General features: G+C 43.2%; 1 protein-coding gene across 8 annotated transcripts; it reads left to right on the top strand.

The window, feature by feature from the left end:
- Positions 1–9735: 9735 nt before the first annotated feature.
- On the top strand, positions 9736–42475 carry LOC143021189 (uncharacterized). Of its 8 annotated transcripts, none has more exons than XM_076178481.1 (8): positions 9736–10089; positions 34825–36649; positions 37026–37182; positions 38268–38431; positions 38713–38760; positions 39318–39533; positions 40128–40298; positions 40987–42475. In XM_076178481.1, exons 2-8 carry the CDS (start codon positions 35438–35440, stop codon positions 41737–41739), a joined length of 2721 nt encoding a protein of 906 aa, XP_076034596.1. In that variant the 5' UTR covers positions 9736–10089; positions 34825–35437; the 3' UTR covers positions 41740–42475. The 8 variants fall into 8 exon arrangements, with proteins under 8 accessions (XP_076034596.1, XP_076034602.1, XP_076034598.1 ...); XM_076178487.1 differs by having other exon boundaries at positions 41368–42475; XM_076178483.1 differs by having other exon boundaries at positions 9736–10063.
- The last annotated feature ends 29614 nt before the right edge of the window (positions 42476–72089 follow it).

Genomic DNA, 72089 nt, shown 5'->3' on the forward strand with positions numbered 1-72089 from the left:
TATATGTTTTATATGCAAAGTAGACCACTTGGAAAAACAAATTAACGAAGCAGAGCGCTTTCGTATATTACATCCAGTGCACTGGATGCAATATACGAAAGCGCTCTCCTTCGTTACTTTTTCCAAATGGTCTACTTTGCACAAGTGAACACACGTACCCGTGTTCTTATTAGCATAATATATATATATATATATATATATATATGTCTTTTTTTCGTTAGATTTTATTCTTATTCTTAATTTTCGTTTATGATTTTTTTTTCCTTTCCCCCACTTAATTTCTATCATGTCCTTTTCTCCTTCCCCCCCCCCTCCAGAAGCCCAGTGCGAGCGACGACGCGCGCCTCCTGATCATGCAGCATCCCATCTACCGCATCTTCTACGTCTCCCACGATTCCCAAGACCTCAAGATCTTCTCGTACATCGCGCGCGACGCAGCCTCCAACGTCTTCAAGTGCAACGTCTTCAAGGCCAACAAGAAGGTAAGAGGTGCCTCTCGGGGATGTCTGGGGGGGGTACTACGTCCTTGAGGAAGCTACTCCTGAGGGGGTTCCCAGGTAAGGAGTGTAGGATGACCTACCTTAAGGGGGAGTACCCTCCTGGAGGGCTTAATCATGAGGGGTCTTCGGGGAAGACCTACCTGAAGGAGAACATCCCCACCCTTTTATGAGAGGGAGGGGACTCCAGGACCTATTCCAGAAGGTCTTTTGGATGTTTTAAGGTCGCCTCGAATGCTATAGTCCTTCACAGGGACCTTAGTCAGTAACTCGGATATGTCAGTATTGACGAAATTGCATTTGATTGGCTACTGCACCGAGCTTTTGAGTGCAGCAACCAATCAGACGCAGCTGTAACGGAAGATTTAGCACTTTTTCCCCCCTCCATCGGAATACATTATTTAGAGGTTTCGGACGGCCTTAGAACATCGAATGAACCTTCTTGGATTTAATATAAATTTACAGAACTTCGGCCACCAAAATTAGGTAAGTGCTTTTTTTTCGAAATTGCTAATTTTGATTTCCTCTCAAACTTGTAAAAATTTCTTGACGGACGGTAGAGATCCTGCTGTGTGCTGAACATTAGACGATTTTATTCATCTAGGATATCCGAGCCCCCACAATCGCCAGACACTTGGCGTAGGAGCTATCCAATGTGGCACTGCACCGGAAGCCGCCCTTTGTCACACGACGTCACATGTGACGTGACGATCTGAGTAAGCGAATAATGATGATTTCACGATCATTTGTTACACGACGGTTTATCATAGAGTTATCTAACTTCACCAGCGGTTCTATCCTTGCAAACACAGGGCTGTTAAATATATATATGTAATGTGCGTGTATAGGTTTCATTGTATATATGTAATAATGGGTGTGTATAGCTTTGAATGTGTGTATGTAGTGGATGAATATAGGTTTTAATGTGTATATCTATATATATAGTGGGTGTATTGCACTGAGCCGGCCACCCCCTGATAAGGTGGAAAAGGGCCTTTGTTGTGGTGACGGATAATAAGGCACCCTCCGGTCTGAATGAGACCCCGAATCGAATAAGACTTCGTTCAGGTTGTGTTCAGGTTAGGTCACTCCATTGTGTTGAATAAAATCACCTAATGACTTGTGGGGAAAGAGGTGGGGGGATTGTCTATCGCGGGGTTTAAGTACGAAGGGTGCTGTGGTTGTGCACTTTCGTGCTGTGGTGGCTGTGGCAGGCGGAGCGCACGTGTAGACCACTTGGCAAGCCCCCGAGGGCCGTAGGGGGTGTCAGAGCGACACCTGTGTGGGTGTCAAGCCGGTGGACACCCAAAGGGTGTCAGGCCTCTACGTGACACTCCTATCGGTCAGAACGAGAGAGAGAGAGGAGAAAAGAAACCCCTTTGCTGCCTGCAGAGGCTGAGCCAGCGAAAGAAGAGGAGGAGGAGGAGGAGATCTTCGAGGTGAAGAAGACGAAGAAGGCGGCGTCGGCGACTGTGGGGTGACGGGGACGCATGAGGAGGTGCTAATAATCGAAAACGAAATTCGAATTGACTACAAAGCGCGGAGGTCCAAAGGCGGCACCCTGACAGGTAAAGGATGGCTCTCGAGGAGTTATTCATGGCCACTGGACAACCTCGGCGAGGTCTTTGGGGGGGTGGGGGGTGGCGACTCTGTGTCAATGTCGGGGAAAGGTGGGGGGGAGCTAACCCCCATGAACGCACGCACGCACTTTGATGAACGCATGCATACACGAAAGCATATATGCATACCTACGCACACAGCCAAAGAGAGCACTAGAGAGCAGGCGATCCAGTGTCGCTTACACTGTTGGCAAAGGCTGAGGTGGTTGCAGGGTCTTTAACTCGCTCATTGTCCAAATTGCTAAAAAAAAAAAAGTCCTTTTGCCCTGTGTGCTTCGGCTGCCAGGGCAGGTGGCTGTCACCGGTAGCTGTCTGGGTTCGAACCTGGTTCTTCGTGGTGTGAACGGGAGACGGAAACAGACGCGACATAGCAGGGGAAGGATAGTAGGCTTTCTTTGACTTGGTAATGGTCTCAACGTATAATTGAGAGTCTTGGACTTCTAGTGAGGGTAGTGGGGGGGGGGGTGAGGTCGTCCTTCAGTCTGCTGCTGCGTCTCCAACAACAATACTGTCATGGTGGCAGGACATGGCCTCATGAGAATCAAGTTGTTGGGGGTTTCCTGCTTCACAGTAAGACTCTCTGGTAACCAAGACCTCGGCCGACTTTTCTTGTGAACGAGACTATATATATACTTTTTTCAACTAAGGCTACCGGCAACCTACAACTTCGAACCCACTTCTTGATCACAGAACTTCTTTTCTCGATTGTACCCAAGGGGCAAAACTTAGTGTTGATGAAGGTATTGGGAAGTGATGCTTGTGCTTATTATTAAGAGTTGACCTTTGTACCTCTTAGATTACAAGTATTAGCTTGTGTATAGTACTTGTACTCTTCTTGTTGTACCGTTCCTAATACACAGCGATTAGTAATAGTACATTGTAATTATATTATTAATGATAATTATAATAGTAATAATGATAAAATAAAATAGTAAATAATGGTACACGCCCGCTACCATCACAGCCACTCCCTATGCTGCGACTACTAATGGTACTACTATTATGTTTAATATTTCTGACACATTGCAATCCGCGGCACGATAGTCAGCTATTTCTTCGTGAATATATTAACCCCCTCCCCAAGTTCCCTTAACTGCCGTCAGGCGATATTATTCATCTCCTTGGCGATACCGAGTGCCACGGACCAATTTGGTCCTCCTCGACTTAGGCGTCAACAAACGGGACCAGATACCAGAACGAAAATATCTCCAACACGATGAATGTCTTTTTGTGTGTTTGCGAGTTCATTGATTGTTTCCACAGCGTTGGCTTACCAGCTGGTTAAAAGCTATTTGTTCCTTGGGAGATTTAGACGAGTGCGTATTTATAAAACAAACACACACACACACACACACACACACACACACACACACACACACACACGGAAAACCAATTTGACTCCAGTTATTGCGTATCATATTTCGTAAGCTTCTACGATAGTCACGGACTGTAAGATAGGGGCGGATTTGCTGTGGAAGCTGCAAAGTAAAGCGTCCGGAAGTCCCTACTGGGGTAGACGGACTTGGTGTAGTTGGTGATGCAAGGGAACGGTGATCTGAGGCAGGTGTTTAGGATTATCGACGGGAGTGACGAGCGAAGTCCCACAGGGATCGGCGCTGGCGCCAGTCACGTTCCCTGTGTCCGAAAACGTCCCTGCTAAAGGAACAGATATTAACAGTGCAGAAGACGCCAAGAGGGTGAACACCTATGAAAATCGTATAGATATTGTCAAGCCCCTGTACTAAGTTTCTAATCTGCAACCAGAAATTGAATTCATTGCTAACGTAGAATTATGCAGTAGATTGTGGATGCAAAAATGGAAGAACCAGTGAATATTGCAGACATGGAAGGCATGGCACAGAAGAGAAGTAACATACGCCAGGAGGCGAGTAGCCTCGACTGAAGTCACCTATGGACCAGAATTACCCAAAGACCGGACCAGGTATGAGGTCAGAGTTCTCATCTGTGAGGGAATATTGATCACGGGTCTAACACGTGATTCAAGACTGTGGTGAATCACACTCACGAGCAGTGTTGTTTCATTATGTTCTGGTTGATAACATCAGCGCGTTAAGGGAAAAACGAGTCTGTCCCGGCCCCGGACCGCCGCCGCAAGGGTGAGGTCCGGGCCGGTGACAGCTCCGGAAAAGAGAGAGAGAGAGTCTGTCCCAAGATCGACTTCAGCTGCGTTCTGAAGTGACGCTGAAAGAGCGGGCGATCGTTATCGGAGCAAGAGGCGAGAGTGAAGGTTCACCTTGGGCCGGGAATCTTCTGAACAACTGCTAATCTCGGGCGAGGACATTTTTGAACAAAGGAGATTCACGGCCTCAAACTTTGAACAGCTAAGAATACTAGTTTAATAAATTTGAACAATTGAGAATTATTTTTTTTTCGGGAATTTGAACAAAACTGTAGGGTAGGAAAATTGAACATGACAAAATGGCTTGAGATATTTTGAACAGTTGTTGGGTCGAAAATTTTGAACACCCGAGAAACGTTGAACAGTTGACAACAGTGGGCTGAGTAACCTTGAACTCGGAAATACGTGTTCATAAGTTGGACGTCGTGCATCAATAGTGTGACGCCAGCCAGGACAGAGGGTGTCATTGGTTATTTTTTATTTATTTTTAAACTTGAAACTTAGAGATGGGAATTTTCTTAAGGAATAAATACATGTTCAGTTGAACAGTATATATATATATATAAGAAGTCCAATCATCGCTGTGTAAATAACTGGTTTCTACAATATGTACTACTGGATTATAAAGTGGCGTGGATTGTCACACACACACACATATATTTACATTTTGTTGTTCTTCTTCCATTCATCCATACAGCGGCACCTTATTTATTTTTAACCAAATAACGTACTTTCCTTAAAATGAACTTGTTTACCCCAGTTGTCACCATTTCAGATGTTTGCATGAAATCCCTCTGAAACTCTTTTGGTCGTTATCCTTCGCATGGGGGCGAGCATCCGACCTACCTTCTTAACAACCTACCAAACCCATGTGCCTACCTTCCTATTTGTATACCTGCCTGCCTGCTTGCCCGCCGGGGAGGCTGGCACTCTGCTCCTCGTCGACGCCCACTCGGCCCCGCGCAACGAACGTCCCAGCAGCTCCCTCTTGTTGTCGCTTCCTACCCTGCTTGTCTTCTTCTTGGCGTGCTTACTATCATGCTTTACGCTTGTCTGACTCTTTGCTTATTGCCTCAGAGGCACTCGGCTCTAGATGCGACTCGCGGAGCACTCCGCTCGTTTGCTTGTTATCAGTGGGATGCTTGCTTGTTTGCTTGCGCGCCGGCGTGCGTGCGCGTCATCAAAGACACAAGTGGACACGCAGAGAGATTTAGAGACAGTTAACTTGTCGTAAAGTGGCACTGCTTGTATAGTGCCACGGGGGCACTCGTTGCGACCACCAGTGCCACACAGCCCGTTGCGATGCAGTTTTGTTTATTTCGTTCTCTGTCGTGGTTACCATAGCAACGACCCACTGGCTTTGTTAGGCTACCAAAAGGCGACCATAGGGCTACGGTTGGACTACTGGTAAAGGGACGTGGGCATGTGACCCTTTTCGTCCCCCCGGGGCATGAGAATTTATTAAGTAGTTTAGCGGCAGTCTCGTTACATCGGGGAACCCTCTGCCCCATAGCGTCTGCTAACGGTCCTCAGACCGTCACATAAATCTGCCTGGGAAGAAACTTTGGATTGATTGTGCTGCATCAGTTTGGGGATATTTTTGTCAAGAGAGCAGTCACCGGTTGTCAGCTTTACTTATGGGGTAATGTGAGAGAGGCTGACAGGATGCTTTTGGGTTCGGTCCAGACAACGAATGCCAGCCTATCGGGGCTGCACCTCCATGTGAAGGTGTTGACGGGCTTTGAAGACGCGTGGCAGGGAGATGAATCTCTTTGACGTCCGTTTCTCACGGAGAGGGTCAGTCAAGATGGTTAGGTTAGAATAAGTGCATATTAGATATTGGGATCTTGTCAAGATATGCGATCCCAACATTTTAAAGATATTATAAAATTTATCCTTGTTTAACTAAATTAGGTTAGAATAGGTTAATTAGCATTATTTGCTGGAGGTTGGGGATAAATTTGATAAAAATAAAATGGGCTCGGTAATGATGACATGGTCTGGGTATCATACTAAAACGTATCGTTGGTTAAATTAACGTATTACTAGGGAAAAAGGCAGTCACCGGGTTCCCGTAGCTTTGAACCCGGGTTATCGTGGCTACGTGGCGAGCCGGAAACCAACGCGCCACGGGCTGCTGTAGTAAGACGTTTTGTGCGTGAAATGAACGAGGTAAGAGGGGGTGGGGGATTTTCACCAAACTAGTTTTCCAGCCCCGTTATCTATGGCTCCTGTGGCGCATTGGTTTTGTCATGGCAGCCCGAGTACATAGGGCAAAGGTTGTTGCGGAGGATGTAAGAGGGCGGTTAAGTACCCCCACTCAGCTGAATGAAATCACATGGCGGCAGATGGAATGTGTCAGGGGTTAATTGTAATGCGAGATGGATGCCGTGAGACGATCGCATATTTCTCATCGGATTGCAAACGTGGGAATGAGAGAGAGAGACCAAAGTCACACGCAGGGAGCCACTGACAGCGACCAAGCACGTGAAGACAACGACGACGACGACTACTCCCAAGGAACTCAAGAGAACTATCTTGCTTGTACGTTGCTCCGTGTGATGTCGCGAACGTCACAACAGAACACCGTCACACCAGCATGCGACACAGCATCACAATAGCGCCGTGACTAGCGATACGAAGCCGCCTGCTCCCCGGCACTATTTTCAGGTTTGGCACCTAAGGCTCTACAGCATTGGCACTGTACAAGACTCGCACACATACACACGCACACACACAATTTCACAAACGCACCTACAGTATATATACCAGTACACGTAAATTTAGGGAAGGGAGGGTAGCACTACACGTGTATATTAGATGCGAGATACTAATACCAATATACATGTGATTATTAGGAATGGGATAATGTTAATACACGCATGAGCTAGGGAATGGATGGGAGTACCCAATATATACATAAAAGATGATATATTACTATCAGTACAGAAGCAGTGACTGATTTGGCAGTATTAAGAATATATGTGAATTAGGGATGGTGGTATATCAATACACACGTAAATCGACCTTCGCGCCCCAGGGAAAAAAATATCACCGTGACACATTTAATACATTTTAGTCCAAAGTGACACCGGGTAACTTTATTCAGGGTGGCAGGAGGCTGGATTCGACTCTGGCCTACTTGGAGATGGTGATGACGGAGGGTGGGAGGGGTATTAGTGGTTTAGGCCCCGTTCAGACCAGAGAAATCATGACTGAAATCGCCTAGGCACACTTAGAAGTCTGACACTGACACTCTCTCTCACTCACACACACACACACACACACACACACACAATGTTAAAATGTTCAACTCGACAAATGCTGCTGGGTTCCCTTAGCACTTTCTGAATATTTACTTTGCTCAGACGAAGTCCAGGTGTGAGTATTGTTTTTGTTCGAGTTTTGTTTCTTTGCTAACATTATTACGACAAAGTAGTGGGATCAGTTTACATAAGAAAAAGAAAAGAACATTAGAAGTTTGTGTGGGCAGTGGTCCCTATTTATCCTTTTTAAGTTTTAGGAGGAATGTGATCAAAATTGCCATTTTATATATATATATATATATATATATATATATATATATATATATATATATATATATAATTTGTTTAATCTTCGACACTGACCAAGTGATTTTGAAAGGTCAGACTTTGGGTCATCACACACACACACAAAAAAGGTACCTCGGAGAAAGTATCACCGGCACAGAAGAGGTCATTTCCTTCGGTTGCAGGTGATACCGGGTCTTATCCGGTACTGTATCCGGTCAAGGGCATCCGGGTTATGGCGTAGGCATGGTGGAGGATATGGACCCGGAATTTATGGGGCAGGAGGGGGAGGGGGGAAAGGGAGGGAAGGTGGCCGATAGACGCCTCAAGAAGTATTTATGATATGTAGGCTCTTGACAGGGCTTCTGATTTATGCGACAAGCAGTGCCCATATTGGAAGTAATGGTGTATAGAGATACGGCCAGGTTTGAAAAAAAAAGTGAGGAATTAATGATAGGGGGGAAGGGGTTAGGGGGAAAGGACGTTACCTTGTGTGAAATAGAGCGAATAAGGGTCTAGATGACAACGAGAGGTCACTTCTCTTCGGGAAGAAAACAGACGATATAACGTCATCAGGACTGTCGAGCCACGTGGCGTCACGTAGTTTTGTTTTTCCTCTTTCTGGAAAAATGTCATCAGGGATAGTTCTACGGAGATTGCCCCCCCCCCCGGGTAAAATCGTTTAGCGACAGCTAGGCTTTAATCTGTAAAGCGAGGTGTTTTATTTCATTTTACTTTATTTTTCCCCAAATCAACAGTTGCTTTGAAATTTTCTGGTTTTGTTGAATTATTCTTCTCATCGTTATCTAAGGGTAACTTAAATCTTCATGTTTTGCCAAGATGTTAGCTTAACTGAATGCCTAATGCAATTTTTGTTTTAGTACTTGAACTATAGCCCAGTTAAAATGAATGGACAATAAATATACGACGCAAGTTCCTCCAATTGACAAGATCAAAACAAGAACATGTCAATTCACTTAGGGGAGAAACATAACGACATGACGTCATGAAGCGTGCCAGTCAAGTGCCACGCCTCCTCATGACGTCACCTCGTTAGATTTCTTACCCGAAGTGAACCGACCTTTTCTTGTAAAGACTGGCTATTGAGCCAAAGTCGAGCAATACAAATTTTTAGAAATCTTTGGCTGAAAATGTAGTGAGAGTCGACATGACGTCATGATTTCGGAAATGGTAAGGTGACTTCACTCAGGCTCGGCTTACCTGCGCGTGGACAGACAGCTTATTTGAAAACTTTGTCACCAATTTGGGACGAGTTTGTAACAAGTTCCTGAAAAAAAAGTGGGAGGGGAAGAAGGCATGGCCCGACACTGGCTGAAGAACAAATTTCTGGTTATCATATATATATATATATATATATTTATATATTTTATATTATTATTTTTTTTTTTCCAGTATATTGAAGTTCCGGAGGAAGGAGAAGGGGGCAGGCGTGGGAGTTATTCACCATAATAGGACCGAAAAACAGAAATTCTTAAATATTTGAAAAAAGCGCTTTTAGGAACCATCTTTTTTATATTAAGGACAGAGCAAAGGATGAGAGAGAGCGGAGACAGACTCCTTTTTACTTGTGGCGGAGTCACTGGAAGAGAGAAGAACACAGATGATGGGGACATTGGTGGAGAGAAATGATGGGGAGACGTAGAAAGGAGGAGAATGTGTGTGTTTGAGAGGCGATATGGTCGAGGTAGGGTAGAGTGAGAGAGAGAAAGAGGAAAGAACGTGAGGTAATAGAGAGAGAGAGAGAGACAACAGCTTGGGCAAAAGAGAAAGAAGAGACAACTGCAAAGGAAACAAGAAAATAAATAAGATGATTAGAAGAGAAAGGAGGAGGAGGAGGGGGAGCATATAGAGGTCTGGGCAAAAGGGATCGGGAGGGGAGGGGAGGTGTTGGGGGTTGTGCCGCCGGGGCACGGGTGAGATGCCGGCGACGGTGCCAGTGTTGCTCGTTGACGCCAGCCTAGTGCACACCCGCGCGCGTGTACAACCAAAACCCCCGACAACCCACCGCGCAAACTTCGGACACTAGCCGCAGCCGCCGCCGCCGCCGCTGCCTGTAACAACCGTAGAGATCCTCGTGAAGTGCCGCCGTGTACACGACTATGTGGCCGCGTAGCGCCGCGAGTGACCCGATCGAGGCAAGCGAAGATCTCCAGTACGCGACCGCGGAGTCTGCAATCGTAGGAAGAACAACTTGAGAGTTTGTGTTTATGATTAGGGTAATTCTTCGGTGTGGTTGTACGTCGTCACGTGGTTACAAACAAGTAAATTGAAAAAAACGGCCTGTTTTGTATTGTGAAAAAAGAACTGTGTGTGTGGGTGCTTTTTGAACGATGTTCAGTTAGTGCTGCAAGTCGGTGGACATTGAACAAATATTGAACAACCAGCGCGTTAATCGAACTTGATAAAGAGACTTGGAGCGGACCGGGCAGGTTTTTGAGGAACCGGGAACCAGGTGCGAACTTGAAAAGAACCTTTGCCGACTGCCAAAATGGGACAGTTTTTAAGACACCAAACCAGATGGGGAAAAAAGCCAATTTGTAACGCCAAGAAAACGTCGACCTACGATTGTTTTTTGTCCAAACGCTGGTGAGATTTCCTTTGAGAAAAAAAAAATAATAATAATAATAAATAAATACAAACAAAATAATGGATAATAATTGATAACTATGAATAGTTTTTCCATTGTGAAAAGTTAAATAAAGGTTGTCCTAGTAAAATCTGATCATTAAGAAATAATAAATAAAATCCAATAAAAATACAGCGTGTGTTCGAATCATCGTTCCGGAAAACGAGTTATACGAACTGACGCCGCAGCCGCGCTGCGCCATCCGCAGGCACCCGTACAGTGCCACGGCACCCAGCATGCGACACATGGCACGCTCCAGCCAGCCTAAGTAGTCTGTTATTGAAATAACCGGTGTTATAATGAAATCGTGACACCGGCAATTAAATGGGTATTGAAGAGACCGACCGTGTAGGGTAAGAAATCCATTGGTGCCTTTACTGCTCAGAGGGTGCTGGAAACGAAATAACACCCTGTGGCATTTTAGCGGGGAAGTTTTAAGCATTTTAAGGTTTCTACCTCCCGTTTTTGTCTCCCTTGGGCAAAAGCTTCCAAACTGGAAGTCATGCCTCTGTCCGGTGCCCCATCCAGTACCAGATTCGAAATTGCCGGGAAACCCCGGAATCCCTCTCCCTCTCCCTCTCTCTCTCTCTTTCTTCATTAAGCCCGATTACGCCACCGCTGCACCGTAACCCAGGGTGGCACGGTGAGAATTTCGGCATTGTGATTTATTGTTATGAATTAATATTATTGGGGAGGGGCCACCATTTTTGATACAAAGTTTGAAGTGCACAGCGAAGACTGCAATGTTTATTTTGAATCATGTTTGTACTTTCCTGGCGATTTTTTTTATTTAGAATTTCGATTTTCATATCGAGGTCTATAGATTTTTTTCTCTTTACATCTTACGGAAAGATCGTCTTCTAGACAGAAAATAATAAAAAATATAAAATAATAATAATAATAGTCTCTCACTAAGCGGCAGCTGATTTTATGTTGCTCAGGTTGGGTGGGCGACCCCCCACCCTCAAGCGGGGTCTCGGCAGGTGAAAATCCCCGTTCATGCCAGAGTCAGTCCATCCTCATCAGCGCTCATAAAATCATCTGGTGCTTGCGACAATTCAATAATATGTTTTGTGCGAGTTAGAGTTCTAACCTGTCATTCAAATTATTATTGTTCGTTCTAATCACTATTGTTATTACTACTACTGTTGTTATTGGTGATTACTGTATCATGTTGATAGTTCGATGCAAACACTCGAACTTACTCTCCTCAGAGGACGACTCAGGAAGGGTGCGTGTCATTTAGCAACCCTCCCTCCCTCCCTCCCCCTTTCCTTGATATCCCGTGTTTACCTTGTAGTCCTTTCCTCCTCGTCCCTAGTCTTTCACAGTTTGCTTACCTCCGTCCAACAGAACTCTTCTCATCTTATTATTCTTACTTTTTTGTTCATTTTTTTTCATCGTTGTTCTGTTCGCTATTTGCTTCTTTCTTGTGCCGTCGGAGTGACATCTCATGTCGTTTGAATTACTAAGGACAGTGCGGATCTACTGCTTGCACAGTGATTTGATATTGGTTATTGTGATAACGAGGAGAAAGGGTAGTTGTTTAAGTGCAATGTATTTCCTTGTGGCACGTGCTACTTTATCTAAATCTGTTGGTTTAAAGCCCTCAGAGAGAGATAGAGAGAGAGAGGGAATAAACTTGTCCACATGAAGTTGATTTACTTTATACAGTACTTTTTTCGGATAATTTTTAGTGGGGCGCAGCACTCCTCGGTTGCACTTCTCGGCCGCACTTCATTCGGATAACTCATGATGTTGTGTACATCACAATGAAAGACGGTAATGGCCGTCGACATGAATTCTTTCTTGTTTGCTGTCCCCACGTTGTTCTCCTTCACTCTGTCTCCATGTCTCCCGTGGGCTCCCCAACCTCAACACACCCCTCTCCCTCCCTACCCTTTCCTCCCCTCCTTTCCCCCTCTGTGGTCCTTCTACACACGCCCTTCCTCTGTTCCTCTACCCTCACCTGTACCTCCCCCCCATGTGACCCAGCCATTGTTCAAGCCAAGTTTCAGCATCCGAATGCAAGCACTAGTCCGAGAGATGAATACATTCTCCACCCCCCGAGCCCCACTCCTCCCCTACGAACCACCGCTGCCTCTCTCTTTTCTCCTTTTGTTGCTCAACTCTGTGTAAACCAATTAAGTTCGTGGCACAGCTCTGTGTCACGGAAGTATCTAGGTGCATAATTTCGAAAGAAAAGTGTGTGTGTGTGTGTGTGTGTGTGTGTGTGTGTGTGTGTGTGTGTGTGTGTGTGTGTGCGCGCGCGCGCGCATTTGGGGGCTTGGTATGACAGTTGGAAGAAGAGGGACTGGACCTCACGAGTGTAGTTCCTTTCCTGCACATTAAATTCAGGTAAATGTACACAAACATAAATTGGGCTCACAGTAAACATAAGCACATACAACCTCTACAAAGAATGTAGATGGCTATCTTCATCGTACGCTGAGGGGTTTCATGATTACTTGAAGTTTGATAGCTGTCAGTAAACATGACTGATTTTTATGGTCTTTTCACATCAAAAAGTTTTGGTAACAAATTTCCCAGCTCGAAGTTAACGCTCTCCCCCGTCTTTGATCAGATTATGTAATGGCTTGAACACTGTGGCGCGTTGAGTATATTTTATTATGGCAAATACCAGGAGATTTTTTCCCATTTCGTTATGTGGGAGGACCACACCTGAAAAGGGTCTCACAAGACCGGGACCCTATATTTCATTTACTTGTTATTGTGGGAACGAACCGCCTCATAACGGAATAGAATTGTCTGGGTTTGCTTTTTTGGACTATGGTGCCGAGATGTTAAGCCCCCCCCCCCCCCAGATCGCCTACGCACGTCTGGGATTGGAATGTGCAAACACTGATAGAAGGGGGTGGGAGGATGGGGGCTCTCCAACGGAATGCAGGAAGGGGGGGGGGGCTAGGGGAGGCAATGGGTACCTTGTACTATGCGGGAGCAGATGACAAACGCTTTCATCATTTTCTGCTGTGGGGCTTTCCATGTCTACTTCGAGGTGCCTCTGAAGGGACCTTGACAAGTCACCGTAAATCTTGCTACCGGAATGTCGGTCTGCCTGATGGGGTGGGTGAGCGGGAGGGAAAAGGGAGTGGGAGAGAAGGGGAGTGGGGAGCACAGTGCCATTCAGTTTGTTTTCCCCATAGTAGCAGCGAGAAACCGGTACAAGTGACGGTTATTTCGGTTATTTTCAAATTGGGGGTTATGGCGTTGTTTCGGTTATTTTCAAACTGGGGGTGATGGCAGGAGAAGTGGGGGAGTAGGTGGTGTTCCGACAAGTGTTTGAGTTTCGTTTCTTATTGTTTTGGGAGAAAATAAATGGTGACGGTACAGGACAAGACCTTTTTTCGTTTTAATATTTTTCTATATTTCATCATCCATTTCTTTATTATTATCATATTTTATCTATTTGGGGGGAAGGAGCGGGGTTAAAGCACGCATCGCATAAGACAAAACACAAGAACCCAAATTCTCTTCTCCCTTGGAATCTTGCTGTGGCATGCCAACACTTCCACCGAGTTTGCACATCAAGGATTAGTTTATTTAGTCACCTGCGCACGCATGATGCTTAGCATGTCATCACCGTCGTCATCACCATCATTACGTACGTCACTGAGTGGACGCAGACGTCATTCAGTCACCGAGGGGAGATTGTTGAGCGACTTTTTTCCGAGGTGAAATGTAACCCACAACACACGCACATGCACCATGCCAAACCGTGGTAAGGTACAGACCGCACCGTGCCTGAAGGGATAGAGCGGTCTAGGAGAGGCACCATTAAGACTGTAAATCGTCTCACCGTTGGGATCACTATTCTCGTTGGATTGTATATTTGTCATCGTAGTAGAAGTAACGATCTCGGTCAAAGGAGAATTGTCTTGGTGAATAGTTTCAAGTAAATTGGAAATCCGAAGATGAAAGGCGGTAGGGGAGTGATGGGTTAGCAAGACAACAAAGCCATCAACTGTCCTATTGTGTTGCTTAATTGTCAGGTTGTCTCTTCTCTTCGTCTAGGTACACGTGATCATGTTTGTTTAACTAAGGTCCGGCGTATCAGGTGACTGGGCGACGTGGGTGTATGTCTCTGTCTCTGTCTGTCTTTTAATTCTTGTAGGGGACATGTCCCGTGCCATGTACCACAGCGCCCATTTTGTCTAGAGCAGAACTACTTTATCCACCTTGAAAACAAACGCACCTTAACATGTTTAACTTGTCAGTTACTCAGTGTTATTTTAACGGGAATGAGGGTCTCCACTCTCCTTCAGCAAGCAGTTTAATTCAACGCGACAAGTTAAGATTAATTGCTGTTAAGTACAGTATTGCTAAACCCCTTCGCTACTGAGCGGGTGCCACGGAGATGAATAAAATGGTCTGGCGGCAGTCAGGATTAAGGATAATGTGCCACCCAGCACGGAAGGGGTTAAAAAATACGCTGTGCATTGTGGGTAGTCGTGTTCCCTGTTCGTTTGTCTCTCTCCCCTACACCCTACCCCGGTGTCTACACAAGAACGTGTCGGATCACTTACGTAAGAATTGACCCTTTTTTATCTAACCTTCACATGTCTATTACGCGCACACACACATTATATATATATATATATATTATATATATATATATTGGCCTGTAATTTAGACCTAAGTCTCGTTCGTCTGCCTGGATGGATTTCTTGAACAAACTGGTGAGGGGAAGGGGGTGAGGGAGTGGGTGTGAGTGGTGGTGGGGGAGGGGGCGACGCTTCTGTGGCCTTTGGCAAGAGGCAGAGTAGTCCGCCCAGGTTGGCGGTAAACGTAAACAACTTTGGGTATTTTTAGAGTGCGAGTGCTATAATACAGACGTGTGTGTGTGTATGTGTGTTTCGTATATGTATTTGTCTAATTATCTATATACTCAATCTCTCGCGCGCGCACACACACACACAATAAAGTCGTAGAATTAGTTCAAATTGTACATTGTCAATGTATCATTGTTAACTCAATAAACCTATTTTTGTATTTACTATTATTACACAACATGCAATGAAAGATAATTGCTGCCTTGAGTTTCACTTACCGGAAACCCGTAGCCCCACAGTGGCTGGCAACGGTCCTCGGAACCTCCCACAGATCTCTCTGGGAAGAAACGTTGGACTGCTGTCTGTTTCAGTCTTCGGCCAAAAAATCGTTAAAGGGAGCAGTCGCCGGTTGTCAGTTCTCCTTATGTGAAAAGGTTGAAGAAATTACAGAGATTTGGGCTCAATGAGAAGACAGAGGGTCAGCCTGCACATACAGTACAGGCGGATGTGAGTGGATGACTTGTAATGAAAATGGGCAACGAGATGATTCCGCTAACTTGTAGGACTACGAAAAGCAGACATCCATCATTGATCCTAGAGTGACAGAGAGAGAGAGAGAGAGAGCAGGTGTAAACATCTAGGAGTAATGACACCACATGTGGGGGCGGGGAGAGGTAGTGTTCATATATTGGTCTGGTTTCGAACTAATGTAAGTAAAAGATAAATGGATACAATGAGTTAAGTTAGTTCAGTATTTTTCAGTTTGGTGTTTTGTTGTCTAAGAAATTGCCGATTCCCGTACAAACATATCACAGTGAGCTGATGGGACGCGGTGTAGTTGGATCAGTGTGTGATTCACCACGGTCTTGAATCACGTTTTAGGTTCATGATCGACAGCTATTACCTTCCCGGACGAAAGCTCGTATCATTCATCGGAGTCGGAAGCTTAGAGCAGTATCGGAATCATTGAAAATTTTGGTATCATCCCATCACTAGAGATTAGTGTTAATATAAACGAGGACAAAAGCTTATTGTTAAGAGACGAATGAAGTAACATGCGCAGGGTTAAGACCAGTCTTAATCACTATATGGCTGTGCCAGAGAATGGCTGTAATGGTACTAATGATGCATTCCGTGCTTAAGTGCTTTGGGAAGCGCGGTGACCCCGCGCATACGAGTACACTAAAGAGGTCATCACACTGGGCTATTTTCCCACTCATCCTACCTCCAGCCTCTATTTGAATAATTAGAACATGACTTCGGTTACATAAATTTACTTTAAGAACATTTCAATAGTATGTCTAATATTCGTATATGTTTACAATCACTTGGTTCATCACTTAGATTTTCTATATATGACGGAAAGATATTTTGATATTTAGAGATTTGAACAGTAGAAATATTGTAACCGAAGTCGTTTTTACTCAAACGAACTCTCAACTGTCGGCGCTGGTGAAGCCCGTGGATGACCAGCGTGATAACCCCTGCGAGACTACCGATTTATCTTTAGTCGTACCCTTTGCAAGATCTAATTGGAGCATCCAAACGACTCTGGTTGCTGAGACCAAAAGATAAAAGGAGCGTTACATTTACTACAAAGTGTAACTAATCTCACGCAGACGTCTTAAATGGATCAGGAGATTAACAACAGATGACAACAATGGCTTCCCTGTGGCGACATTCCTTTTTGAGGGCCGTGTGCAAAGCCAACCCCCTCCCCCAAATAAATAAATACCGCAAATAAAACAAATAAAGAAGGTAGAAAATACTGATATTTTCATCTGACAAGAAAAGCCGAAATAAAAATTTGGACTTGATTTTAGGTCGAGAGATAATTTCTATTCAACTTGTTTGGGGCAAGAACGTTGTGTGTTAGACAAAAAAGAAAGAAGAAAAAAGGGGGGGGGGTTCACGTGTTCCAACACGCACTCATTCCGGTTCACACCGGTACACCTCACTTGCTAAACAACACCAACGATTTCAATTAACAGATACAATTCCATAGTAAGGCTCTCATCTGGAAGGGTAATGACTAATAATCAAGAGTCCAGCACGTGATCCATGTGTCGCAGTCTTGTTCACTTCGGGGTACTCTGCGTCCTGCGACGCTTACGATAAGCGTATTTCTTTGCGTCAAGTATTTACGATAGTCTGAAATCTACGAGGTCGTAAAGGACTTCATTCAGGTCGTAAATGTACGACCTGATGATGTACGATTTGCCTCCAGGAAGTGTAATACGTAGCAGTGGAGGCAACTGTACAGTACTTATTCGGATGTACATGGGGGAGGGGAAATGGTCCCCCAGGGGTATCACTTACATCGTATCCGATACTTTTGTCTATTTTCGTGACGGAAGGGTATTCGGAGGTGCTGAGTCACACGAAGAACAGACTCTATAGAGGTGCCACCACCACCACCACTCCACCTCCATCTCCACCACCTTCGCGTCTACTTTGATCTCCACCGTCGCCACCGCCGCCATCTCTAGAGGACACTGCCACCATCATCACCGTTATCGTCGTCGTCGTCGTCGTCGTCCTCGTCGTCCGCTTTGATCTCGTTTTCTGATTACTTAACTCGTTTAGATTTTACAGGAGTATAATGACCCCCCTTCCCTAACCAGATGTGATGCGATCTCCTGATGATAGCCTTTGATATATCTTTCCACCAACTCCACGGGTACACTTGGACGCAGGGACCCCTGCTACACCGAGGCAGGTGCGCGCGCGTGTGTGTGTGTACACATATACATTTGTACAAGAAAATAAAAATACAGCAACAAGTAAGAACTTCCATTTCTACGATATGAAGAGGTACCTTGGAACATTAGATTTCAGATATTTCTCTGATTTGTGTTCCCCTTCTCTGTGTTCACTTTTACACGTTAGATCCATTTTGTTGACAAATTAATGAAAACGGAGAAACGGTCCCAATACAGAATTAACTTGACCTTCCCTACCGGGTGGACCTTTTCCTCCCCCTTTGCCAGAATATATTATTCATCTCCGTGGCACCCCATTTATAGTATAAGGACATAAGTATGAAGGAGACTACAAGGGACCATAAGAGCTACACTAGGCAGTTCCATGTTCATTACCACCCATTATCATCATCCATAAAGTTATCTAATCTTCTTTTAAAACAACCAATAGCTTCAGCACACACTACGTGGTTCCTAAGTCTTCCATTCTTCATTCTGTTGGTAAACCAGTTTTTGCCTATTTCTTTCTTAGCTAAGGAGTGACTATATCTTTTGGCCAACCCCAACTCTTCCCGCAAATACATACACGGCGCACTAAACACTAAGTTAACTGTAACTGCGCCACTAGCCCCGCACAGGATTAATTTAATCTTTAGATGCGCTATGATTAACTCGTCTGCGGATAGCCGGCCTTGGCACGCCGGTGCCAGCCAGTGGCACTGTGGGGAGACAATAGGCATCTTGTTACCCCGCGAGTGAAAGTCAGGAATTTGGGCGAATTAAAGACTGTACGCAATCGAAACGAAGTCGGGAACTTGAAAGGGTTTAGTATTTCGTCGGCAATAACCAGCGCTTTTATCCTTGGGGACACCTGCACTGAAGTGATGAACTCTTACAGGCGAGATATTTAAGGAGGGTACGGAGGACTGAGATATTTTAGAAAATAAAATATCAGACATGACAGGAGGAGACTTCGCGTGCGAGAAGGAGAATGGGTTCTAGGAAGCTAAAACGGTGATTGAAGGTACAAGAGGCACAGGTTAAGGGCTTTAAAGTCGCGCGAGCAAGAGGGACACAAGCGCCAAGGGAGTCTGTGCCAGCGTTTTTTAAACCAATTCTCGTAAAATCTAACAGCGGCGTTATGCTAGTGCCTTCACTAGCTTCACTAGAATGACTTCGTTCGTATTGGCCCATGCCTTCTGAAAATTACAGTGACTAGATTAGTGATTTAGTGTTTTACCTCTGTTGAATGAATCGCGCCAACCTGGGTGATTTACTTGCATCTAATTGCTTTTGATGTTTAGTTTTTGTTGCCTTACTGCAATAATTTTAGTCTAATTTATATCATGACTCGGACATTTAAGTTGAAAAAATCTAAAGAGCTTGAATTGCAATAAAATGCAAGTTCTTTTTTATAAGCATGACTTTACATTTATTTGGGTTAGATCTCTTCAGCCACTCATTTGATTTGCTCAACCGAGTTTAGTCAAACTTTTGAATATCCACGTGATTCAAGTGAACCTAATCCTATTTCGTAGGGCTTACTATTATTAGTAAACTTGGATACAGTAGCTTTCAGCCCGGGGTCTACGTCATTGATCTTCATTATGAACTAAAGTTGACGGTGAACGGAACCCTGATGAACTCTACTCGCAACATCATTCCAGCTTGAGACTTTACCATTCAAGAGGAGGAGGAGGAGGAAAAGGAAGAGGGTGGGGATGGGAGGAGGAAGGGGAGGTTGATGGTGATTCATTACAACCGTACATAAACAAACATAACATTGTGTAAATATTTAATCTTGCTGCGCGCGTGTGGTAGTCTATATAGGTGAGAATCCCCCTATTCCCCATTGCATACAGTGCCCCCACTCACCCACCCCGCACCCATTACTGAGTAAAATCGCCTGGCGCCAGCAAGACCAAAGCCTTGAAAGAATTTAATCCTTAGTTTACTCCTAAGCTCACCAGCCCCTTTGGGTGAATACAATCAAATGGCTATATTCAGAAACAAGTTCACAATGTTCGCAATATATCAGTGGGTGTATTTGCCTATTGAACATACCAGTGTGTGTCAACGAGGGAACATTAATAGATTTTTTAATATTGTTAATCTACAATGATAAATATATTGTCACAATTTCTGTGTATAATGTATGCAGCCGGTTTTCCTGTATATATTCGATTGAAAAAATGCACCAGTTTCTGCTTTTGGCGTCCTAACTGCGAACTTCTATGTAGAATTCAGCGCTCAGGAAAATAATTATACCAAAAGACATAAGAATGGAGGCGACGGTAGGAGATCATAAGGCCTACACCAGGCAGTTCCATGTCCCTTGCCACCTAATCCCCATCCAAAAAGTTATCTTTTAAAACGTCCAATAATTTCAGCGCTCAATACGTGGTTACAGAGTGTATTCCATTCGTTAACCACTGTTGGTAAACCAGTTCATGCCTATTTCCTTTTTAAAAATAAAGTTGTCAACACGATGCACAGATAACGCTCCATCGTGTTTACCTGTACCCTTGGGCACATGGTTATCTCGGTGTTGTACTCGAAGTAGAAGTATTGTGACAAGTCGAAGTAGTGGCAAGAAGATCATAAGTGCTGACACACCCTCATACTAGAAGCGGGAAAAGGCTTCCCTCGAAAACCCAGCGAAGGCATATTTGCCCCCTCTCTCTCTCTATCTCTAGAGACAGCTCTCTGACTCAAGCTCTCTCTCTAAGGTGCTATCCGACTCTCTTTAGAGAGGTCTCTTGACTCTTAAGCTGTCTCTAGAGTTCTTAGACTCGTAAGCTCTCCGACTCCCCCACCCCGCCCTCTCTCTCTCTCTCTCTCTCTGATTCTTCAGCTCTCTTTGCCACGGGCGTCTCCGACGAAGAACCGCTACCCACCCCCCGGCGCGTGCGCCTGGGATTGAGTCCGTAAAAAAGTACCCAGCCCCGCCGAGCCGAGTGCCAGCTGTCACTCCCGCGGCACTTACTTGGGTCTAAGGCACAAAGTGACGTGTCGATGGCAGCTGCTGGGCTACAGCGTACTCAATTTTGTATTTCTTTACATGAGACCAGAGGTGATTAGAATAACATGGCAGCTGATAGGTAAGTGCCATCCAGGATACAAAGTTCGCCGACAATGTGGTACTCGTGTCTGCCACAGATGGTACCTTTAAATGTAAATCTAAACGTTTTATAACAGTTCAATTGTAATCGGGAGTACAGTGATGGGCAAGGATTTTGCTCCACTGAACTATTTTCACGGTTATGTTTGCTCCATTGCTTGAATACATTTATTCTGTACTCGAGAATCCCTTACAATGTGTGTGTGTGTGTGGTGTTTGTGTGTGGTGTGTGTGTGTGTGTGTGTGTGTGTGTGTGTGTGTGTGTGTGTGTTTACCTAGTTGTATTATACGGGAAGGGGGATATGCTCGTGGTGACCTGTCTTTGTATCTCTCAGCATCAAGTTTTTTCTTAAAATCTTGAATAGTGTTTGCACACACTGTTTCTTTGTCTAATTTGTTCCAAGTGTCTATCACTGTGTGGGAAGCTATTTTTTTTCAGATCTCTTCTGTAATTATCTTTTAGTTTCTTTTCGTGTCCTCTTGTTTTTCCATTGTCCCATTTCAATAAATCATTCTTATCTAAGATTTCCATTCCCTTCACAATTCTATAGATAGGTCTCCTCTTTCCCTTCTTTGTTCCAGAGTTGGTAATTCTAATTTGGACAGTGTTTATTTATCATTTTGGAAAGAGTTGGTGCCAGTTTTGTTGTTGCTCTTTGCATTCTGTCTATTTTTTTTTATATTCTTTTTGGTACTGGCTGTCCATAGTGTTGCTGCGTACTCGACTTTTGGTCTTATATGTGTAGTTAGATTTTTTTTAATCATTTCCTCGTCCAAATAGGCAAATGCCACTTTTATTGACCTCAATAAACTGTAGGTTTCTCTGACTATTTTATTCATATGTTTATCCGGTATCAAGTCTTTGCTGATCATCACTCCAAGGTCTTTTTCAGAGTTTACTTTTTTGACCTCTTCTTCACCAATTTTATAATCTCTCGATATTTTCCAAATTCCATTATACTACATTTCTGGATATTGAATTTCACTTCCCACTTTTGAGTCCATTTCCAGATCTTGTGTGTGTGTGTGTGTGTGTGTGTGTGTGTGTGTGTGTATTCATTCACCTTGGTCTTTGGATCACGTGTTGGACTCGTGATCGACAGCTATTTCCCTCCCGGAAGAGAGCTCAGAGCTCGTATGACCGATCTATGGGTCTGTGTGTGTGTGTGTGTGTGTGTGTGTGTGTGTGTGTGTGTGTGTGTGTGTGTGTGTGTAGCTATGCAACAAACGTTAAATAATACGCAATATGAAAATTAAATAGATTAATAACGTTGTGATACAAGTTATTTAAATGTGGCTGCAGTTGTCGAAAACATGCGAGACTCGATAATATTTGGTTAAAAAAATCGGAACAACATTTCTTAGAAAAAAAAAAGTGTAGAATCTGCTATAACGCTGTTCTAAAAACTTCTAGAACACACGTTGTCCTGAGCTCGTGGTGATCCGCTTATAACGCGAAAGTTAAAAAATATTTAGAACTGTTATATGTACGTGTGTGATGTGTGTAAGGTCACAGCATTACCCATAGATCGGACTACACGAGCTATGAGCTCGCATCGAAGAGGGAAATAACTGTTGATCTCAAGTCCAGCATGTGGTCCAAAACTGTATAGTCACACTGTGTATAACTGTGTAAAGACACACACACACACACGGCAATTCCAATTGGTTATACAAGATCAGTATTTTTAAGGCGAGGGGACATTTCTAGAATCTAAATTTAGCACTTTCTTTAGTCGAGCCTTCTCCCCCCCCCCACTGCTCCACCTTCATCGCGAAATAAGCAGGACTTTGTGGCGCCACCGAATGCAAACTTCGTGGCGACAGAGCACTCGTTGTTGGCGCCAAAGGTTGTTGTTGTTTAGAATACAAGTTTTTAACCTGGGACGACTCGAAACATGGAAAGTGGCTAAGCCCCACTCCCTGCAATGTGGGGGGAAGGGGGCTAGGCTGAAATAGTGACCTCGAGGCGTGATTAACCAGTTGGAGTGAAAAAAAGTTTGGCGCCACGAGTGGTGTGACTCACTGCCAGTACATCTTCTTCTAATCCATATTGGAGCCACCAAGGACTCATCTGTTCTTTGTCTCTTCAACCGAAACCGTGGTGCACTTTAAGGTGGCCGCACACTAGCCACTTCTCGCTAGCATGCTACTTTCTTTGAGTAGAAACGACTTCGGTTATGATATTTTGTTTTCCAAATGTCAAATTACTCTTTCGCCAAATGGTGAGGAGCTGAATGACGAACTAAGAGAAGTTAATCCTAGAATACGAATGTTAGACACATTCTTGAGATGTTCTTACTGAAGTCAAGAATATTGAAGCCGAAGTAGTTTCTACTCAAACGAAGTAGGAAAAGCTAGTAGCATGCTAGCCTAGCGTGCCGTCACCTTTAGATATTTTAATCTAGTTAACGCTAACGAGTTATAGTGCTAACACGATTTAATTCTAGCTAACACTAAGGTATTCCAACTAAAGCGTTAATTGTTTTAGTCAAGCTGACATTAGATGATTTTGTTTTGCCAAAAGAGAACTCTGTACAAGAAGGGCCTAAGGGCAATTATCTTGACTGCCCCCTCCCCCCGTAGTGACCGGAGACTATTTGATCCTTGCAGTGGCCGGACGCAGCACGAATAGACAAGAATATTTAAGTAGGTGGGATTAATAGTTGAAAGGAATATCACGTTGTTGTTTATAGAATTAAATCTCAAAATTTCGAAGTCTGCCACACGCGAACGCCTCAATGGGAAGTTCCGGTCGCTGACCACGCCATTGGTGAATTTGTCTTTCCATTTTTCTTTTCTTTCTTTCGCGCGAAACTTCAAATTTTGTGTGTATTACAAGTCTATGCCGCATTCAAGACGGTTGTTAAGACATGCAACATAGTATTTCTCGCCAGAGGTTTATGGGAGAGGTGAGAGAGTTTATTTGGTTGTACCAGTCTGGGTCGTTTCTGTGCCCCTGGCTGGTAGGAGGAAAAGGAGCTGTCGCCGGTTGTCAGCTGGCTAAAAAGGGGTTGGGGTTGGGGAGGAAATATTGTCGAAGCTGATTAGAGATCTTGGGGACGCTCTGAAGACCAAGCACCAGACCCTCGGGGCTGCAACTCCGGGAGTGAGGGAGGTTTCCCTTTGCTGCATAAAATCACCGGGCGGCAATTGGTGAGATGCAGCGCGAGAAGTTAAGGTAACTTCCTGGGGCGCATGGTCCGTACACACGTACACGTACACGTACACACACACACACACACACACACGATCATGATGACTGATCGATCGACCTCGTTATGTTCTCGACGTCGTCGACACGAGAATCAGTCAAACGAGACGTACAGCCACACCGTCATCTACATCACACTTGACCTACGGTAAGTGTCGCCGAGAGCTATAAAACCTTCCCCCCCCTCCCCCCTTCTCTCTTCATCGTTTTCTTCTTCGGAAGGAGGGGGGGACACGGCACATGAAATCTAGTAAGGAAAAAAACTCGAGTAATTGATTTCTGACGCGCCTCTGGTACGTCACATCCACCCTAACCTTATCACTACCGAGATAAATGGAATCCCCTGGCGACAACTAGAAAGAGTATCTAAAGTGAAGCTGTCGAGTACTTGTCGCTCACTGCATAGTAAGTGTGTCACTGACTGGACACCGCAAGATAGGAAGCGTGGAAGACCAGGCGGACAGGTTGGGAGGGGCTTTCGTACAGGTGACTTCGGAAGGATGACTGACACCTGAATAAAACCACCTCGGTAGCGAACTTTAAAAGAGTCTGTTCTTGCTAACGCTGACGTGGCATCTTAGGATGGAATTTCTAACCCCTATTCTCTCCCCCTCCCCCCGCCTCACCCTCGGCTACTTAAATAACATCACCTTTCTTCAGCCAGAAAAAAATCCTTAGGCCCCTGTTCACACTAGCGGTATGAACAGCGCGGAAACCGCGGCGGTACCGCATCACCAAGGAAACTTTGCGCGGTTGTGTAAGAACGCCTCCATCGACTTTCATTGTAATTGAACCGCCGCGATTCAAACATCTAGTGTGAACGGAGCCAAGCCACCGTATTGAAGTGATCGCAAAGGGGATTGGAAATGAAGAACGAGAGATTGGTGAAGCATGAGAAGTCACGATTAATTTGGGCAACTCCACTCCACCCCCCACCTCCCTGGCTGCAAGTGACGGGGCTCGCGTGTGTGTGTGTGTGTGTGTGTGTGTGTGTGTGTGTGTGTGTGTGTGTGTGTGTGTGTGTGTGAGAGAGAGAGAGAGAGAGAGAGAACATTTAGGAATACATTGTTCAAACACAACACTGGTACGGAAGGATTGGGTGCATTTAGTTTCGCCGTTTGTATTTTCATTGATCACTTCATTGAAACGTTTTTGGCATTTTCTATCGAAAACTGAAGTCAATATTTGCGTCCTTTCGGGAGCAACATCTCAAGGATTGCGCGGTTAAGATGGCATGATTATGTCTTCAGAATTTATTATAAAAATTGCAAGATACGAAGACCAGCTGATGAGCTGTAGGTGTAGGAAACATTTAAAAAATCGGCTGCTCTAGGAAGAGTTTTAATTGGGAGGTGACTGTTTCTATATGTAATCGCTTTCACTTTTATGGAGTGTTTGTGCGTGCACGCATGCATGCATGCAAGCAATCACAACAACACAATACCCAGGTGCTCAGGGCGGACCATACATCTTGCGCTTTGACATACGTTGTGACGTCATGTCGTGTGGGCTTGCCAAGTCCCGCCCACTTCCCTCGTCTTCTTAGTTTCCTCGTAATTATTATTGCCTTAAGCAAAACCTTGTTTATACACTTTTACCACCTAATTAACCTCCTCTTAAATTTTATCTGTAATGTAAATGTACGTTTATACATCTTTATTTTGAGATGGTTTTTCTTGAAATTAAATTGTCTTCCTCGTTTTCATCATCTTTATTTCCGTACTTTTTGTTTATACCTTGACATATTTCAAGTTGGTTTTTCACCATATTCTTCACCTCACGGAGATGAATAAAATATCCTGGCGCATTCATAATAAAAGTAAAGGGCCAACCAGTACGGAAGGAAATAATATTGTACGCGTAATCAAAATATACAGAAATATGTCAACGTTGTTGTAAGAGGCGGGGTTTGTGAATGACGTCACGTCGCCTGAAATCGCAGAACGGCCCAAGGGCTATGTGACGTCATATCGACTGAGGACAATTCTAACTAATAGTGGACAAATTCTGTGGTTCATGTAACGCAGAGAAAATAATTGTGGATGACACAAACACAGAATTTTTTAACTTCTCCATTGTCGAAAGTTAAGAATAGAGATGTAAGAGAAAAGGGAAGAATGAAAGGAAGAAGATTTGGGATAAATTATTATTATTATTTTTTTTGTGAGGTTGAATGCGTAGCGCATTAATCTTTTTGGGACGGGGGTGAGGGCATTCGAGACTTTTCAATTGTTTCAGTCTTGAAGTTCCTATTCTGAAATGACCCCTGGTCCTTATACCCCGTTTTGATGTTACGGGTTCATTATATTGAGGAAGAAAGTCTTTAGACCAGGTTACGTTCAAGGTGATAAAAATCGCCTAGGGACAAAATGGCAGCGAAGCTGTTAATGAAGAAACGGCTCATCACCCCCCCCCCCCCGACTACTTGCCAAGAATAATCTCTCATGAAGCAAGGCGGCATCTTTTATTCGGGGATGTAAAGATTTTAAACAGACGGTGTTAAAACCCAAGTAATGTCTAAACATGGATGGGATTTGTGTATTAGTATTTTGTATGTGTGCAAAAATGCCTATGACACTTCATATTGATAGACTAAGTGACAAATACACACGCGCACGCGAACAAGCGTTGAATTACATCATCGAGTATTTGTTCCAGAAGAAAGGTAAATGGATCGTTCTGTATTTGTTGTTGTATTCACAATTGAATAATATCGTCTGGCGCCCACCACAAGCGACAAGAAAGTTCCAACCGGTACGGAAGGCAAAAACACGGTGTTGCCATCTTATGGTCACTACAAATCAACCTTTCGTAACTCATGTCTGTAAACATTGATCTTCAACAACCTTACGTCTTACACAACACCGGGACAGCAGCAGCAGCAGCAGCAGCCAGAACAGCTGCACCGGTCTCTTTCTCGGGGCCGCGTCACGGACCAGCTGCGTCCCCGATATTTTGGCAGCCGGGAACCCGCATTGCCCCCCGAGGCAGGGTCGAAGATTCACGTCGCCTCTTGGTCCACGCACGGTGCCACCTACACTTGCACCACCTGTCAATTCTACTCAAACGCTTCCTTTGATCCGTCTGCCCGGTGCCCTTGATCCACCTGTCTGGTGCACCTGTCCATGGCGCCTGCGCCGACATGTAGAGAACTCGCATACATAACATGTACAGTCACGAGCAAAATTGTTGACCCACCCAGAGCTTTTCGCGATAAAATTATTTTTTGTCCCATTTTTTTTATTAATCTATTCAAGAAATTTACCTGTGATCTAAATACTACAAAGGAAAATATATCACGTACTCGATAAAAAAAAACCGTTAAACTGTAACGTGCGTGCATGTTTCCATACGTGTATTATATTGTTATCATTATTATTTAGATGGACCACAACACAACCTACTGTCCCGTCTTTGCGGCGCAGAACATCCTCAGCACTCCACACTTCGTCCCATGTGACCTCCCTCCTCCTCCTCCTCCTCCTTCCTCCCATGCCATACTTATGTACATCACGACCGAGGCTACGTTCCTCCTTACTCGTCTTCCACCCCACCCCCCGGACCTCCCACGCACCACCTCCACCGCCGGTATGGTACGAGGTATTACTTGCATGTTTTCTGCGATTGATAGGGACTTGGTGGCATCCCTACGGATCAGAGTCACTAAGCATTTCAGTGACTAACCATAACTTACAAAAGCCACTGTTTTTTTTAATCCGTTCTGTTACCTGCCTCTTTAAAGCTTTTCCTTTTCCGTTGTCCCCCGTAGATAGAAACGCTGGTTAATACTGGCAAGATACATTCATGGCATCCATCTCACAAACAAGATGGCATCCCGGGAAGCGACTCCATGGTCCGGGCATGGAATTTCATCTGCTGTGACCCCAACCGGACTCTGCTAAGAAAGGTACACTCCAGTCACGTTGGGTAACGTCGGACACCCACATTTATTTAGATTGATTAATTTATTTATTTTTACAACGAGAGGCCCAGTGGCGGCGTACTTGGCATACTTTATTCTTGCAGTTTTTAGGATTGCGTTGTCGAGAGCAGCGGTTCTATCCTTGAGGACAATATCGCGTTGAAGATGTGGACACAGTTGGTATAGACGGGGAGGTAAAAAATGAATAAATGAAAATAAATCGCTATTCTTCTTTGGGTGGAAATTAGTCTCCGATCCTAAAAGAATATTGCGTGACTCTGGTCAATAGGGATGTCCTAAGAATAACTTACGTCTCGATGACGTATTCCGGTTAACGTAACTTCGTTGAATAAAATCGTCTGGCGGCAACTACAATACAAGCGCGATTCCCGATCGGGAGGAGAGACAAGGAGCGCCTCATATTTTTGGCGCCAAGTTCTCGGAATACAGCTTTAAAAAAAAGGGGGGAAGGGGGGGGGAGCGGCCAGGGTGCGGTCAGTGCGGACCGAAATAGGGGCACCTGTGGCGACAAAAATAAAGGGGAACAATGAGAACGGTGTAATGTAGAAGATCCCCTTGTGTACTCTCTCCAGCTGTTTACAATGTGTATGTGATTGTACATGTGTGTGTACTTTCGTGTGCGTTTTAAAACTCGTACACACACACACACAATTATATATATAAGATTGTGTGTGTAGGTGGGTAGGTAGGTAGGGAGGGAGGACGGAACTCGACATAATTTGAGTTCGACGAGTCTTCTGGCGAGGTGGCAACGACGCCGTTGTGATTATACACTAAGATGTCGCTCGCCCTGCTGCTGGTGGGGGTGGTTGGTGGTCAGCGTGTGGCGGGGGTGGGAGGGGGAACGATACTTCCAAATCCAGTTTTAATTGTCAATATATATATATATTTTTTTTTGGGGGGGGGGGGTGTCCAGTGCTGCCATGCATCCAAATTGGACCTCTCTCTCTCTAAAGGGAGATTTCCGCCGGGATATTCTTTTCATCTCCGTGGCAACTCCCCCCCCCCCCGCCGCCCACGATAGCGAGTGGGGGGTGGGCGTTTTTTGTCATCATACATATCCCAGATATTAAATTTGACAGGAAAGATTTCATGCCGGTCACGCTGTCTTCCCGAGGCGTCAACTATCAACTTTCTTGAAAGTCCGTACGTGTACACACACACACACACACACACACACACACTCCACTGAGCTATGACGGCCGAAATATGCAGATTTGATTTATGCTTCCTCGTCCTGGAGAGCCCCACAGCGGATGATTAGAATCGTTTGGCGCTAAACACAATTGAATGTCTGAGGGTCTTCAGTTCCCTCGCAACTAAAGTATTTCAAACAAAATTAGTAATACAGTAACAAAATATGAGATATTTATGATTGATTTCGTGTTCCAAGTTCAATTATCCATAACCGTGCACGTCTTCAAACGACGACACCACAGCGGAAAGGAGGCCTTTTCATGACGTCACCGTTTCGTCATCATTGTTTCATTAGAAATTATTACATTTAATTCATAATGTACTGATTGGCTCCCATCAACTGATTTCATTCAGGTGCACGTGACTTCCCTGTCACACTTAAACACAGGAGTTTGGAAAATTATGACGTGACGCTTCGTGACGTCACTGACGAAACGATGACGTAGCTATGACGATCCGTGACGTAACATCATGAAACTGCTTTCACCTCTGTTCCGTCACTTCAGATGGTGGCTTCAGCCATCTGGCGGGGGAGGGGAGGAGGGGCGAGAACAGGTTTCTGGTGGTAGCCTCCTCCCTCCCCCCCCACCACTTTCATCTACTGTAGATGACAAACTTGTTCGATGTTGATATGGTTACAACCCCCACCTCTCACCCCTTCCTCCCAAGGTGAATAAAATCACCTGGCGACAAGGAGTCTCCCTTGGCAATCACCAGAATAAAAACTTGTAAGGCCGTCAGGGAACACGATTCACTATGGTTGTAAGGAATATATTTTACATACAGTAGTTCCCTTACAGCTTCCGTTGTTACGTGCACTCATGAAAATTTGGATTATTTTACAAATGCTGCCGCAGTTGTCCTATTGTTTCGCTCAAAAAATCCGTACGAGAGTATCTTGTATAGAAATCGAGTTATGAGAATATTACATATTCTCGTCAAAAAAGAAAGTACACACACATATATATATATATATATATAAACATTGTAACGAAAATAATTACCCAATTTTTTTTGTTTGGAATATGTCATAACTAATTAAAAAAAAAATGAAACTTCATTGTCGCTTGTGTCTAGGTAATTTTCTGTGTAGAATCTTGGTTGAGGGCAGCCTGCTGCTGGTGAAAGGTAGGAAGAAGAGGACGAGGGGGAGGAAGAGGAAGAAGAGCCAGCCAGCGAGACCCATAATATATATAATAAGAGGCGCGCTGGCACAAGTACCGACTCGTTTCGGGGTAAACACAGCAAGGAGACACGTGCAGTGGGGTCTCTCCTTTTCTTCCTTCTCTTCTTCCTCGTTCTTATTTTCCTCCTCCTCTTCTTCTTAGTCTTCTCTTTCTTCTTTTTCTCCTCCTTGTTTTTTTCTTCCTCTTCCTCCTTCTCCTCCTGCCACAAAGTGGATTGGGTGGTTTCTAATCCCTTTCACTCGTTCATCTTTTGTTTCGTCGTTGATGCTGCGAATCGTTCGTGGGGCGTCTTTCCCCGCCACCTTTAACTCTTTCCTATTTCGTTCGGGTTTAATCAAAGTTAGGGACGGTTCTAGGGTCTATATTCTAGAAGGTACACTCCTAGATAGTGTCTAGGTCCGTAGTCCTGATAGGTAAGATGACAACTAAGAAGATATGAGAGACATTATGTGCTGGACTTGTGATTGACAGCTATTACCTTCCCGGATGAGGGCTCCATTTGTGTGTGTGTGTGTGTGTGTGTGTGTGTGTGAGAGAGAGAGAGAGAGAGAGAGAGAGAGAGAACGACTGCAGATGTGAGGTAATAGTCATTGCCACTCAGACATACCAAGCTCGAATGGATAAAAGAATATCAACTACAGAATAAAATAATAATAATAAATCGTAATTACAATTATTATAAGTCGCTACATATGTGGAGCACCGGTGGCTGTTGGTCCATCAAAGACCACAGACTGAGGCGGTTGCCAAGTTTGATTATTCCAACCTTGAAGTAGTTAATCTGATAGTGCCCTCGATTTTTTTTTCATCTATACTGAATGAAATAGTCTGTTGTTCGCCAGAGCAAATCCCTAAAGCTCCCCAATTTGTACCTTCACAAATGTAAACCGCCTGTCTTTGTGTACAGGATTATTTATTATAATTTTGAATTGCTTTGAAATACTTTTGAAAGTTTTGAATTACTTGAGAAGGAGAAGTCGACGAGGGCAAATCAAAAGGATATTTTTGAATTGTACTTTTTATAACCTCCCATATTGAAAATATCGAAAGTCCTGAAGATGTATCGTCCCGTAGGAGATAGGAGGGTTATCCTGCAGTGGATTTTTGAGAATTGACACGTAGTCTTCATTTGAGGAACCAGAGAGAGAAGCAATAATTGCCGTATTTCTTTTTAGTTACATATTGGTTTATCATTTATTCATTACGTGGTTTGGGAACAAATATATTTTGGTAACGCGATTCTTGGGCGATGGAAAATACACACGTCTACAAATATATTTTTTCTTTTACAAATACTGCACAAATAACATGTTGAACTGATATCGAGCCACAAGGATTTAAATTTCGTGTTTGTTTTCGCGTCAGATGCAATTTGACCATCGAGTCATCTCGAGCAGAATGTCCTCGCGAGCGCAAAGTGGCCGAGACTAAACAAGCCAGAGTGTCACACTCGGAGACAAAGAACTATTAGTGAAGATCAAGCGAGACTTGCGCAGATCGAGGAGGAGGAGGAGGAGGAGCCCAAAAAGAGGGCCTGATGGCTTAGGCATCATCTGGTCTTTTTGTGTCTTCCCGGTCGGCTCAAAGTAAACAACCTGGTCGCGGGTAGGAGGTGGGGAGGAAGGAAGGGAGGGAACAAGAAAAGAGAGAGGAGCGGAGAGGGGGAAGGGTAAAGGGAAGAGATGAGGGGTGAGAGAGAGAGATCTGGTGGATTGATGGGAGTGAGCAAGAATGGAGAAGAGATAATAACAAGAGTGGGAGCAAATGATAAGGGAGGGAGGCAGGGAAGGAAGAGGAAAGGAATATGGCGGACTGAGGTGATAATAGAAAAAAAATAAGTAATAGTATAACAGAAACGAAAGGGAGAACAAGAAAGGGAGGAGAGAACGGAGATGGGGAAGGGAGGTGGCAGAATCACAGCGAGAAGGGAAAAATAGTAAAAAAAAAAAAAATCGAAAGGAAATCTGAAAATTATTGCAGGGGTGAAAAAATTATACAGAGATAGCCACAAGGGGAGAGGCAAACAGATGGATTAAAATGAGCCTTCTGAGAGAGAGAGAGAGAGAGACATCATCTGGGCAATTGGTTTTAGCATGGCCACGTACTTTTGTTGCCGGTGCCTCTTGAAGCGGGCACCCCGCCCGGTCCGCACTTATTAAACTACTCGGTCCATTAATTCATGTGAAACCCTTTCATCACCCAAGTAGTGCTTTTTTTCCTTCACACGGTGAAATGATAATGGTAATAAATTATTTTATTCAGATAAGTGATGGTTGTATTTGATCGAGTTGAGCAACCCCCCCCCCCAGTCAGCGGAATAACCTCGATTGACACATCGAAAGCATACACTGCGTACTTCTTTTAATTAACGTTGCCGACAGGGTTTGTCATTCATCTTCATGGCATCCGTTATGGGTCGGGCTTTGGTGATGCAGGTGAGGTCATTATATTAAGAGAACAGGGCAGGGCAGGGCAGGGCAGGGCAGGGCTGGGCTCGTAGTAATGGATTTAAATTGGATACATTTAGGTTTAAGAAGGAAATAGGCTAGAACTGATTTAATAACAGTGATTAACGAACAAAATAGACAGTATCCATGTAGTGAGCGTTGGAGCAATTGGTTATCATAAGACGAGAACTTTATGGATAGGGATGGCAGGTGGCAAGGGATATGGAACTGCCTAGTGGAGGCCTTGTGGTCTCGTGCGGTAACCTTTCTTAGTGAACCCCTTCCGTACCAGGTGGCACTCGTTATTTTATTCTGACTGCCTTCAGACGATCCCATTCAATTCTGTGCAACCTCCCGGTGGCGCGGTGGGTGTGTGGTCTCCACTAAATCCTGTTGTCGCGATTAAATTCTTAGGTTACGACGTATAAAAAAAGGGGAGTTTGTTTTTCCAACCCTTTCCTGATATTGTGGGTGTTGAAGGTTTATTATGATCTCATCTCCCCGTTGTTGGCCGCTCCCCAACTCCCCCTGCTGTTGACCACAAGATTATCTTCCCCTCTCAGTTAATTCGGAAAAAATTGTCTTCCCAGCTCTTGTATTTATTAAGATTTTAACTAAATTAACTCGTCCATGCCCCCGCGCGCGCACACAAAATTCCCACCCCCTCTGTTTAGTAAAATCGTTTGCTGCTAGCTTGTATAATATTTAAGTCTAACACGGGTACGGATGGGTCGTGTGTATATTCCATACTGAATTAATGTGAATTTTTCTGTACTTGTTTTGATCGAGTGCATTTGACCAATCTTTTATTTAGCGTCATAGGTTTGGAACTACCCCTTGAACGCGAAAGTAAACACTAGCTAGGCGACAACCAGAATAAAGTCACTTATCATTATATGTAAGTTAACATCTATATGAAATTGTATGTTTTAAACCCGATTTAATATGTATTTTAGGCCCGTTTTATGAACAAGGGTATTGTGGGAAAGTCTACTTTGAGACTATTCAGTGCTGAATTGATGAGAATTGTCACTTTCGTATTTAGCATGGTGGACAGTGCATGAATACGGTAGGACGCACAGCCCGTTTTCCTAAATTAGCGAACCCGAGGACGACTGTCGCATGTAAATTTATCCGAAGGCCGACCTCTAGCTCATGGTCAAGCGAGTACCTTTAGGCTCCAAAAGTTCGGCCATGTCTCGTTGTCGACTCGATTTTGTTTTGGTTACACTTCGTACTTCCTCATCGTTTCTGGTGACGCACTTTTCATTTCATATATATATATATATATATATATATATATATATATATATATATATATATATATATATATATATATATATATATATATATATATATATATATATATATATATATATATATATATATATCAATTTATTGCCCAGACGCTGACAATTTTGTTTGTAAAAGATTCTCTCTGCTGCAATTCGGTGTATGCGCGTGTTCTTTCGATTTGCTCCGGGCCCAGTTTGCTTAAGAATTTTTTTATATATATATATAAAGCTTGTCCTGTTCTTTGCGACAGCACAGACGTCGGTGTCTTCATTTTGTTCGGATTCGTAAATCTGAATCCAAACCTGGCAAAGGCAAAAGTGACACACACAAGGAATACCGATTCGGTGCGACCTGGCATCGTTAGTGGAATTGGTCGTCAGGCACCCACTGGCACAGTTTCCCGCCGTAGTCGATTTGATAAGAGTTAGGAGTGTTTTTTCATGAACAAGAACTGTTCATTGTGTCTGTTACAGGTGAACATTCGCAAAGAGACGCATTGCCAAAGAATCTCGTGTCTTTAAGATATCTTTAAGATATCTTTAAGCAAAGGGATTACCGGTTACAACACCGTATCATGTTGTGAAGAAAACGGCATGTTGGTTGTGCATACTTGAGGTTCTCGAACAAGGCAAGGGGTCCTCCCGTCCTCTGCAGAAGGTGCCCGCCCTTCCTCCCTACCTTGGAAGTGGTGACCGAGAAGATCGGGGTCTCCTCGAGCCTCCACAGATGAGGTGATACCATACCCCACCTCCCTCAAAGCACACACACACCCTCCCTCCCTCCTTGGGCAGGGTGGCATGTAGCGTCAGCCGCACTGCGAGCGGGATGATGGAAAGTTCGTGGATTTTTCTGCAAAAGCAGCAGCAAGAACCCTACGACTTCGCGGATCTGAAGACTTCGACGAGCGTCGCCTCGCCTCTCGACTCCCTGCCTCAAGCTTCTTCGGCTCGCTCTGCTACCGCTCTGCCTCGGCCAAGGACTGTCATGGGTCTCACGCTGACGAAGGACGAGTAGGTACCATAGGGGGGCGGGCATGGGCGCACGCCCCTTGATAGTTCTCGGACTGTGCACCGTCAGGAGCGCGGTATGCTGAAGCAGCGCGGAGGCCCGGAGGCCTCCTCGACGTCCGACGACCGACCGCGCAAGAAGCTCTCCTTCAGGGAGCCCGAAATAATGAGCTTCACCCACCACCTCAAGACCAAGTCCAGCATCATGCAGCATCACCACCACCACCACCAACAACAACAGCAGCAGCAGCAGCAGCAGCATCATTCCTCTTCCTCGTCCTCTTCCTCCTCCACTTCCCACGTGGAGAACCATCACCAGCACCACCCTCAGGGCACATCCGCCCCTGCCCCTGCCCCTCTCCCTGCTCCTGCCCCTGCTCCTCCCCCTGCTCCTCCCAGTAACAGCACCGCTCAGCAGGGCCCTATCCTCCGGCAGAGCAGCTACAGCGGAAGCAGCAACAGCAGCAGCAGCGGGAGCACGAACACCCTACAATACCCCAAGCCACCGCCTCAGTTGGGACGCCCACACTCTATAGCGGGGATTGTCGGATTGGGCGGCTTCTGCGCCCTGGGCGGGATCCCGGGGTTGAGCAACCCGGGGACACCCACGCCCACCCACAGCGTCACGTCCTTGGACCTTAGTGGGTGCTCGGGTTCCGGTGTTCCTGGGGTATCGGCCATGGGGAACCCAGGCCTTCTGGGCCCCGTCGGGGTTCCTGGTGTTTTGGATGGACCGGTAAGCTGCCTCGTGCCTCCGGGGAGCCCCCCGGTGAGTTTCGCGAGGACGATCTCCCATGAGAGGTCGTCGTGCTCCACGCCGCCCTTGGCCAAGGTGATAACGCCCACGACCCCGGGGAAGCCCTCGCCCCCGATCAAGTCGTCCCCGAAGACTCCGCCGAAGAGCAGCAAAGGGGACAGCGGTCAGCCGGCGCAGCAGGTCTTCACGTTCTCCGTAGAACAAAACTTGGAGGATACCAAACAACAAAAGCAGCAGCAGCAGCCTCAACAACAGCAGCAGCCGCAGCCACAACAACAGCAGCAGCAGCCGCAGCCACAACAGCAACAGCAGCAGCAACAGCAGCAGCCACAGCAACAACAGCAGCAGCAACAGCAGCAGCAACAACAACCTCCTGAACAACCCCAACAGGAACCACAACCTCAGGTACCACAAGAGCAGCAACAACACCAAGAGCAACAGGAGCAACCTGAAAAAACGAAAAAACTGCAACGGAAGCCTCTGCTAGCTGAAGACGAAGAAATATCGATGAGTCTAGAGGACCTCGACCTAGAGGTAAGTTGCCCAGTGCCACGAAGTCTGGCCCCACACCCACACCCCTCCCTGGCTTCTAGAATGTTCTTGCGTGCATGGAGCTCTCTCTCGCATTTCTCACTCCTTCACTCTCGTTTGTCACAAACGACAACGTGGTTACTAATTCTAGATAATTAAGTCGTCCAGTCTCATCGAGGTCGTGTCGAAAGCTGCATCTTACGGTAAGTGGTTCAACGGTTAATCCGCTCTCACACTGTAGTAAACGCATATCAATAGTTGCCTCAAGTTTAGCTGACTGGAAACCCGCAGCCCCACGGTAGCCGGCAACGGTACTCGGACTGTGACATGTACAATTTTTTTTTTCAATTACTTTCAATGCCTCTCTTTTGTTATTCAGAACCAGGCGATGCGTATAGTCCGGACAGTTGGTCAGGCCTTCGAAGTTTGCCACAAGTTCTCTGTGAAGGACACCCCGCCCTCCCCAGAGCCCCCCGAAGACGAGGACGACGCCAGTGACAAGGTGTCCCAAGCCTCCTTGGAAAAACCTAAGAAAGGTAACTATATGGGCTGTGGTGAAATAATAATAATAATTGTCTCACTGTGTGTGTAACACCATGGTCTTGTATCACGTGTTGGACTCGTGCTCGACAGCTATTTTCCTCCCGGAAGAGAGCTCATATATGACGTGTGTGTGCGTGCGCGCGTGTGTGATTCGCCGTGGTTTCGGATCACGTGCTGGGTTTGTGATAGCTATTTACCTCCAGAATGTACATTTACTTCTTTTTACGCGAGTTTACATTTCGCATATAGATCTGCGCAATGAACGACGACATTGGGATGTGCATTTCACGATTTTTTTTTTTATTACACGAAATGCGTCGCAGATAAAGGATAAGAATAAATCTGTTGATCAAGCTTCGCGCACTGGGCAATAGCTGGCGCCAGTCGACGTGTTTGATTTTTTTTTTTCTCGTAAAAGTCTTGCTAATTATTGCAAGAGTATTTTATGAAAGTTGTGTTATTAGCATACAATTGCATTGGTATCCTGCCAGTGATAACACTTCGAAGTGTGCTGCATACTGAAATGCAACGTAATCACGTTACAACTCCAATATTTACATTATATCTTACCTAAAATGCGCGTGATCTCGTGGTATACAACTTTCGCGTAAAAAGAGGTATATGTATACTGTTAATATAAATCAACAATTCAAATTGCAAACATAGGTGACCATGTTATTTTAATGTGATTTGATTAACCCCCCCTCACGTTTGTTAGTGAGGGTGTAATGGCCCTAGAGAGGAATAAAATGGCCTGGTGTCACCCACAATGCAATAAAATTGTGCCACCCATGTACAGGGTTTTCAAAATATATCACGTACATGACATGCCAAGAATACATCAGGCCTTCTGGGTATACAAGTTCTGTACAGCCAATATGGAGCTGTAGTTATACCCCTATGGCCCAGAGTTGTACAGGATTAGTTTTAAGATTGGAGACTAGAGTCTATCCATCAAAGAATGCTACTTTCTTGTATATTCCCTTTGTAACTTCTCCCTCCATCTCCACTTAATTCCCCAAAGTGCCATACGGCTTTTGGTATCTGGTGCTGGAATGACACAATTCAATTTTGACAGAACTAATTGATGCAGACAGCATTCAGGACGACCTTGTGACGCTGACACCGTCAGACACCATCAATGAAGATGCTGTTTCAGATCCTCACTTGCACCGTCCAACCAAACTTGAGCCTCTAGCTCCACCACAAGGCACAGATATTCTTGGAACACAACTTAGCGAGGTAAGCACACATTGTCTGCGTAGTTGCACTATCATCCATTTTGGTAATCATGTCAAAAATAGACCTCACATCATGAAAGTGTCCTGAGTATTACTAAATTTTTTTGGTATGCTCTGGGTGAACACTCAATGATATATCATTTAGTGTTTTCTCATATTACTTGTTCATTTTGTTTTACCTGCATACAACTATGGTCTGCATCTATGAATTTCTTGCAATGGATCTATTTCCATATCATGGTCATTTCTCCCTTTCTTCTGGTGATGGACTCCAAACTACAGCAGTGTTCCGTACTCCAAACTAAGCCTGAGGCACAGTGTTCTCCTCAGGTGTGTTGAAAGGCAACTTTGGGGGCTGCCTGTTACACATGCTCACTACATTGCGGTCCTATATATGTCTCGAATACTTTGTGGACAAGTATCCCTTAGACCCTTTCCTTCCATCATTAATTGGTTTTCTTTCCAGTTTGCTCCTATTACCCTACTACTGCTCCCTGTTACTTATACTGCACTGGTTTATTTAAGTGCCATGTATTGCTTTCCAATTCCTGGCAGATAACTTGTCCATTTCCCTCTATACAGCATTAGATGAAAATTTCTTAATATTTTATCAACTACTAATTACTAATGTTTATCAAAAATATAACTTGTGGTCCTTCTAACTATTTTAGTACTCTATTCATTCCTTTTCTCTAGTGTGTTTCATACAATCACTGGTTACCTTTTTCAAAACAAAATTCGTTTGAGTTTGTTTTTTCCCCTTTAGAAATTAAAATATGACACCCCAACTCTGATTTTATGAATTTGTTTATAGTGTATTTAGTTATAGTATTAGTTGTAAAATATGCTCATAGTACAAGTTGCAAGTGTAGTGCATTCTTCTTCAGGGTGCGGGTGAAACCTACACTTCCCCGCTTAGTGAACCTCTCCAGGCTGGCGATTCCCTTCCTCAACCTGGTACTCCATTGTCCATACACCATGAACTGCAGTTGATGCGTGAACAACTTAAGCAGCAGCAGCAGCAAACACAAGCAGCTGTGTCTCAAGTTCATTTACTAAGAGACCAACTAGCAGCAGAAACAGCAGCTCGGCTAGAAGCACAGGTAAGTCCAACCACAATTGTATTTATCATAAATCAGTTGGTTAATTAATTAGATTTGTGAAACTTTTGATTGCAACCTGTATCCTAAAAATAAAGACAAGGATCTTGCTCTGGTTCAACAAGTTCTACTTTGTATTTCCCTTGTTTCACCCCCCCCCCCCAGCAGAGTGTATGAAACCCTCTTCTATAGCTCTAGTGTTCTTTGATACAAACTCCTCCATTCTGCTCCGCCTTTGTAATCCTTTGTAAAAGCCCAAAAGACTTCCTTATTTTTGTCAAAAACTTCATATACATCTCCTTTGCTGTGAAAATTTGATCTTTCATAAAACCCACAATGGTCTTCGTTATTTGTTCTATTCCCCCTCTTAATCCTCTCGACATCCTCTGATATACCTCAACTAAGTAAACTAATCACTAGAACTATTACATCACTTTAAGTGCTCTTACCCTGTAGCCCTATGATCATTGTCCCTACCTATCCTCCTCCACATTCAATAAATCTCTGAAATACTCAACCTATCTTCCCTCTACCAAATGCTGGTCCTTCCTATACACACAAAACTGCACAATTCTACAAAAAAAATTTAACTTTCAGGCACGAAGCCACCAACTGCTGGTCCATAAGCAAGAGTTGTTGGAGCGGTACCAAGCTGTAGTATTACATGTTCGGGACCTAGAATTGAAGCTACAAGCAGCTGGTATTATTAGCAGCTCATCGCCCAATGCTACCTCACTTCTTCCTTCATCACATGAACTGAAGACACAGGTGGGTGCTCAAAGTTTGACGGTAATGAACAATATATGATATACAAATGAATCTATTTCTGGTCAAAGTGATACATAGCAGAATAATTCCATTTCTACAGCTAGGTTGAAATTATTTGTTCTCGCAAGCTTTTAGTTAATTGTAAACTACAACCTCTCACACATTGTGACTAATTCAGCTTCTAAGAGTGACTTACTTGATATTGCCAAATAACACTGTCATTCAGTTATTCCCTATATTCACTGCCTCTTGCTAGGGGGAGAGAGAGAGATACACATATGTGGCGTGAACAGAAACACTGTAATTTCAGTAATATTTGTCAGTATTTCTTGTGAGTTGCTAACAGGTATTTTTTTCAAAGTAACCTAATCATTGAGGTAGAAATTGTGTGTGCATGTAGTTTATTTTGCATGGCTCAGATTGATTTGATTTTATTGTTTACATAGAAGTATTGTATTATGTTGATTACCAATACCCTCCAGATAACCACATCTTCTTCCAGAGCAATTCATTCGTACTCCCAGGAGTTGTTTTTTTTCCCACTCCCAAGTAGGTGTTTGTGCATGGTTGAGTAGAGTTGTTCCTCTGTGTTGCAGAAGCATGGTGTGTAGTCCCTGTCTCCTTCGTATCGCCTGCCTTGTTGCCTGCCTGCCCCGACACAACCGACTGACTCTCTCTCTCTGGCCAGCTGTCGGTGTCCATCTCCAACCCTCATCCAAGCCCCGGGGGACTGAGCCCGTGCCAATCAGCAGTTGCCCTAGATTCTGAAGGTGCAGCATTCACCGCCTTGCACACCGTCAACCTTCCTCCTCCTACTCCCTCTCCTGGTTTGTCCACTAAGACCTTCCAATTCCCCGTACCGACCCAATCCCCATATGCATCCTCCTCTTGCTTGATGGTGGCTGGGCCTCAGTACCTCCATGTGGGTGCACCAGATACTTACTTTGCTCCACCCCCTACGTCCCGTGAACCATCACCCATGGCGGGGCCCCTCATCCAACCCTTGCCACTGGCCACTGGAGGGGGCCCCATGAGTGACACCGGAGAAATAACCTTGGCTGTGCCCCAGCAGGACAACAACCATCTCTTTGGAGCTCCGAGGCTGAATCCACCCCCACAACGGAGAGTGACACGATGCGAGGATGGCAGCACCCCTTCTGTTAGTAGTGAAGGCGATACAAAGCGCGACAGTGGTCAGTCATCGGGAGAAAGCGTCACACATGCCATTGCACAGCTCTACAATCTTGACAACAGTAGTGGCCGTTGGCTCACTCAGGTCCCCGAGGATGCAGTGTCTATGGGACCTTATGGCCCTACCCCCCTTGGGGCATCTCGCCTCATGAATGGGCCCATCACTCGCACAGCCAGTGAAAGAGTTTCCCGACAAGAAACGTTGGCACAGCTGCAGAGGATGGCTTGGGCAAGGCATACCACCAAGTGAATGCCAGCTATTCTGGGGACATCAACACACTTAGGACCCAAATTCACAAAACTTGTACATCCTTAAGACGTGCCACAGTGTTGGAATCCCACCTCTCATAATTTTTGGTAAATCACTGCAACCATCTTAGTGCCATACAAGTTGGCTCCATTTAAATACAAGATGTTAAGTAGCAATTAATTGGAGGCAATTTATTTAGAACTAGCATGACTACTGTAGTAGTTTACCAAGAATAATTTTGAAATGTGTGATTCCACCATTTTACAATAAATCTACAGGTTGTAAACATTTTATGAACCTTGGTCCAGAAAACCCCAGAAGAGGATGGCCTGGGCAAGGCATATTGTCAAGTGAACGCTAGCTTTCCTGGGGAATACCTACACCCCCCAGAACCCTTACCAGTGAACAGTGCTATCCTGCCTTTTCAATTCTAAGCTACTTCTGTGCTGTACAGATTACCAGATGATGGACTCGTGCATTGGCTGAGCAGTGATCATGCAGTGAAGATGTGCGATGCTGCAAGTGTATGATGCTGCATCAACTGTGATACTAAGCCACGAAGACGCGGCAGTGTCTGACTTAACTTGGCCTTAGTGGAGATATGCTTCAGTCTCTACGGCCGCGCATGCATAGATAAGAGACCCATTAGTGTAAGGTGTACAGTTGCCATTACATTTCTTTGGGCACAGACTCGTCAACCATTGGCAGGGTACTAGTAAAAAAATAAATAAATAAATACATAAACAAAATAAATAAACAGACTACCCTGCCAATGGTACTGTGGTGGTGCACCAATGCCTTATGTGAAGCCGTGGAAACCAAAGTAACCAATCACTTTCCTGCAGTAGCCCAGCTCTGATTAGATGCTGTTGTTGCTGCGCACTTTAGGAGTGACGGGATTGTTTCCAAGTTCCACGGCCCCATTATTCCCTCCTTCCTCTTCCCATTGACATGGCAGCAGTTGATGGTGCCCCTGTGTACATACAATCATCTTCAAAGCTGCCAGACCCATCATGTAGATTTTGTATCAAGTGGTATTGCAGTTGAGCCTGCAAGACAAATCAGTTTAGATCTTAAGTTGCTGCAATCTGGAATCTCCACCAGGTGGGACATGATGTGTTTCCCCCCTTCCCCTTCCATCCTTCCTCATAAAAATTCCTCTGCCCTGTGTACACATGCTACATTGTAGTTATATTGTATACTCTGTGATGCACATGTGCACACTGTGTGCAAGCCAAGCTGAAGCCAAAATCCCCATGTGCTGTGCGAGGCAACGTCACAGCTTTGCACCATAATGGGGTGGGCATTATGGACTTCTGCCTTCGAGGTGCATCACTACTTGAGGACCAAAGACATATGTAAGCCATTGCCCATGTGGCACAGTGCCCCAGTGCTGTGTACATTAACGATATCATGAGATGTAGGTGTAAACTTACACCACTCGGTGCCATAAACATTGTGTTGGCATGACTACTATCTCTCCTTTTTGCCTCCCTGGAAAATATATACATGCAGAAGCAGAGTGGTGAAAAAATATAGAAAAAAAAAAAATGTCCTTTGTGTCAACTTGTCCCCTAAATCCCTAGCCCTATGATGGGGAAAGCCACGTCACAACCTCAACACTCCACTCACAGTCCTTGGTCAGGGAAGATTTCCCCATTTCCCATTATCCCCCTTCCAGTCTCATCTCCCTCCTACTTCGTGAGGAGGCAGACACACTGAGGCTACCCACAGACACCAAGTACAAATTTGCAGTTTAATATAGCCATGTAGTAGGCTGTAGCCAACCCTCTGCAGCTGACAAAGCAGCCCTCCCCATGCTGCAGCTTGCACTTTCCCACAAACCATTTCTCGCCGAGATTTCCAGAGTCTATTGTACTTATGACTGTTTCTTTATTGTCTGTCCAGAATAAAAGGAAGAAGCCACAGGATGCAATTTCATTTTCCCAATAAATTGAATCACTACAATGAATTTCTAAAATTTCTTTTATCCCTCTGAATGACATTAATACATGCATATACCAAGGGTTCCACCCCCCCCTTACAAAAGAGGTAGCCAAAGTCAAATACATAAATCCACTCCCACCCCTTTCATCCTTACATACTCCACTTCCATTCACCACCCACTTTTCTTTTTGCTCCTCCTGGATGATGGGTCATCCTTGCATCTCGTCCACTGCCCTGGGTCAGAAGCAATGCAGCAAGACACACCACTTCATTTAATTGTGACCCCCCCTCACCATCCCCACATGCAGAAATAAAGAAGATGGGGAGGAATCCCTTTAGGCTGAGTCAGAATATTATTCACACATACTCCCTCATCCCCCATCCCCCACTCACTCCCTTCCATGCATCACAGCATCATCCATACACAACCATTCTCCACTCACCCCTATTCTCTGTCTTCTCCCTTCCTCAACAGACAAGCCCCTCTTTCCCAACGCCCCTTTTACCCCATCTATCCATCTCATCTTTGGTCACTCCCTCATGTTCACTTCTTCCACCTCTGCCTTCCACACCTCTTCACTCATTCTTTCCATATGTCCAAACCATCCGAATACTCTTTCATCAACCCTATCTCCCAACTCCCTTTCCAAACCCACTATCTTCCTCACCTTGTTTCTCACTCTATCCAGCCTAATAACCCCTATCATACTCCTCAGGCCTTTCATCTCAAACACATATACACTCCTCTTAATTTCCATGTTTGTCCCATACAGTGCTGTTGCCAAAATACACTCTCCTCTTAGCATCCATTCCCATATGTCTTTCTCATTACACTTTTTAATTCAAGGCATTTACTTGCTTCTCTCAACCTACATTCTACCTCCACCTCCACTCTCTTTCCTGCGACATTAATCCCCAAGTATCTAAAGCTTTCCACTTCCTCTATTCTATCTCTCTTAATACTCTTCCAATTTGCTGCCATCCTATCCCTATCTCTCAACTCCCTTCCCACCCCTGTTCTCCTCACCTCGTTTCTCACTCTATCCAGCCTGTTAACCCCTATCATACTTCTCAGGCACCTCATCTCGAACACATTCAAACTCCTCCTCTCTTATGTTCCATGTTTCTGTCCCATACAGTGCTGTTGGCACAATCACTCCTTCATACAATCTCCTCATAGCATCCATCCCCAAATGTCTATTTCTCATTACACTTTTTAATCCCCCAAGGCATTTACTTGCTTCTCTCAATCTACATTCTACCTCCACCTCCACTCCTCCCTTTGCCAGATTTGCACCCAAGTATCTAAAACTTATCTACTTCCTCCAGTCTCTCTCCCTTAATACTCACTTCCAGTCTACTGCCACTTTCTCCCCTTGTACATCTCATCACCTTTTACCCACATTTATCTTCAACTTCCTTCATTTGCACAACTTCCCAAACTGTCAATCTTTCCTCTAATCCTGCTACAAGTGCAGTGTCATCAGCAAACAATAACTGGCTTATCTCCCACTTTTCTCCATTTTCTGTAACCATCTCCAATCCCAGGCCCATTACCCTGACTATACTACTATTGTAAAAACCCTGGAGTGCACAATAATAAAAAGAAATGACTGACAAATCTCCTGACCAGCAAAGAATGCAGTGTCAAGAGATTCATCCAATAAGGATCAAGATATTGTCTGGTGGTGTCCTCCAAGAAACCCTGACTACAACATCAATGCTTAGCGCCACAAAACAAAACAGCAGTCAAAAATACAAATTTGCCTCATCAAGCTGGAGTTATGGCCAACATAGAATATCAGCATCTCAGAAGTGTACCATACAAAAACACACACATTTGGATCACCAAATAGGTACCAAATCACTCTTTCCCCAGGTTTCCCCACTTTTTCCCCAGGCAAGAGACACATGGCTCCAAGGTAACCAGCTACTCTCCCAGAAATCAACTTGACAGAAATAATTCCCAAAGTAGGCAAAAACTTACATTGGCATTCAGGTCACCACTATGTAGTAAAATGGTGTCAACACAAAAATACCCTGACAATAAATACCAAATACTCCAGATGTAATCACAACACATGGAGCACTTTATAATACACTATTCTACACCAGTTTTACTAGACAGCAACATAAAATCTCTTCATCAAGTGACTTATGGGCTAAACCTTAGGGCCATGGATCTCCCTAAGAGAACTAGAACAACAGTTTGATTAAATTTAACTCTGTACATGGCTCTCAAACCTTACTTCCACTACCTCTACATAGTTGTGATTCATCACCACTAACCAGTAATTCCTTCCTTGAAGACAATATCATGCTGAAGAGGTGGAGTCATAGAGGCAGTAAAGGAGCAAGGAGGGGTGCAGAATGGAGGTATTGTTGAAGCTAAAACTGATCACCATTGAGTGGAGATTAGTCCCCAATCATAATAAATCCTGCATTATCTTGCTGCACTCCCTCTGACCTGAAGAACAGGTAATCCTTCCTCCTTGAAGAGCTGGCTACGTTGGGTAAGACAACAAATGGGTTTCTGGATGGAGACCCCATGCCAGAACCCTTAATATTCATCCCTCTGAATCCTCTCTACCCTGAAAGGACAGAGTCCACCGGGTAGACTGTGTTGCAGCCACCATGCAGCCCTTCTAAGCTACCAGAAGTAGCTGGATGACTGCCTCACAGATAAATGTCCAGGATGCAACACTTCACCCCATACAACACATTAGGGAAGACTGCATTCACACATCAGCAACATCATATACACTCTATAGTATGGTGTTGTAATTAAGTTACTTCAAACTGAGAACGTTAGAGAACTTACCTGGTTGAGTTCTCTAACAATCGTCGGAACTGAAAGTTTATTCTTGAGGCTTCGATCTAACAGTAGAATTCCCTTGCCGAGGTTTATTTGTCCTTCTGGTACCAGAGTTGAAGCTTGTCTGACGTTCAGTTAACTAAATGTAGTCTCATTTGGCTGGAATTCTTACGAGCTCGTAAAACGGCTTCGAAGCCACAGGACAACTAATACTTTAAGTAAGTTCTCAAAGTTCCCGATTTGTTAATCAAAATTACAACATAGGCTTAAAAAAATAATAAAGAGGGAGGGGAGTTTAATAATATATTAATTAAAATTACGATAGTGTGGTACAAAGTTACAGGAAAGGTTCCAGATTCGAAAATTAAACAAGCTTTCGGGAAATTGCCGTAGCTCAAGTAAACAATGCAATTCCCGTAACAACAATTACCACAGCCTCCCCGATAACAAAAAGAAAGTGTTTAAGAAATATAACACTTTCGAACAAAATTTATAACAAGTTTTTGTTTGTTAGAGACCTTACTAGATCTCTAGAGGCTAGCGCAGTCTTACGAGTTGGCCTCACAGAGGTAGGTTCCAGTGAGACACAATCATATTGTAAAGAGTTAACCTCCTCCGAGTTTGAGACCTCTTCAAGGGGTTCAGACTCTCTAGCCTGAACATTAGGATCACCAGGGGATTCATCCTCAAGACTGGAACTCAACTCAGTATGGAGCTCTAGAGGGATTACAAAGGATTACAAAGGCGGAGCATGCCGACAGGAGACCTTTTGATCCATATCATATTAAAAGTTTAATGTTGACTTTAATAGAGTTTCCATCAGGCTTAACGACAGAGATTGTACGTATCACCTTGTCTTGGTCAGGAAAAGTTTCCACAATACGAACTAAGGGCCAGAAGGGTCTGGTCTTGAAGGGGAGTTTCAAAAAGGCAATATCTCCCTTTTCCCAGCTTCTAGAACTGTGATATGCAGCTCTATCCCTTTCCCTTAAGCTGACCAAGTACTCTGTCAACCATCATTTCTTGAACTTCATAGAAATAATCCCTACAGTCCATAACCAAGTTGAGAAGAGAAAGGTAGTCTTCTCCTGATTCCCATTCAGGGACTTCTTCCAAGTCTCCAAACATCAAGGAAGAAATGGTCCTTCCAATAAGGAAATGATTTGGGGTAATAACATCTACCTCATTTTCACAAGAACGATAAGTTAGTGGTCTATTGTTCAAAAAAATTTGAACATCGGACAAAAGAGTGGTAATCTCTGCCAGGGAAGGAACAGACCTACCCAATACCTTATACAAACATTGTTTCACTGTCTGTATTAACCTTTCCCAAGTGGCACCATACCAAGCAGCATAAACAGGAATGGTTCTATGCTGAACAGGGGAAAGTTTTAAATTTCTCTTCAAATTCAGAAGACAAAAGTTGTTCAATAACATTTCCCGCTTGTACAAAAGATTTAGCGTTGTCAGAATAAACAGCAGAAGGAATTCCATACCTGTTAGCAAACCTAACGAAAGCCAAAATGAACTCAGGAGTGGACATAGTATCCACAACTTCTAAATGAACTGCTCTAGTATTGAAACATGTGAAAATAAGAATGTATGTTTTAACCTTCTCTCCATTCCTGTCTCTAACCCATAAATGCCCTGCGAAGTCTACACCAGTATGGGCAAAGGGCACACTTAGATTCACCCGAGAGCCAGGTAAAGAGGAAGGAGAAGGATAATTAACTGCACGGGAATTGTATTTCCTACAAACTATACAATCCTTCAAAATGCTTAAAACAGCTTGTCTGGCCTTAAGTATCCAGAATCCGTGCATACGAAGGAAATTAAGTGTGGCTTGTAGTCCCATGTGCATAACTTGACAATGAGCAAAGAAAATTAGGATCTTAGTTAAATGATGAGATTTGGACAAGAGAAGGGGATTGACAACCTCATATTTGAGGTTAATGTTCTTGTCAATTCTGCCCTTGGACCTAATCAAACCATTCTTGTCCAAGAACAAGTTCATTTGACTTACCAAAGGAGGTACGTCATTAGTGTTGGAATTCTGCAAATAAGCCAATTCAGCAGGAAAGGAATCCCTTTGCATAATACTCATCAAATAATTAGATGCTGCCTTAACAGGGTCAGCATTCGACTTCTTGAACAGAAAGACAGCCTTAAAAATCAAAGAAGTGTGATGAAGAAGTTTGCTATAGGAAGAAAACTTAGAGATATCTATTAGAGGAGGAGTGTCAACTTGTACAACAGCTGCATTGACAATGTCTCCCTTGAAACAGGAGGGAATACATCCCAAGTGACCCTTTGGCCAAGTATGAGGAGGCAACAACCACCATTCAAGTCCATAAACCCACCAATTAAATTTTTCCTTGAACACCTTAGCACAACAAGGTTTAGTGAAATCAGCCATATTATGTTCAGAAGGAACATAAGTAAAGGAAATAGGTGTGAACTTGGCCTTGAAAATTTCCAAAAGATTGGAAATTTCCTTCAATCTATTATATTATTGACAAATATATTTTTCTTAGGAGCCTTGTTGGTCAGGATCCAAAAAAGGGCAACTTGACTATCAACAAAAAGAACCACTGATTCAACCAGTGGGGCAGACACCAGTCCTTCCTTAAAAATAGTGTTAAGGCATTTCAAAGATAGAAAAGTTGCCATAAGCTCCAAAGACGGTAAAGTTCTCTGTTTAATAGGAGCCACCTTGACCTTGGCAAATAGAAGAGAGGTATTAGACTCCTTTAATTCTCTTCCTTCTTGCCCTACATATATGGCGCATCCATAGGCTTCCTTAGAAGCATCAGCAAATACAAACAATTTAATGGGAAATTCTGTACAAAAGGTTTTCCTTTTAAAGGATAGGTTATTAACCTCCCTAAAATTTTCACATAACTTGTTCCATCTAACAAGTAACTCTAATTTCCAATCCCAATCCACCATCTTTTGGCACATCTCTCCAATAAGGATTTTTCCAGGAGAGAAAAACCCTAAAGGATCAAATACAGAAGACAAGGAAGACAAAACTTGTCTTTTGGTCGAGGCATTCTTGTCAAGGGAAACATCCTTGATTCTCAAAGTATCATGATCCTTATTATAAATATAACCCAAGACTTTAACCTCCTCTTTATTGCAAACTACTTCTTGATCAAGAACAGAAAGAACAGAAGTCGAATTGCATGTCCACTCCCTGAGAGGTAAACCTCCATTGAACATCTCATTAATCTTCTCGACCATTGCAGGGAGAGAACAAAGCTCATTGGTAGTGTAGACCAAATTGTCTACATAAAATTTATCTTTGATTAAGGAGGCAGTTAGAGAGTCAGGCTGCAAAGAAAGATGGTGTTGGATAATGAAATTTAGAATGAAAGGAGAGCAAATGAAGCCAAAAATGATAGTATTATACCTGAAGGGTATATACTGGTCGTTAATCGCCCTGAAGAAACAGAACCTGTTACGATCAGCCTCATCCTTCAAACGGATCTGCAAGAAGGCTTTCATAACATCAGCCAAAATGACATGATTATTGGTCCTGAAATACAACAAGAGAGAGGAGGTTGTTTATCAAGTCAACTCCTGGGAATGCAGCTTCATTTAAGGAATGAGCTTTTCCTACTTTGAGAGAACAATTGAAAACTGGCCTTATTCTAGAAGTGGAAAGATCATCATCCTTCAACACATGTCTATGGGGTAAAGATTTGTCCAGGGACTCTTTTAGTTACTGGCTCAATAATACCCAAGGCCTCTTGCTGGTCAAACACAGCTTCATAATCCTCTCTAAGCCCCTTTTGCTCAAGTTTGTCATAAACTCTTTGAGCTACAGCTAGAGATATCTTAAGGTTAGAGGGAACAAGATCCACCAAATCCTTTTTCCACGGGATCTTCACATACTAATGTCCATTCTTGAAGGAAATGGACTGTTTAAATTCATCAATGTGTAAATTATTAATATCCGGGGTCTGTTCCTCTTTAATACCAATGGACTCTAAAGAATAGAAATTGTCAAGACCATACTCAACATTAGAATTAATAGACTTCCTGCAAAGGATCAAATTGAGAACTTACAGGTTCTAAACAGAAGTTAACAAGAAACTTTTCTTTGCCTAACCTTTTGGGAGGAAAATATTTAACAGTCTTATAAGACTGAGTAAGGGAAGTGCCTTTCTCAGTTTTCTTGTGAGAAACTCCATTGGTCTTGAAAGAAGAATTATAGAAAACAAGTGAATCTCCATGTTATTCCTCTAAGCAATTAAAAGAATCCACTACAAGTCCAGTCTGCTGCCACTTTCTCCTCTTGTACATCTCATCACCTTACTTTCACCCACATTTTTTAATTTCCTTCTTTTGCACACCTTCCCAAACTGTCACTAATTTCCTCAATTCCTTCTCTGATCCTGCTACAAGTGCAATGTCATCAGTAAACATCTGGCTTATCTCCCACTTTTCTCCATTTTCTTTAACCATCTCCAATCCCCGACCCACTACCCTTATATTTAACCCTCACACCACCCTATCCATGTATAAATTGAACAGCCAAGGTGACATAACATCCCTGACAGCCCCACCTTTACCTCAAACCACTCGCCCTATTTCTGATTCTAACACGCTCTACTGCTCTTGTAAAAACTTTTTCCCTGATATCTCGTATATCTGCAATACCTCCCACAGTGGCATCCTGCCTACCCTGTCATAAGCCTTTTCCAAATCCATAAAAGCCCAAGACATTCTTACCTACCTTTTCCTAAAGCTTTCTCACATATCTGTCTTACCACATAAATCTGATCCATGCAATCCCTACCTTCTCCTAAACCCACACTGTTCCTCACCAATTACTCCCTCTGTTCCTCTCCTAATCCTCTCAATCAAAACCCTCCCATATCCATCCCCAATATGTCTCTATGTAGTATTATATATATATAAGGGCATGTTATTAGATGGCAATTTTTTTTTAACTTTGAAAAATTGGTCCATGTAGTTTTATGTGCAGAATCCATGTAACATCTTCAAAGTTAAAAACTTTTTTTTTTTTTTGCTGGGTAAATTTTAACTTGAAATTCAACGAAAATTCAGTAGTCCCAGCATTTTACCAATACCACTAAATAGCTAATTTAGAGTACAATGCATCAGATTAATTTTATTAGATGGTAATGGATCCACAATAGTGAAATGAATGATAGTGATACAACTGATACTGTACATTTAATATTCCCTTAAGAAAAAAAAATCAAATACAATAACCGGTTTTACTACTATGATCCTATGTTGCTGCACACCACAGAGAACATGTCTTTCTTGCTTCTGTTCCTACTCATCCCCTCCCTGCTGACCACCTGAGCTTTGATATAGCCATCCCTCCTGTCCTGGCTGTACATGTGACTGCTGGCTGTACATGTGACTGCTGGCCTCGCTCACTTGCTGCACACAATGCTCTATGCTCTGGGTGTGTGATTGCTAGGCAGGGACATACATGGGGTTGTCCATGAAAGCTCTGACTTGAACATTATTGAGGCTGCAGGTGAGAGGAAGCTCACTGCCAGCCTGGATGTTATCCAGGTCTAAGATCAGTGAGGGTCTTAGCATCTAGATTGATTTCAGGACTTCCTGACCCTGAAGGAATTGTCACACCAACTGATTTGTCATGCCCAGATTCTCTCACAAATCTCATATCCAAGATCCTCTTGACTGCCACTCTTCTCTCCTCATCCTTAATGCAGAGCATTGTCTGCAAAACTGCCTCGGGATGAGCATACCAGGAAGATATCCTCACAGTCTGCTCCACAGTCTGAACAACCTTCCTTGGCTGACTCCTCAGGAGTTCAAGCTGGAAGAGAACATGTCTTGGACCTTCAGAGAACGATGACTTGACCTTGGTGTTGAACCAGTTTGGCAAGTAGACACCTACAATGAACTGGACAATAAGCCTCATGTTGTGAAGCTGGTTCTCCTTCAGTTTATGGCATCAACTGAGCATCAACTCGTAGGTGTGGAGGTCACAAACAATCCAGACCAGCTTCCTCCCAATCTTCCGCTCTATCCACTGCACGACTCCCCCTGCCTTGCCACCCTGTGTTTGTGTTGGTGCTGTCCCCTCCAGTGGCCTTCAGTGTCTGGTCTATGTTCCTCTCTTTGAGGCAGTTCACAATGTTATCTGCCACTATCTGTGCTGGTTTCTTGATGTCATCTTCCTCTGGACTGAAATGTCACAAATAAAATATTTCCCTCCTGGCTCACTGCAGCAGGTGTTGTGTTCCTCCTTCACCATAGCAGTGAACAACTTGGCAGAATCTCCAACTTCCATGAACACTTTAGTGTCATCCCTTCTCCCCCCCAAAAAAATAGATTGCATTTTCTCTTATCCTCTTATCAAACTCCTCTTCTAGATTACTGACCACTTGCAATATCTGCAGTTTCTCAGACCAGTGTGGTGTCGCATGCTGGCCAGAGCTATGTTCAAAATATCTTTCCTATTTCAAATCTTATGCCTGGGGTGTTTGGAATCCTTATTTTCTGGGTTAGGGACAAAGTCATTGTTCTCCTGGTCATCATTCGAATCAGCCATGGAGAAGTCATTAAACTCTGAATCAGCTCGACTCCAACCATCTGTCTTCTTTCTTTCAGCCTGGACCTTCAAGTCTCTTTTCCTCGGCAATTCTTCTCTTCTGTCTCTCTGTGGAAGCTTCCTTTCTCTTGGACTCCTGAATATCCTGGCTAGAAATCATGAGAGCTCCTGTACTTCCAGTCTTTTCTCTTTGAGCTTTGACAAATGCCAGTTCGATCGCAGGAATCTTCAGTTCACCCTTGCAAATACAGGAGATGTGGGCCTCGGATTCACAGTCACGATCACATTCAAACAGAGAAATATTGAGCACTTGCAAGTAATGACGTCAAATAACTACTCCAGCTGCTTGGCAAAACTGTCCTTGAACGCAAGCTTTCCTCTCCCAAGAGAGACATCACTTGCCTTTTCCCAACTGGCTAGCAGTCTCTCACTAACCTTCTTTTGACTTCTTATGACTGGAGGCTTGAACAGAGCATTAGCCAGAGTGTACTGTGCCAAGACACCATTGGTCACATCACTGGCAATGTCTTATTTGTGGAAGTTCTTTTCCCTGGTTTGCCTGATAAAAACACTGTATCTCAAAACATCTCTCAATGTAGGCAACTCCGATTTCGGGAGCTCTTTCCCAGTCCCAAGACAGTTACTGAGATGGCTGGATTTCCGATTCCTTGTCCTGATAGCAGCAGTCATTGTGATTATCATCAACTTATAAATGCTTCAGAATCAGAAATAGAAAGAAAAATTGTTGGTTGTTTGTTAAAGAATGAAATCAGGAAGCAATGTTCACTGTTTAATTGTAATGCAGCTGTACGTTAGATTTTCAAAGAGTTTCACACTAAAAGTTACCTAGCGAAAGGTTAGAAATATGAAAACCAAAATTACTTTGTTTATATAGACTAAAATCTACCAAAAAAAGTGATGGGCCATTTGTTTTAGCTGACCTCCCCTCTTATGGCACACCCTAATATTATATATATATATATATATATATATATTTATATATATATATATATATATATTTATATATTCCTGTCTGCCTCTGTATTTATCCATGATTATGTCCATGTCTATCTTTGTTCCTATTTTTCTTTGAAAACGGCCTACTCCCAACCCACTTTTTTTTGTCAACTGCGTTTCCTACATCATTCTCAAGATTCTCTTCTCCACTTCCCTTTGTGTTTACCTCACCACTTTAGCACATGGATTTGATCATCAGAAAAGTATCACTGCAACTAGAGATTTGTTTCATAGTAGTTACGATGGGGAAGTGAATGAAAGCTTTGATCAAATGTTCATCCATAGGTCCCTCTTTGTCAAAAGTTCTATCATCCCTGAACAGATTTTTTTTTTTTACTTTACCCAGAATAAATTCTACCACCGGGTTGATTTGTTTTTTCTAGCCAGTCTTCCCTCGTGTCACCCAGTTGCTGCTGGATACGATCGCCTGCTGGAGAAGCGAGTCTCTGGCTTCGGGGGAGGATGGTGGGGAGCCACGAGGCTCCTCTCCGTGGGATGATGCACTACGAAAGCACTCCGTAGGTTAACCTTGGATTTCGTCGCCTCCGTAATGATGACCCTCCAATAACAGCAGCAGCAGAGGTAGCAACAACAACAGCAATGACAATAATAACAGCTACAACAGAAATAAGAGCAACACCAACAGCAGCACGAACAACAACAATAACGGCAACAGGAACAACAAAATTGAAAATACCAACAACAACAGCGACACCAACCCAAGGTCAAGACTGAACGCCTCTGCTTAACACTGAATCTGCTTCAGAATATCAAGTGAAAATGGATTCCCAGGCCTCGTCGCGTTTCCACTGCGCTCGTTCAAGGAATCTCTTTATTCGCTCTTTAGCTCTGATTTGAAATTTCACGATATGTAAAATGGGTTTGGGAAATAGACACGAGCTACTTCTTTCACTTGATTGCCTTTGTTTAGCCACTGGTGTCTCTTTTGGTCCGACTCACGATCTATGATTTGTATATTTCTTTCACGCTTAATGCGATTCCATCAGCACCGTGTGTAGTGGGCGTCTAAGGCTTTGAACTCTCTGAACACTTACATATGGAGAGAGTGATGTTTATATGATAATAACCGAATGAAAACTATTACGATCATGATTTATTTTGTATCGAGTTTTGGTCGACAAGAGAGGAGAGTCATGAAGTTATGACGTCTACAGGACTCCACAGGATCTACAGGACTCCACAGGATCTACAGGACTCCACAGGATCTACAGGACTCCACAGGATCTACAGGACTCCACAGGATCTACAGGACTCCACAGGATCTACAGGACTCCACAGGATCTACAGGACTCCACAGGATCTACAGGACTCCACAGGATCTACAGGACTCCACAGGATCTACAGGACTCCACAGGATCTACAGGACTCCACAGCATCTACAGGACTCCACAGGATCTACAGGACTCTACCTGGTCTACAGGACTTCACGGTAGCTACAGGACTCCACAGTATCTGCAGGACTCCACAGGATCTACAGGACTCCACGGTATCTACAGGACTCCACGGTATCTACAGGACTCCACCGGATGTGCAGGACAAAAAAAAAAAATAGACTAAAATAAGTGAATCTATTTTCCCTAAATATGCGTAGGTTCAGGGACGATTTGATACAGGTTATCATTATTTGTTTATTTTTTGTTATTTTCGTATAGTTTATCTAGTAATACATAAAGATGTAAAAAATTTCATGTTCGTTTCAAAATCCCTCTCGGGGGCGTCCAGGCAGAGCTGTGGCGGGTCTTCGTCGAGAGTTGTTATGAATCGGGACCCTCTTCGACTTTTACTTTATGTCAAAACATTTTATTTTCCAATTTCGTAAAAAAAAAAAAAAAAAAAAAAATCCTTCCATCAAAGATCTTCAGTCTTATGCTAAGATTATTTGAGGCTCACAGGCTGAAATAGTAAAGACTAATATGATCTTACTTTTCTCTCGAGCAAGATGCCTATAGAGGTGACAAAATATATAAAATGACGACAGAAACTGGAATATGTCCAGCTAAAATGGCTTTTCGAGTTATGGTAACAATTTATGGTAATAATAATAAGCTATGGTAATGGTCATAAGATATGGTAATGGTAACAAGTAATGGTAATATATAACGGTAATGGTTACAAGTTAGATCTTTCATTAGTTTAGGGTTTTCCCTCGGCTGAATAAAATCGCCTGGTGGTAGCCAGAGACAATATAGAGAAGGACCATCCCCCTCCCCCTCCCTCCGCTGGGAATTGGGGGAGGTTTAAAGAGTAATATTTCGCTACAACGGAGTATGGAGTTGGAAACAAGTCACCAGGAGGCCCTTAGGTCCACAGAGGAGCCAGGCGCAAGCCACGGGCGAACAGAAATGTACAAGACACGGGAGACCGCGTCATGATGACACTTGGAGAAAAGAGGTCACCGAGATCGGCAAGATTATGGAAGAAGTCAGAACTCGGAGTGATTAGACGACTCTTCCTATGGGACTCGCACCCTAGGCCGAGCAATACGAGACGAGGACGCTGCCGACTACACCACGTGAGTGTCCAGAAGGGGCCGCTTGGTATTGCTCCTGCACCCTCCCGACATCAACTCTCGAAATAGAATATTGACAAACTTTTCGTCGATGCCAAAAGAACCGTCCACTAAATAAAGGTACGTTTTGCTCAGTGCGATATATATCGCTCAACGATGATCGTTCATGGCTCACCGATGACCGTCAAACGATTGTCTGGAAAACTAATTCTTTGTTTTTAGCGAATCTGACGGCATTCGCTCGACGGACAAAACGGCCTCGTTCGAAAACAATTATTGCTCTAGAAAATCGTTTGACGATTATCTTTGAACCATGAACGATCATCGTTGAGCGATAATCGCTTAGTTCATCTTGTATATATTTTATTATCGATGTCGCCAAACGATTTTATTCAGCTGAGGGGAAAACCCACAATGAGTAACTTTGAACGATTAACGTAGCAAATGACCATAAAATTGTACGATTACCATCATTATAGCTTACTACCATTACCTTCGTGTATTGCCATTACCTTAGCCTATTACCATTAATATAGCCTATTACCACCCTGGTTCCTACAGATTCTCCAGCAAGGCATTAGTGGCCTGAATCCATTGATCCTTTTAGTTTGGAATAAATTTTCCTCTTTCTTTTGAATTTGACTGGAAACCAGGATCTTTGCCGTTCGTAGCCCAGTTTCAGCGGAATCCACGACGGGAACCGCTCCCGCTCTTTTCTTTCGTTGGTAGCCTTCTTTTTCTGACACTACAAGAAGAGATTTTGGATGGACTCCAGTATACCTTCTTCGTTGATGTATTCTTTCAGGGAATACTGTCCGGTTTCTTCCTAAAAGAGACATCTAACGGCTTCTAGTATACCTTCTTTGTTGTTGTCTTTGTGGATATATCTGTCATCAGCCACGAAAAGAGTTTTAACATCTTTAAGAATTTCTTCCTCAGCTATGATTTCTTTAGAGGAATGTTGTCTATCTTTAGCCATGAAGAGATATTTAACGTCTTCGAGTATTCCTTCGTCAGTGATACTTTCTTTGCGGCAATGTTGTCCGTCTTTAGCCAAGAAGAGATGTCTAACATCTTCAAGTATTTCTTCGCCAGCGACATTTTCCTACGAGGAATGTTGTCTGTCTTTTGCCATGAAGAGATTTTTAACGCTTTCAATTACATCGTCAGTGATTATATTTTCGCGGGAACGATGCCTTTTTCTAGCCAGGTATTGGAGACCATCGATGTTCCCTTCTAAATTATATAAATTTAGTTTAAGTTTTTCTGATTCATACAAATGTTGCATGGCTGCAATGGAGAGGTCATTTTTGAGGGATTTCTTAACCTGGGAGCGTCTGGTCCCTTTTACGTTGTACTTAATGGGGAACCACGACCGTTGCCTTTCATGGCCGAGAACCAACCGTATTCAAGATGGAAATCTATCTTTCTCCTTTCTTGCAGGGTGGAACTCGCTCGATAAATCTGACCGGAATAAATTCCTTAAACTTTCTATCATGCTCACATCGTCACTATTGACTTGTTCACGGACGACTTGTAGTGTTCTGTCGTCTGAAGTGAAAAGCAAATGGACGCAGGAGATGACATCCTCAGCATGTGGCGCATTTGCTTTTTGCAAACTTCTTGCTAACTCTTTCTTGGTATGACCCTTTCTATATACTCTTTTGATACTCTAAACCAGTAGTTTGTCACCAAGGTCCGTTTCATCCATTTTCCTTTTGGTTCGAGTGATCTCTTCACATGACTACTAGCAGTTTTCGCCATAATCGCTAAATCGAGCCCTTTTGCTCCTAAAGTTATGCCCAAAAGAAATGCCAGTCAAATCGTAAACTCTTTTCATAGGCAACTTACACTAATACGAACCTGGGCTACTTGATTCAAATTTATTAAAGTTCTCCTTAAATGAACTAAATCGGCATTCCAAATTGTGGTACCGCTCCAAAACTCTCTCTAGACGCTCTTCAATGGCTTTCATTTCTTTCTGTAGAAGAAACATCTCTTGGCTCAAGGAAGAGAACCTCTATTCCATATATGACGAAGGTTTATCTTCCTTATTAACAGACCGACCTAAAAATCGAGAATGGTGGTCAGAATTCCTTTCCACTGAACACGAACTGCAACTGCACTATTCCCAGTTGGATTCGCTGTGGCTGCTGTACGCGTTGAATCCCTCGTATCCACTCATTGGCGAGACCTAACCGCAAACACTTGCGCAGACCCTCTTAATAGGCCAAGACATTCCCGCTCCTCTCGAAATCACTCCAAGGAATTAGGGGCCGCCCGGGGATGCCTGTCTCGCGGGAGTTGGGAAGATTGAGAGAATGCGGGTTGGCTCACTCCCACCGGTGTTGGCTGTTTGGGCGATTTTATTTTCCTTCTTTATTTGTTATTTATTCTTATTTCATTATTTGTTCATAATTATTTCTCTTGACACACACACATATTATATATATATATATATATATATTATATATTATATAAAGGATTACAAAGGCGGAGCATGCCGACAAGAGACCTTTTGATCCATATCTAGGTCGGATGCGAAAAAAATAATAATAAAATGATAAATAAAAACTATAATAATGTAAATAAATAAAATACATAAATAAATGCATAGGTATAGTTAAATAATAAACAAACAGGTAAATAGTAAATAATAATAAATTGACATATAACTAATAATAAATGAAAATCAGACAGACAAATGATAACCAAACAAAGACAAATAATATAAGATAAATTATAATCATTACAGCATCTTACTTAGGTATTTATCTAAATGATTCTTAAAGCTTCGAACTGAACTACATTGCACTACCTGTGAAGGAAGTTTATTCCATTCATTAACTACACGGTTGGCAAAGTTGTTTCTACCTACTTCCAAATTGAATCTATTTCCGGACAGTTTGAGACCATTGTTTCTTGTCCGATTCTCATTCAATGTGAAAATTTGGTCACTTTTGATGTCAATTCCCTTTAAAATCTTAAAGACCTGTATCACGTCACCTCTGAGTCTACGCTTTTTTAGGGAAAACAGATTCATGTGTTTTAGTCGATTTTCGTACGATTTATTTTTGATATTTGGAATCAGTTTTGTGGCTCGCCGTTGTACTTTTTCCAGTCTGTCAATGTCTTTAATGAGATTCGGTGACCATACGGAAACAGCATATTCCAAATGTGGACGAACTAACGATTTATATAGCTTGTTAATGAGTGATGGACTTTTGAAATCAAAAGATCGCGCAATCAGTCCCAGAATCTTATTTGCTTTCTCAGAGGCTGAAATACACTGCTTGGATGATTTGAGGTCGTTACTGATAATTACGCCGAGATCTTTTTCACTATCCACTTTTGTTAACGAATTTCCAAATAACTTGTAATCGTACTGTTATGGCTCAGGCTGGAAAGATATCTGTTAACCACAATGGCATACCGAGTGCCCAAGCCACAACAAAGTTAGAAGGGGGATATAGAACGCATCAGACATTTGGTACGCCAAAAGACAGGACAGTATTAACCATTTAATATTTCAGTATGAAATATAATCAAACATACAACATGAATTAACAAAACAATAATAACATTAATCCTCACACACAATAGGAATAAAAGTGGAATGAGATATGTAAAAGGGTTGAGAATGGGTAAGACTGAAACCTGGCACGTCGAGTCGTCGGTTGTCCAAGCAATGATTTCTTGAATCCAGAGGGGCGAAGCTGGCAGCTAGCTAGAAGCGAGTCTGTCCAGTGTGTTGTTTTATATATATTTTTTTTTCTTTAAGGCTATCGACCTATAATGAGGTCATTAAGGCTGGTGTGAACCTGCGATCCTTTTTATTCTACCATTATAATTTCCACAATAGTCCTGTAGTGCGCAAATAAAATATTGTACTACTTTGTCAATAAGTAAACGGTCGTCGGTCAAAAGATTTGTGGTGCTTAGCTGAATTTTCTTAAGTTTGCAGTGTTGTATAAGCGCTTGGCGCTGTGTGTTGTATCTTGAGCAGTGTATGAGTATGTATCTTATGGATAGTATAGTGTTGCAGGTGGTGCATTGGGGAGGAAATACGCCGTTTATGTATGGGTTTAGGTGGGTGAGGCGGGTCGAGTTCATCCTCAGTCTTGCTATGGCGATTTCCTCCTGTCTGTTATTTCTGTATGATGTCGACCAATCTGTTATGTGTTCCTTTTGTTTGTGAGAGATGTCAAGGTTGTTCCACTGGAGTTGCCAGTGGGTGTGTAATTGTTTTCTTAATATAGAATTGAAGGTTCCTATGTCCAGGGGTATGTCTGTAATAGAGTCTTTTTCTAAGGCAGTTTTGGCTAAGGTGTCCGCTTTCTCATTCCCGAAGATCCCAATGTGACTGGGAACCCAAGAGAGAGTAATGGACTTGTTAGTTATCGACAATGTGCTAATGATTTTGCCCAAGAGGAAGTTCTCCATATGGTTACCTGACTTAATTGACTGAAGTGCACTTAGTGAATCTGTGAATATGACGAAATTACTATGTGTGTCAGATTGAGCATATTCTGAGGCTTGATATATACCGTAGAGTTCGGCGATATATATGCTCGTATGGTCCGGCAATCTGAACATCATCCGGGTTTGGTTGCAGTATAACCCTGTCCCAGTTTTGGGGCCGCGCTTGGAGCCATCAGTGTACAGTGTCCTGTGGTCATTGTACTTGTGGATGGTCTCCAGGGTCTTCTGTTTCAGTTCTTCTGTGGAATACTTTTTTTTCTTGAGGTCTTGGATGTCAATCTTGAGGGCGATGCTTTTCCACGGTGGAAAGTGGGTGGCTTCCATCCGTTCTATTGACCACAGTGGCACCGAGTACTGCTCACACAAGGATCGGATCCTGATGGGAAAGGGATTTAGGCTGGAGTTGGTGAAGTGTTCGTGTTGGTTGATTGTTGTCTTGCAGGGATGTCTAGGGATACGGATCACTTTGGCGACGTATCGTAGTGCAAGGAGTTCGCGCCTGTAGTGGAGGGGGGGTACGTTTGATTCTTGTGCAGCGTAATGCTCCAAGTGCTATTCTTAGGCCTTTGTTTTGGATGATGTTCAGGGGTTGTAACGTGGTTGGTGTTGCCGAACCATAAATCTGACACCCATAGTCTAGTTTAGATCTAATCAGGGACTTATAAATCATTAGCAGGGATTTCCTATCTGCTCCCCAATTTGTGCCCGTTAGTTTACGTAGCAAATTAATTCTCTTGTTGCACGCATCAACTAGATATTTTACATGGGCCTTCCAGTTTAGCCTGGAGTTTCAGGCCAAGGAAAAAGGTTGAATTTTGTACTGGAATGGGAGTACCATGTAATTGCAGATTTATTTCTGCCTGGGCTCTGCGTGAAAATACAATTACTGTTGACTTTAATTCCGAAAACTTAAATCCCCATTTGTCAGACCAGTCCTGGAGCGAGTCCAGGGCCAGTTGTACGCGAGAGCCGGAAAACTTGGCGTTCGGTGAGGAATGCCAGATTCCGACGTCGTCAGCGTATAATGAGTATTTAAGGTTCCGAGGTGGAGCGGGTAGAATATCGTTTATGAGCAACATAAATAATGTGGGACTTAACACACTTCCCTGTGGTACGCCATTTTCTTGTATGCGTACTGTTGAATAATAATTTTGATTTTTAACGGAAAAAGTTCGTTCTTTTAAGAAATTTTGAATGAAAATAGGGAGATTCCCTCTAAGGCCAAGTGCATAGAGTTTTTCGAGGATACCACGTCGTCATGCCATGTCGTAGGCTCTTTCTAAATCTAAAAAGCAAACAAGATATTCTTTCCTCTCGAAAGAGGATATCTTGTTCTAAGTTGACCAAATGGTCAAGACTACTTCTATTTTTCCTGAAACCACATTGGGCAGTAACTATTAAATTTTGAGACTCTAGGATGAATTTTAATCTGTTATTGGCCATACGTTCTAATACTTTGCATAAGCAGTTGGTAAGCGCTATAGGGCGATAAGAGGAAGGACTCTTTGGGTCCTTCCCCTTTTTGAGAATAGGTATGACGTGGGCATGTCTCCATGTTTTTGGGAATTCTTGACTAATCCAAATTGCGTTGTATATTTCTAATAATTTTTTCAGTGAAATTGAATTCAAATGTTGCAGCATCTCATACCTAATCTCATCTGGGCCAGCAGAGGTTCCTCTACACGAGCTTAAGGCTTGTTGAAGCTCGTGTAGTTGGAAGGGGGTGTTATAATCGTGGTGTGTCTGTGTATGGAAGATCAGAGGTTCTGCTTCCCATCTTTGTTTGTGTTGTAAAAAGGTTGGTGAATAGTTATTTGTGTTGCTTGTTTGCGTAAATGTGTCTGCGATTGTGTTTGCGATGTCCAGGGGAGCATCTACAAACGTGTTTCCAATGTAACATTCATTCTTTTCCATTTTTCTCAAAACTCACTTCCCTACTTGTATCTCTTCCATTCACCTCTTTCATCACTCCATATACTGTACAGGATTTAGTTTCTTCCCCATTACAAGTGAGGTAGACAGCCAAGGCATGCACCTACCCCCAACAATCCTTGTTACCCATTTGTTTCTCTTTTATCTTAGCTCTTTATGGATGAAGTATCACCCTAGGTCAGAGGCAAAACAGCAAGACACAGCACACAATAGCACAATTAAAGAAAAAGAAAGAAAAAAATGCTGAATCTCTTGGAATTACAGGCTGTTGTCTATCTATCCCTTATAATGGAGATAGCCAGCCAAGGCATGCACCCATTACTACCCATTCCACTCCCATCCATCACCCATTTCTCTATTAGCTTAGCTCCTTGTGGATGATGGGTCATCCATGTCCCCAGCCCACTACTTGGGTCAGAAACAATGCAGCAAGACAATGGATATGCAAATCCAGTCAAGTTCATTCTATATCATTAATCATGTACAGTAGCTGGACAACTAATTTTTCAAGTAGGCTCACACAAAGTGAAGGATAAAACAAGATTGAAAGAATACATTAGGCAGAATTGAAATTGGTTCCCAAGTTTGCAAAAAGCAAGAAAAGAAAAAGAAGGGAGAGAAAGAAACTTAAGTAACACAATCATGGTATCCAGATCATTGAAAGGAATAGATAAATTTGGAAAGGTTATCTCACAAGGTCATGGGACCACATGTACAAAGGATATCAAGCATTTTTTTTTCTGTACAGATGACCAATTTCTGGAATAATATACAAGAATATAGAGCCCAAACTAAAACCATAAATGCATTTAAAGGTAGGCATGATATATACAGGAGAAAAAAAAAAAAAAAAAAAAAAAAAAAATAGAAGGGATCCTATGAGAATAGCTCCTTTCCTGTACAGTATAATTAGGAAAATATGGGTAATTCTGAATATATAAAACTTTGATATATAAAGATTTGAAGGTGCAAAAAGGAACAAGGACAATTTTCCACATACAAGAGGCACATATTTTGATGGTACTAAAAGAGGTATGAAAAAATTATGAAAATACTGGACAGAACCAAGTTTACTGCACAAGCAACTGCAGCACCAGTTTCACTTCAATATATTTATTAAAGGTACATATCCATTTCGTACATAGGGGATTTCCTGTACACATACACAATAACTGGCAGCAACAGGGAATGCTCTCAGAGGAAACACGATATTTCAACATCATGGGACACCAGTGAACCTATTGTTACAACAGGAAAGGGTCCCAATATATGATGATAGTTGACAGCTACAATACTAGAATGCCAAAAAAACAAAGGCATAAAAACCACTCCCACCCATTCCATCCTCATATACTTCACTCCCATCCACCCTGTCCCCTCCCTCTTATCTTGGCTCCTCCTGGATGACAAGTCATCCCTGCATATCACCCACTGCCATGGGTCAGAAGCAGTGTCACAAGATACAGCATATCCATAGTAAGGCCACTTCATTAAATTGGTGACCCCACCCCTCCGTCTCCTCATGCAAAAATAGAGATGGGGAGAAATCCCTTCTTGCTGCATGAATTTATTTCTCTCACACACTCCCTCACCCCCCATCCCCCACCCACTCCCCCTCATACATCACAGCATCATCCATACACAACCTTTCTCCATTTACCCCTATCTTCTATCCTCTCCCATCCTTCCTCAACAGACATTCCCCTCTTTCCCAATGCCCTTTTTACCCCATCCATCCATCTCATCCTTGGTCGCCCTTTCATATTCACTCCTTCCACCTGTTCCTTCCGTGCCTCTTTTACTAATATTTTTTTACTCATTCTTTCCATGTGTCACAACCATCCCAATACACTTTTATTAACCCTATCTCTCAACTTCCTTTCCACCCTCGTTCTCCTCCTCACTTCATTTCTCACTCTATCCAGCCTAGTGACCCCTACCATACTTCTCAGGCACTTCATCTCAAACACATTCAAACTCCTCCTCTTATGTTCCACGCTTCTGCCCCGTCCAATGCTGTCCGCACAATCACTCCTTCATACAGTCTCCTCTTAGCATCCATTCCCAAATGTATTTCTCATTACACTTTTTAATCCCCCAAGGCATTTACTTGCTTCTCTCAATCTACATTCTACCTCCACCTCCACTCCCATTCCTGCCACATTTGCATCCAAGTATCTAAAACTATCCATTTCCTCCAGTCTCTCTCCCTTAGTACTCACTTCCAGTCTGCTGCCACTTTCTCCTCTTGTACATCATCACCTTACTTTCACCCACATTTATCTTTAATTTCCTTCTTTTGCACACCTTCCCAAACTCTCACTAATTTCCTCAATTCCTTCTCTGATCCTGCTACAAACGCAATGTCATCAGCAAACATCTGGCTTATCTCCCACTTTTCTCCATTTTCTTTAACCATCTCCAATCCCCGACCCACTACCCTTATATTTACCCCTCACACCACCCTATCCATGTATAAATTGAACAGCCAAGGTGACATAACATCCCTGACAGCCCCACCTTTACCTCAAACCACTCACCCTATTTTAGATTCTAACACACGCTCTACTACTCTTGTAAAAACTTTTTCCCTCGTATCTCATATATCTGCAATACCTCCCACAGTGTCATCCTGCCTACACTGTCATAAGCTTTCTCACATATCTGTCTTACCACAAAGATCTGATCTACACAACTTCTACCTGTCCTAAATCCACAGTGTTCCTCACCAATTACAAAGGATTACAAAGGATTAAAAAGGCGGAGCATGCCGACAGGAGACCTTTTGATCCATATCTAGGTCGGATGCAAAAAAAAAACAAAAAAGAAAAGAAAAAAAAAAAAAAAAAAACATATTAATAATAAATTAAAACTATAATAATGTAAAAATAACAAATAAAATACATAAAGAAATGCATAAGTATAGTTGAATAACAAACAAAAAGGTAAATAGTAAATGATTATAAATTGACATATAACTAATAATAAATCAGACAGACAAATTATAACAAAACAAAACAAATAATATAACATAAATTATAATCATTACAGCATCTTACTTAGGTATTTATCTAAATGATTCTTAAAGCTTCGAACTGAACTACATTGCACTACCTGTGCAGGAAGTTTATTCCATTCATTAACTACACGGTTGGCAAAGTTGTTTCTACCTACTTCCAAATTGAATCTATTTCCGGACAGTTTGAGACCATTGTTTCTTGTCTGATTCTCATTCAATGTGAAAATTTGGTCCCTCTGTTCCTCTCCTAATCCTCTCAATCAAAACCCTCCCATATCCATCCCCAATCTGTCTCTATGTAGTATTATATATATATAAGGGCATGTTATGGGATGGCAATTTTTTTTAACTTTGAAAAATTGGTCCATGTAGTTTAATGTGCAGAATCCATGTAACATCTTCAAATTTGAAAACTTTTCATTTTTTGCTAGGTAAATTTTGATTTAAAATTCTACGAAAATTCAGTATTCCCAGCATTTTACCAATACCACTAAATAGCTAATTTAGAGTACAATGCATCAGATTAATTTTATTAGATGGTAATGGATCCACAATAGTGAAATGAATGATAGTGATACAACTGATACTGTACATTTAATATTCCCTTAAGAAAAAAAAATCAAATACAATAACCGGTTTTACTACTATGATCCTATGTTGCTGCACACCACAGAGAACATGTCTTTCTTGCTTCTGTTCCTACTCATCCCCTCCCTGCTGACCACCTGAGCTTGAATGTAGCCATCCCTCCTGTCCTGGCTGTACATGTGACTGCTGGCCTCGCTCACTTGCTGCACACAATGCTCTATGCTCTGGGTGTGTGATTCCTAGGCAGGGACATACATGGGGTTGTCCATGAAAGCTCTGACTTGAACATTATTGAGGCTGCAGGTGAGAGGAAGCTCACTGCCAGCCTGGATGTTATCCAGGTCTAAGATCAGTGAGGGTCTTAGCATCTATATTGATTTCAGGAATCTTCCTGACCTTGAATAAATCGTCACCAACTGATTCGTCATGCCCGGATTCTCTCATAAATCTCATACCCAAGGTCTTCTTGGCTTCCACTCTTTTCGCCTCATCCTTACAGCAGAGCATTGTCTGCAAAACTGACTCGGGATAAGCATACTAAGATCTTCTCACAGTCTGCTCCACAATCTAAACAACCTTCCTTGGCTGACTCCTCAGGAGTTCAAGCTGGAAGAGAACATGTCTTGGACCTTCAGAGAACGATGACTTGACCTTGGTGTTGAACCAGTTTGGCAAGTAGACACCCACGATGAACTGGACAATAAGCCTCAGGTTGTGAAGCTGGTTCCCCTTCAGTTTATGGCATCAACTGAGCATCAACTCGTTGGTATGGAGGTCACAAACAATCCAGACCAGCTTCCTCCCAATCTTCCGCTCTATCCACTGCATGACCCCCCTTCTCCTTACCACCCTGTATTTGTGTTGGTGCTGTTCCCTCCAATGGCCTTCAGGGTCTTGTCTATGTTCCTCTTTTTGAGGCAGTTTACAATGTTATCTGCTACTATCTCAGCTGGTTTCTTGATGTCACCTTCCTCTGGAGTAAAATATCTCCCTCCTGGCTCACTACAGCAGGTTTAGTGTTCTTCCTTCACCATAGTAGAATCTCCAACTTTCATGAACACTTCAGTGTCATCCCTTCCCATAAAAAAAAAACAAAAAATTGATTCCATTTTCTCTTATTCTCTTATCAAACTCCAACTTCCATGAACACTTTAGTGTCATCCCTTCTCCCCCCCAAAAAAATAGATTGCATTTTCTCTTATCCTCTTATCAAACTCCTCTTCTAGATTACTGACCACTTGCAATATCTGCAGTTTCTCAGACCAGTGTGGTGTCGCATGCTGGCCAGAGCTATGTTCAAAATATCTTTCCTATTTCAAATCTTATGCCTGGGGTGTTTGGAATCCTTATTTTCTGGGTTAGGGACAAAGTCATTGTTCTCCTGGTCATCATTCGAATCAGCCATGGAGAAGTCATTAAACTCTGAATCAGCTCGACTCCAATCATCTGTCTTCTTTCTTTCAGCCTGGACCTTCAAGTCTCTTTTCCTCGGCAATTCTTCTCTTCTGTCTCTCTGTGGAAGCTTCCTTTCTCTTGGACTCCTGAATATCCTGGCTAGAAATCATGAGAGCTCCTGTACTACCAGTCTTCTCTTACTGAGCTTTGACAGATGGCAGTTCAATCACAGGAATCTTCAGTTCACCCTTGCAAATACAGGAGATATGGGTCTTGGATTCACAGTCACGATCACATCCAAACTCAGGACAGAACTATTGAGTACTTTCAAGTAATGACGTCTAATAACTAGTCCAGCTGCTTGGCAAAGCTGTCCTTAAGTGCAAGCCTTCCTCTCCCAAGAGAGATATCACTTGCCTTTTCCCAACTGGTTAGCAGTCTCTCGCTAACCTTCTTTTGACTTCTTATGACTGGAGGCTTGAACAGAGCATTAGCCAGAGTGTACTGTGCCAAGACCGATTTGGTCATATCACTGGCAATGTCTTATTTGTGTAAGTTCTTTGGTTATTTTCACTGGTTTGCCTGATTAAAACACTGTATCTCAAAACATCTCTCAATGTAGGCAACTCCGATTTCGGGAGCTCTTTCCCAGTCCCAAGACAGTGACTGAGATGGCTGGATTTCTGATTCCTTATCCTGATAGCAGCAGTCATTGTGATTATCATCAACTTATAAATGCTTCAGAATCAGAAACAGAAAGAAAAATTGTTGGTTGTTTGTTAAAGAATGAAATCAGGAAGCAATGTTCACTGTTTAAGTGTAATGCAGCTGTACGTTAGATTTTCAAAGAGTTTCACACTAAAAGTTACCTAGCGAAAGGTTAGAAATATGAAAACCAAAATTACTTTGTTTATATAGACTAAAATCTACCAAAAAAAGTGATGGGCCATTTGTTTTAGCTGACCTCCCCTCTTATGGCACACCCTAATATTATATTATATATATATATATTATATATATTTATATATTCCTGTCTGCCTCTGTATTTATCCATGATTATGTCCATGTCTATCTTTGTTCCTATTTTTCTTTGAAAACGGCCGACTCCCAACCCACTTTTTTTTGTCAACTGCGTTTCCTACATCATTCTCAAGATTCTCTTCTCCACTTCCCTTTGTGTTTACCTCACCACTTTAGCACATGGATTTGATCATCAGAAAAGTATCACTGCAACTAGAGATTTGTTTCATAGTAGTTACGATGGGGAAGTGAATGAAAGCTTTGATCAAATGTTCATCCATAGGTCTCTCTTTGTCAAAAGTTCTATCATCCCTGAACAGATTTTTTTTTTTTACTTTATCCAGAGTAAATTCTACCACCGGGTTGATTTGTTTTTTCTAGCCAGTCTTCCCTCGTGTCACCCAGTTGCTGCTGGATATGATCGCCTGCCGGAGAAGCGAGTCTCTGGCTTCGGGGGAGGATGGTGGGGAGCCACGAGGCTCCTCTCCGTGGGATGATGCACTACGAAATCACTCCGTAGGTTAACCTTGGATTTCGTCGCCTCCGTAATGATGACCCTCCAATAACAGCGGCAGCAGAGGTAGCAACAACAGCAATGACAATAATAACAGCTACAACAGAAATACGAGCAACACCAACACTAACGGCAACAGCAACAACAAAATACAACAGCAACAACAGCGACAACAACCTAAGGCCAGGAATGAACGCCTCTGCTTAACACTGGAATCGGTTTCAGAACATCAAGTGAGAATGGATTCCCAGGCCTCGTCGCATTTCCTCTGCGCTCTTTCAAGGAATTCCTTTGTTCGCTCTTTAGCTCTGATTTGAAATGTCACGCTATGCAAAATGGGTTCGGGAAATAGACACGAGTTCCTTATTTCCCTTGACTGCCTTTATTTAGCCATTGGTGTTTCCTTTGGTCCGACACGCGATTTATGATTTGTATATTTCTTTCACACTTAATGCAATTCCATCAGCACCGTGTGCAGTGGGCGCTTAAGGCTCTGAACACTCTCAATACTTACGTATGGGGAGAGTGATGTTTATATCATAATGTTATGAAAACGATTACGATCATGATTTATTTTGTGTCGAGAGGAGAGTCATGAAGTTATGAAATCTACAGGGATCCAGCAGATCTAGAGGGCTCCACAGGATCTACAGGGATCCACAGGATCTATAGGACTCCACAGGATCTACAGGACTCCATAGGATATACAGGACTCCTCAGTATCTACAGAACTTCACAGGATCTACAGGACTCCACAGCATCTACAGGACTCCACAGGATATACAGGACTCCTCAGCATCTACAAGACTCCACAATATCTACAGGACTCCACAACATCTACAGGACTCCACAGGATCTACAGGACTCCATAGGATATACAGGACTCCTCAGTATTCACAGAACTTCACAGGATCTACAGGACTCCACAGGATCTACAGGACTCCACAGGATCTACAGGACTCCACAGGATCTACAGGACTCCACAGGATCTACAGGACTCCACAGGATCTACAGGACTCCACAGGATCTACAGGACTCCACAGGATCTACAGGACTCCACAGGATCTACAGGACTCCACAGGATCTACAGGACTCCACAGGATCTACAGGACTCCACAGGATCTACAGGACTCCACAGGATCTACAGGACTCCACAGGATCTACAGGACTCCACAGGATCTACAGGATCTACAGGACTCCACAGGATCTACAGGACTCCACAGGATCTACAGGACTCCACAGGATCTACAGGACTCCACAGGATCTACAGGACTCCACAGGATCTACAGGACTCCACAGGATCTACAGGACTCCACAGGATCTACAGGACTCCACAGGATCTACAGGACTCCACAGGATCTACAGGACTCCACAGGATCTACAGGACTCCACAGGATCTACAGGACTCCACAGGATCTACAGGACTCCACAGGATCTACAGGACTCCACAGGATCTACAGGACTCCACAGGATCTACAAGGCTCCACGGTATCTACAGGACTCCACCGGATGTGCAGGACAAAAAAAAAATCGACTAAAATAAGTGAATCTATTTTCTCTAAATATGCGTAGGTTCAGGGACGATTTGATACAGGTTATCATTATTTGTTTATTTTTTGTTATTTTCGTATAGTTTATCTACTAATACATAAAGATGTAAAAAATTTCATGTTCGTTTCAAAATCTCAAAGCCAGTTGAGGCCGGCGACTTTTGGTCGCACTCGAGACCCTCTCGGGGGCGTCCAGGCAGAGCTGTGGCGGGTCTTCGTCGAGAGTAGTTATGAATCGGGACCCTCTTCGACTTTTACTTTATGTCAAAACATTTTATTTTCCAATTTCGTATTAAAAAAAAAAAAAAAAAAAAAAATCCTTCCATCAAAGATCTCCAGTCTTATGCTAAGATTATTTGAGGCTCACAGGCTGAAATAGTAAAGACTAATATGATCTTACTTTTCTCTCGAGCAAGATGCCTATAGAGGTGACAAAATATATAAAATGACGACAGAAACTGGAATATGTCCAGCTAAAATGGCTTTTAGAGTTATGGTAACAATTTATGGTAATAATAATAAGCTATGGTAATGGTCATAAGATATGGTAATGGTAACAAGTAATGGTAATATATAACGGTAATGGTTACAAGTTAGATCTTTCATTAGTTTAGGGTTTTCCCTCGGCTGAATAAAATCGCCTGGTGGTAGCCAGAGACAATATAGAGAAGGACCATCCCCCTCCCCCTCCCTCCGCTGGGAATAGGGGGAGGTTTAAAGAGTAATATTTCGCTACAACGGAGTATGGAGTTGGAAACAAGTCACCAGGAGGATCCTTAGGTCCACAGAGGAGCCAGGCGCAAGCCACGGGCGAACAGAAATGTACAAGACACGGGAGACCGCGTCATGATGACACTTGGAGAAAAGTGGTCACCGAGATCGGCAAGATTATGGAAGAAGTCAGAATTCGGAGTGATTAGACGACTCTTCCTATGGGACTCGCACCCTAGGCCGAGCAATACGAGACGAGGACGCT

This window comes from Oratosquilla oratoria, chromosome 41 (assembly GCF_046742065.1).
Source record: "Oratosquilla oratoria isolate Oo_2021 chromosome 41, ASM4674206v1, whole genome shotgun sequence".
Lineage (NCBI taxonomy): Eukaryota > Metazoa > Arthropoda > Malacostraca > Stomatopoda > Squillidae > Oratosquilla > Oratosquilla oratoria.

Bases quoted from the DNA above. Each gene is read 5' to 3' on its own strand.
- LOC143021189 (XM_076178481.1), top strand. From the start codon at position 35,438: ATGCTGAAGCAGCGCGGAGGCCCGGAGGCCTCCTCGACGTCCGACGAC. The intron at 36,650-37,025 runs GTAAGTTGCCCA...TTTGTTATTCAG, and splicing joins TAGAGGACCTCGACCTAGAG to AACCAGGCGATGCGTATAGT. The intron at 37,183-38,267 runs GTAACTATATGG...CAATTTTGACAG, and splicing joins CTTGGAAAAACCTAAGAAAG to AACTAATTGATGCAGACAGC.